General features: G+C 47.7%; 3 protein-coding genes across 7 annotated transcripts; all 3 read right to left on the bottom strand.

Annotated features, from left to right (window-relative positions):
- Positions 1-4,024: 4,024 nt before the first annotated feature.
- On the bottom strand, positions 4,025-16,640 carry LOC133354123 (procathepsin L-like). Of its 3 annotated transcripts, XR_009756541.1 has the most exons (9): positions 16,535-16,640; positions 15,503-15,670; positions 13,679-13,801; positions 12,785-12,946; positions 11,459-11,683; positions 8,706-8,871; positions 7,951-8,056; positions 5,698-5,952; positions 4,493-4,545 (listed from the first exon to the last, which is right to left on the bottom strand). XR_009756541.1 is itself a non-coding variant. In XM_061570714.1 (8 exons), exons 2-8 carry the CDS (start codon positions 15,635-15,637, stop codon positions 4,446-4,448), a joined length of 1,017 nt encoding a protein of 338 aa, XP_061426698.1. In that variant the 5' UTR covers positions 15,638-15,670; positions 16,535-16,640; the 3' UTR covers positions 4,025-4,445. The 3 variants fall into 3 exon arrangements, 2 of the variants coding, with proteins under 2 accessions (XP_061426698.1, XP_061426699.1); XM_061570714.1 differs by lacking the exon at positions 5,698-5,952 and having other exon boundaries at positions 4,025-4,545; XM_061570715.1 differs by lacking the exon at positions 4,493-4,545 and having other exon boundaries at positions 5,612-5,952.
- A 4,128-nt stretch (positions 16,641-20,768) lies between these two features.
- Positions 20,769-40,847, bottom strand: LOC133354030 (procathepsin L-like). Of its 2 annotated transcripts, none has more exons than XM_061570573.1 (8): positions 40,718-40,847; positions 39,992-40,146; positions 33,104-33,223; positions 32,657-32,815; positions 26,914-27,138; positions 26,354-26,519; positions 24,916-25,021; positions 20,769-23,050 (listed from the first exon to the last, which is right to left on the bottom strand). In XM_061570573.1, the coding sequence occupies exons 2-8, from the start codon at positions 40,124-40,126 to the stop codon at positions 22,951-22,953; spliced, it is 1,011 nt and encodes a 336-aa protein (XP_061426557.1). In that variant the 5' UTR covers positions 40,127-40,146; positions 40,718-40,847; the 3' UTR covers positions 20,769-22,950. The 2 variants fall into 2 exon arrangements, with proteins under 2 accessions (XP_061426557.1, XP_061426556.1); XM_061570572.1 differs by having other exon boundaries at positions 40,713-40,762.
- Positions 40,848-43,701: 2,854 nt separating this feature from the next.
- On the bottom strand, positions 43,702-64,113 carry LOC133354254 (procathepsin L-like). Of its 2 annotated transcripts, none has more exons than XM_061570952.1 (8): positions 63,963-64,113; positions 57,941-58,109; positions 54,639-54,761; positions 52,270-52,428; positions 51,788-52,012; positions 49,732-49,897; positions 48,552-48,657; positions 43,702-46,708 (listed from the first exon to the last, which is right to left on the bottom strand). In XM_061570952.1, the coding sequence occupies exons 2-8, from the start codon at positions 58,073-58,075 to the stop codon at positions 46,609-46,611; spliced, it is 1,014 nt and encodes a 337-aa protein (XP_061426936.1). In that variant the 5' UTR covers positions 58,076-58,109; positions 63,963-64,113; the 3' UTR covers positions 43,702-46,608. The 2 variants fall into 2 exon arrangements, with proteins under 2 accessions (XP_061426936.1, XP_061426937.1); XM_061570953.1 differs by lacking the exon at positions 63,963-64,113 and adding an exon at positions 63,229-63,252.
- Between the last annotated feature and the right edge of the window lie 7,331 nt (positions 64,114-71,444).

Below are 71,444 nucleotides of genomic sequence, written 5' to 3'. Positions count from 1 at the left end.
TGTTGCCTCCGAAACGTCGTGATTTTTATTTTATTTTACTTTTTAATGTTTTTACCTACGTGACTTTACCGAAAAAAACTAAGAATAAGAATCAGAGGAACCCACATTTGGGCTGTGCTCGTGTACGCGCACGTGTGTGTCTGCTTTGTCGTGGGAAGCTATGGGTGTTGAGCGGCTGTTAGCGCACTGTTGCTATCCAACCTTGCGACGTGAGTTTGAGTCCCGACCAGGGCGAGCCCCAGTGGGCGAGTGATGCTTGGACGAGTCTCGGCCCGAAACGAGTAGCTGCTGTAGTTTGTAAAAACCATGACAGATGCTGACTAACAGCATTTTTTTCCAGTAGTATAATGCTATATATGAGGGTATTTATCTTTGTTTTGTGTGCGCGTGTGTATTCCAGGTTCTGGACCAGATGTCCAAGTCATTTATTTGTTCCAGTAAGTTCTAGATTTTAAGCTTTCGTGACTGCAAGGAATCATGCTCTTAGTTTTTTCGGTAAAGTCACGTAGGTAAAAAATGCAATTAAAAATTAATAAAAATAAAAGAACACAAGACGGAAGCTTGTGTTGCCTCCGAAACGTAGTGATTTTTATTCTTTTATTTTTATTAATTTTTATTTCATTTTTTACCTACGTGACTTTACCGAAAAAACTAAGAGTATGTTCCAGTAAGTGCTTTGTTCCTTTACATTTTCGTTGGAAACCCCACAGGGCAACACAGATTTACTGTATATGCCTTCAAGGCTGTTTCAATAAATCAATAAAAACATTTAGAACGCAGTGAATGGGAGAGAGATAAGCTGCACGCGACTTACACCATCTAATAATTGACATCAACAATCAGAGAGCTACCCTTTAAACAATGTTTACATCACGAACACAACTCAATACGTTCGTCAATAACCCTGCTGCTTCCTTAAAAGGAAAACAAATATATAAAATAGGCAACGTTTCGGACAATCGCCCTTATGCATAGCACACGTGGTCATCGAAGGGCCATCACCCGAAACGTCACCTATTATGATGAATATGTTGAGTTTGTTGTTGTTGTTCTTTGTGCTTGTGTGCCATCTATATATATAAAATCGCAAATCTGTCTGTCTGTCGGTCTGTCTGTGTGTCGCCGGACCATACGCAGTTTCATTGGACGGCGGTTGCCCCTGGCAACGGGTAGCGACGCATTTGCTGCGGGATGGACGCCATTTTTAATTCCCGTTAAAAATATGCGCACGCATTAACACGCGACTCTGAGGTAAATTCATCAAAGTTTCACGTCCTCTTCACCCCCCCCCCCCCCCACCCCAATGTGTGCAATTACTATTATAGGGTCGGTAGATAATACAATTATAGCGATTAAACAGTATTTTTGTAGCGCGGGGGGGGGGGGGGGGTAACGGCCCCGGTACCCAGCCTCAGCCGGGTGGGCAATTTAGGCGAGGCCGGAGGCTCTGCACGGTACTAGGCCTCGACACCCCACCACACTATAGGCCGTACATATTACTGCACAGCGGCCGAGGAGATCGTGGCTCGATTAGACAGTATTATTGTAGCGGGGGGGGGGGGGGGGGTAACGCCCCCAGTACCCAGCCTCAGTCGGGTGGGCAATCTAGGCGAGGCCGGAGGCTCTGCACGGTACTAGGCCTCGACACCCCACCACACTATAGGCCGTACATACTACTGCACAGCGGCCGAGGAGATCGTGGCTGGGTGGGGGGGGGGCAGGGGTAGCAACCCATCTGTGTATATATGTATGGTTATTAAGAAATATATTTTTCACCCGGGCAACGCCGGGTACTTATGCTAGTTGTAATGTAAACGCAGCAGCAACAGCAGCAGCAATTTGTGTAAATCACAGCGGTACATTAATGCCTGCAGGCGGTCATACATTCCATCTTGGAATATGTGAGTTTTACTCAACTTACACAAAACACAAGCAAGACAATTTTCACGAGGACTAGTTGAGTTATTGTTTTCAACTCACGATGTCAGTCGCATACCCCTCAACCCATACGGGTTACCCGTATTCTTGTACAGGGACATTGAGTAACAAAAGCATTTTCATTTTTTTTGTGTTTCTTCCATGTGATGGGACTTTGTAGGATGAACGTTGAGATCTATAAGGAGCACGGGGTGACCAATAAGGTTTGAATTGGTCTGCAATAAGGCAGGCACTGTAAATCTCAACGTTCATCAAGTCCCATCACAAGGCAGAAACACAAAAAAATATAAACAAATTTTCGTTACTCAATTTTCCTGTACAAGAATACGGATAACCAGTATGGGTTGACAGGTATGCAACTGACATCGTGAGTTAAAACAATAACTCAACTAGTCCTCTTGAAAATTGTCTTGCTTGTGTTTTGTGTAAGTTGAGTAAAACTCACATTTTCCAAGATGGCCGCCCGCCTGCAGGCATCAATGTACCGCTGTGATTTACACAAATTGCTTCTGCTGTTGCTGCTGCGTTGACAGTGGCGCACAAGCACAAATAACAACAACAACAAACTCAACATATTCATCAACAACACTGCCTTCAAAGGAACAATATATAATAGGCGACTTTTCGGGTGATGGCCCTTCGATTACCACATGTGCTATGCAGAAGGGCGATTGTCCGAAACATTCATCCTATAAAGAGAGAAACGCAAACAAATATACAAGAAATGTTTTACTCAACGTCCCTGTACAAGAATACGGGTAAACCGTACAGGTTGACAGCTATGCGATGGCCATTGCATGTAGGCAGTGCTGATCACATGCCAGTTGTGTCAACCAGTGCCGGATTATCCGAGTAGCAAAAGTAGCTACAAATGCTACGGGCCCCACACTTTAAAGGGGCCCCGCGCTAAATGCTTTCAAGCTATCAATTCCGGTTCAGCGATTCTGCACTTGCTCTATTACTATAGTACTATACTGCCTCAAACTTTTATGAACGACTGGGTGTTTAAGGTTTCGATTTGTCGTATTATCTGGCTGTATAGCAAATGAAAAAATACAATTACTTTACTATGCCAGTAAAAAATTAGTGTTGTAATATTTACTTATTTTTTTATTTTTTTTTATTTAGGGCCCCTTTATAGCATCATGCTACATGCCCCGCACTAGCTTTATCCGGCACTGGTGTCACTATATCAACGTGTCTGTAGACTTTTGCGAAACCGAGGCGCGTTGAATCGGTAACGCGTGAAGGAATTTATGACTTGTGTCTGAAAGGGGAATTTCACGTCGGCGTTTGTGTAGCGTGAACACGACCCTGGACCCTGTCACAAATATTCTCTTTATTGTCACGCTTTGTGGTCTGAATCGAACGATTCAATGTTCACACTTTCTCAACACGTGGAGAAGGTAAAAAGTTACTTTAAATAAACAGAGGCGACGTAAATAATTCACATTTACTTGTTAAAAGACATCATTATGCAACTTAAAGTGGCATTGTTTTTATAACTTATTCTAAGCCAAAATTCAAATTATTACAATGAGTTCCCCCCCCCCTTCCATTATCTTGTCTTATATCTCCTCAGCGTGAGCCGAGTGTCTATTCATAATAGAGGTTTTTTGGGTTAGATCGCGTAAATATATAAATGTGTCGTTAAACCCGCCACCACCCGACACAGCCAACTAGTGAGGGTTGTCACGTAAACAGAACCGTGGCCAATTCGTCACTAGTACAGCACACCGGTGTGTTCTGGCTGTCGCCTGATGAAGCTAGTTGTAATTACTGGCGAAACGTCGTACTCAGATTGTAAATGTTGTGGCTTGGCTCTCCAACACATCGGTGTAGTGCTGCATTGGTGACGAATTGCCACGTTCTGTTTATGTGACAACCCTTACTAGTTGGCTGTGTCGGGTGGTGGCGGGTTTAACGACACATTTATTTACGCGATCTAACCACAAAAAACTCTATTATGGATCATGTTGGTCGCGAAAGCCTCCTGCATGTTAAACGAATGGTTTTTTTGTAGTCGTCTGTGCGGACCCCCCCCACCCACTACCCCTGGACTCACTTTAGTCTCAAAGCCCCTTTCCTATCCCTATCCCTCTGAGTGGCCCCAACAAATCGCCTTTCCGGCTTTTATCCACCCAACTCCGACGTGCAATTCAGTTCTATCTCTCATTTCGAAGCTTGTAATTAAGAACATACAAACTCCACGCAGAAAAGTGCCCGAGTCAGGAATCGAACCCGGGCCCTTCTTGCGGTGAGGCGCCGGTGTTATCACTGCATTACCACCCTGGCGCCCTAAGTTTGGGGGTCACGAAATGAATCACGAATCTAAATGTGTCCGTTCAGCACTCTGGTGCAATGGAGTCTCAGCAACAGCAGCAGGGTTTTCCACGTACTGTGAATAGACCCTGGCTCTCTCTCTGTCACACACGGCTCCATGCGTGCATCATGAGAGTTATAATCGTTTTCTGGCTGAGTTGTCGTCACATCGCCGCCGGTTGTTGTTACACCAGGGGGTAGCTGGCCGCAGAGGCAATTCCACAGAGGTTGTTGAAATCTCGAGCCATGAGCACGTAGCCACCCTCTCCCCAGCCACTCCCCCAGCTGTGAGACACACACACAGACACACACAAGGCACACACACAGACACACACAGGCACACACACAGACACATACACAAGGCACACACCCAGACACACACAAGGCACACACACAGACACACAAAAGACACACACACAAGGCACACACACACACAAACACACACAAGGCACACACAAGGCACACACACAGACACAAGGCACACACACAGACACACACAGGCACACACACAAACACACACAAGGCACACACAAGGCACAGACACACACAAGGCACACACACAGACACACACAAGGCACACACACAGACACACAAAAGACACACACACAAGGCACACGCACACACAAACACACACAAGGCACACACAAGGCACACACACAGACACAAGGCACACACACAGACACACACAGGCACACACACAGACACACACAATGCACACACCCAGACACACACACAGGCACACACAAGGCACACACACAGACACACACAAGGCACACACACAGACACACACACAAGGCACACACACAGACACACAAAAGGCACACACACAGACACACACACAAGGCACACACACAGACACACAAAAGGCACACACACAGACACAAGGCACACACACAGACACACACACTGACACACACAAGGCACACACACAGACACAAGGCACACACACAGACACACACACAGACACACACAAGGCACACACACAGACACAAGGCACACACACAGACACACACACAGACACACACAAGGCACACACACAAGGCACACACACAGACACACACACAGACACACACAAGGCACACACACAGACACACACAAGGCACACACAAGGCACACACACACAGACACACACAAGGCACACACACAGACACACACAGACACACACAAGGCACACACAGACACACACAAGGCACACACACAGACACACACAAGGCACACACACAGACACACACACAAGGCACACACACAGACACACACACAGACACACACACAGACACACACCCAAGGCACACACACAGACACACACACAAGACACACACACATACACACATACAGACACACACACAGACACACACAAGGCACAACAACAACAACAACCGCCATTCGCCACTAAGTGGCGGTGACGTCACCACGATGCTTGTGCCAGGCCAAGTGCACCTTGAGGCCACGTGAAGTGTCGAAAGCCCGCTGGCAGGAGGTCACGGGGCAGACCCAGGTGCCACGGGTCGACTGACCGAGATGACCGAGATGACTGGCTGATGCACCACCTGTGCCCCCTACTGTGCCAACTTGCTGTGCTTTAGCCACCCGGCGCTCCGCTCGTTGTTGTGAGCGTCGCTCCTCCGCCCTCCGTTGTTGTTGGAGGGCGACTGCCTCCAACTGCCCAGTAGCGTCCTTCACGAGCCTCCTCCACTGAGGCCGACACAGACACACACACACAGAAACACACACACACACAGACACACACAAGGCACACACACAGACACACACAAGGCACACACACAGACACACACAAGGCACACACACAGACAGCATGAGGATCGAGTTACCCACCTTAGCTTACAGACCAATGTGACAAGTGCCATTGTATGTCTACTTGTATATATATACAGTATTCTACAGTTATGTTGTCAATCCACTGCTGAACAGGTGTCTCCCTCATGCCGTACAGGTACTGAGGGTTTCATCTTCTTGGTTCTTTCGGTAAAGTCACGTAGAAGGGAAGTAATAAAATAATAAAAATAAAACATAACAAAATAATTCTCACGACGTTTCGGCCACAACGCAAGCAGCCGTCCTCAGGTGAAAACCAGGTCTGTCGAGGCGACAGCGTCTGAATGAAACAGCACACGTGCTTGGAGCATATATTTAAGCTGGGTTGGAAGGGGGGGAAAGGGCGCTTTGACGAAAGAATTTGCATATCAAGAGGAATTTAGCATATGGGAAATGCAGGTATGTGATTAGTATGCCCGTGCATTATGCAGGATTAGCAGCATCAAAGGGAGGGGATATGGGAAATGTACTGAGGGTTGTGTGACCATACTTCACCATGCTGGTCAGCGTGAGTTGCTGAAGGCGGAGGGTAGTCACAGGTGTGGGAGCAAAGTACGATAAAATAATGGATTCTTTTGCTGAACTGCCATCTGTTTTCCACAAGGTATGCCCGCAGCAGCCTAGATAACGCACGTTTTATGAGCGCTCTCGGATTAAAACCTGCTTAGCTTTCAAAATCTGAGATTGAGGAGATGGAGTGCCTTCTGGGTGATCTGGTTATAGGCTCGAGGGTTAGTCAAGAGAAACTCTTAATGCCACCACTCACCCAACCACCTCTGCTCATGTTGACAAGCACAACATCAGTATTCATACAAACATACCCAGTGAAATGATATTGTAATAATATACAGGTAGTCCTCTACTTACGACGGAGATGCGTTACGACGACCCCATCGTAAGTCAAAAATATCGTAAGTTGAAGATGGCCTAGCCTACCCAGGAGTCTTAAAGAATGGTGATAATTTAGCAAAACAGAGCAATTTACAGTACCGTACTGTATAAACTATATACTGTATGTATTTATTAATTACAATACTGTATTGCACAGTAAAATGTAAAAAAAAGGTTAATGTTTTGCCTACCTATATGAACTGCAATTTAATATAAAGTTTTTTCAGGAAACAATCCTCTCTGCTATAAAAACGTTTAACATGCATTGATCGTATCGCTATCGCGATCGTAAGATCGAAATATCGTAAGTCGGACCATCGTAACTCGGGGACTATCTGTATTGCATTCACAAAGCACCTTTCCATTGGGGTCTCAAGGCACTGTACATAACAAAACATATCAATAGAATAGGCCAAGGGGAGGAGCAAACTAAGACAGATAGAAGCTAATTCAGATAGCTGAGAGGAAGCAATATGAAAATATAGCCGTGAAGAAAATTAACCGATTCACGAAAGTCAGATCCAAATTCGTGAGGCAATTCATGGACAGCTGTTTGCCGGTAAATGACCTGCAACGGTGGTTTTGCGACTCGTAACTTCTGCGATAGAGCCGTGACAAATTGCACAATCGGGCAGCTTTTCTTTCCACAACAACCACCACCACCGTATAGCCGACGAAACACCGCTTAGAAAGAGGAACAACTTTAAAAATGTATTTTTAGAAAATCTCGAATGTGTTTGACAGCGGCTCATCAAGACTGACATGGCACTGGCCGTGGGGAATGTCCCTCCCCGCCACAACCCCCACGCCGACTTTGTGGCCCAACACCTGGGTCCGTACGCCAACCCCGTGCGCGCCTGGAAAGGTTTCACCATCGGCACCCTCGGAAGCTGCGCCGCTCGCATTTCAAGTCTACAAGCGCTGCTCACGGCTGCCCGGGGGCCATCCCCTGCGTAGTGACGCTACCTGTTCTTCACGATCCAGAATTTCTCTCCCTGCTCATCCGCGCCGTAGCCCACGACCAGCACGGCGTGGTTCAGTTCGTTCGTGCACAGCGTGTCCTTGTAGATGCCTGCAGGTCACGCGGACAAATGTAGGGCTCATCCATAATGGCAACAGCGCTGCCGACCAATTTCCGCAGTATATTATTTCCCAATTGTGCTTCCATGTTATAATATCGGTTGGCCTTTTTCTCTTCTGAAACTAAACTAAACAATTTTTATTTTACACCATTGGTACCTCATTTGCAGTAACAAATATGATAATTATTTTTTGCCCTTTTATCTGGCAACAAAACTGACAGCTTTTTTACGAGGAGTCATGTTTGCATAGACCACGACTGCAGGTATTGTGGTCTATGCAAACATGACTCCTCGTAAAAAAAGGTGTCAGTTTTATTGCCAGATAAAAGGGTAAAAAGAACAATTGTCAATTTTTATTTTACCAGGCAAGGCCCACTGAGCTATGTAGCTATTTTTCAGAAGCGACCTGGCCACAATTGATAGCTCAGTGAAGTGGCTTATTGTGTGGAAATGTATAGCAGCCAAATACTCTAAAACGCGTGATGTTCATTCTAAATGCGGAGGGAGAAACCGGAGAGAGACACACACACAGCAGGCGTCAGGGTAGGGCTCGAACTCGCAACCTCCTGTACACCAGGCGAGGTAGCTAACATCTTTTGCCGCCGTGGCGCCCCATCGCGCCACTTTACAATTCCTCACCGGAATGGTAGAGCTGGAAGGAGTTGAGGCTGGCGTCGATGGCGACCGACACCGGACCCACGGAGGCCACGGCGTTCTTGAGGGCCTCCTCGTCGTCCTCGGTGACGTCCACGAAGCCGGTGGCCTCGGCGGCATTGCTCTCAGGGTCGTAGCTGCACAGCTCGTCCTGTGGCGAGCACAGAGATTTACAATCAGGAGGTGGGGGGGGGGGGGCGGGGAGGTTACCGAGGAGCATGGAGAGCCTCGGAGGTGTTGGAGTCGCGCGGAAAATAGAGTGGCGGGGAGGGGGGAAGAAAAAAAATTAACCCGTAAAAACAAAGTTTTTCACTATAAATCCTTTATATGCGTGGCATCGGTTTTATTTTATTATTCATTTCTGTTTTTCTTGAGTAAGAGTTTCATTTTTATCACATTGGTATTTTAAATTTCCACGAAAATAAATTGTCACGCACAACCAGTCTGTGTGCAAAATGTCAGCTCGATTGGATCACGGGAAGTGGGTTAAAAAACGACCGAAAGATTTGCACGGTCGTAAGCGCGCAATCAAGCAAGCAAGTGAACTTAATATAAAGGATTTAAAAATTACCGACGATTGTGAATATTTATCGATGCCGATGAGAGATAAAAATTATAAAAAACGCGTCGCGACGTTAGAAGTGATTTGTTCAAGAACTAAACATATTCCAGGTTGAAATTGCGTGCAAATGGTTCGGTGGTCTGATGGGATGCATCCGGAACTCTTAACTTGCGGTAGCTGCATTAGTTTTGACCCCCAAAACCAATGAAACGTCACCTAAATTGTAGCAACGATCTATATGTAGCGATGTCAATCCACGTGCACGTCGCATCAGTTCCTGCCAAGTGTTCCCTGGGGAATTGCAACACAACCGTGAATACGACGGCGTCGATGCTTCAATTAATCGGCCCATATTTCTGAGCTTGGCTCTGACCCGGCTCTGTCTCACGTGAGCCGTGGCTCAAAGCGCCGAACTCGAGCCAGCTCTGAGAAAAAACCCTCACGACGGCAAGTCCTCGTTTAACGCGGTGGAAGTAGATGCGTTCCTGAAAAGCGCCGCGTTAAGCTGCAAACGCCTAAACCGAAAACAATTTCCCCTTGAATAGTGTAGCGATGACAAAGTTTGGCGAGGTACAATGTGCGCAGACACAGCGAGATGGCGGGGTAAATAACTGTGTGGGTATGCCGCCGCGTTACTGTATCATTCCGTATACAGTATCGTATTGCTGAGCCACGCAGTTCAAGAAAGTAGTTCAGCGTCGACCGCTGAGAAACCGCGTTATAACGGTGCACGTTTCACGTTGTAACAGGTGGCGAATTCCGCGTTATATTGGTGCACACGTGGCAGAACCGCGTTATAGCGAAAACGCGTTGCAGTGTGAACACCGCCACATGTTAAGCGAGGACTTACCATACTTTAGATAAAAAACACAACATTTTATATGTTAATACATACTGCATGTTTCAGCTACTAACACAGGTGGTTTACATAATTACATTTCATATTCTGTGTTCAGCTAAGGCAGGGGTGGGGAACCTTTTTTCTGCCAAGGGCCATTTGGATATTTATAACATAATTTCTCGGGTCAAACAAAATAAATCAACTTTCAAATTTGCCAGTTATATTTGGTCAAACATTTGATTAACTCACCCCGAATGCGATGGCTGGAACTGCTTCTCTTTGGTGAGGCGTGTGATGTTAGCTGGTATTGATGTTGCTGCTACTCGCAACTGCTTTTTCAGGTTTGCTCCTAGATATTTTGAATTTCGAGTCCCGCCTGCGGTTGCCTTGGCAGGGCCACACCAAATGATTTTGTGGGCCTTATACAGCCAGCGGGTCGGACGTTCCCCACCCCTGAGCTAAGGGTATGTTTTTTTATGGCAACCAATGCTATTTGTAAAAAAAATTTTATTGCATTCACAACACCTACCACAAGGTCAGCGCTCTGAAAGCGTTGTATACAAGTAGTCACCGGTTCGATGTGAAACACCACGATGAATCAAATCAGATTGATCTTAAGTGTTATGATTGGATCCACAGATATGAGGGTTGTGGATAAGAGGCGCTTGACTGTGGAATACAGATAGGTTTATCAGCAGCTGTCCGAACAGTCGAGGGAATGTAACTCCGAACAACACCGCGTGAAATCTGATAGGAAATCATGCTTACCTCTAGTTGGGACAATAGATCACATCATTTTTTGACAATAAACCCAAACACTGACTTATTATGTGGTTAGTCAATTTAACATGCAGGCCTTCGCATACAATATTATATTAATAATAAATAGGTTTTTTTAGTTAGGTCGCGTAATTATTCATGTGTAGTAACTAATTGGCACGTTTCGTTTACGTGAACACCTCACTGTCGGGTTATGGTGGATTAACGACACATTTCCATGAACACGCTCTAACCCAACAAAAAAAACCTTCATTATGAATTACAATGGGGTAGACAACGACACGTTCACAGTGAGGGTTCATCTTTGACAAGAGTCGCCCTCCTTTGACACCATCTCTCGCAGCACTTCTCATCTCAACACAATTTCTGAAGGGCGCCGCCAGTGGCAGCTGCCCCTGCGCGCCACGAGGTGACTAGGAGTGGCTGGCCTGTGAGCGGGCATTCGTCTGCCAGTCGGGGCGGTGGCAATGATTCCCGCCACCGCTGCTGCTGCACAATCCCCAAATTGAGCGATCGCGATTCAAGTTTTGCGGCCGCAACCCTCGACTGCCTCACCTGCGCCACGTATGGGTACGAGTCCTCCGAGTCGATGCCCCCATTGCTCACGATGTACTGGAACGCATTGTCCATGAATCCTCCCCCGCAGCCTTGGTTGCCCTGGGGCCACGAGCAGTCCACCAGGTTCTGCTCGCTCAGCGACACGAGCACTCCAGTCTTGCGCTTTTGCTGCCCCTCGAGGGAGCCCGTGGCGCTGAACGCCCAGCAAGAGCCGCAGTCGCCCTGCGGAGCGGAGCAGAGACCACGAGACGACGCTCAACGGGACATTGGCGGAGCCGCATCACGCCAAGGAAAGCTCATTTGTCAGCGGAAGGGTAGGAGAGACGGAACGGACGGCCAAACGCGCTGACATGCCGTGGCAAGCGATGCGTGTGAATGAGTCTCCCCTTGGCCTTCGACTGCGCTGGGTTCGTAGTGCAGCGTGCTAGCCGCTACGCTAGCCGCTACGCTAACCGCTCCCCGCACCACTGCCCTGCGGAACAGAGAGAGAGAGAGACGCGCGCAGAGACGTCGCTCAATTTAAGATTGGAGCCACATCCCAGAAAATAAATGTTCAGTCGTAACTTTTGTCAGCAGAAGGGTAAGAGAGCCAGAAAGGACGAATAAACACGCTGACACCACGGCATGGACACGTTTGAATTAGTCCCCCGTGGCCTCCGAATGCGTGTGTTTGCAGAGGATGCAAGGAATGTCATGGCAGGATCGGGTGAAAGATTTGAAAATTCAAAATGGAACGTGGCAAGACAGTGTTGTTGACCAAATCAGGGAGAGGAGGATGTGGTAGATGGAACAGGTGCGCAGGAAGGAGAGGGCCAGGTGACTGAGACAGGTAATGGAGTGGTACCCAGATGTCAGTGATAAAGAGGAAGACCTACAGTCCAAAGGTGAGACATTTGCAAGAGCAATTCATTGCGGGTCAGGTGTCAACTTTGCAACAGCTCACAACTCCCGGTAGAAAGGAAGCGATACTAAGATATGGTGACATTAATCTCACTGTATGTATGTATTATCCATAATAGCAGTGTTTTGGGATAGATCGCGTAAATATAAATGTGCCGTTAAACCCGCCACCACTTGACACTTAGTAAGTTTTGTCATGTAAACAAAACATGGTCAGTTCATTACTATTTCAGCACACCGGTGTGTTGGAGAGTAAACCCACAACATTTATAATTCGAGAACGACATTTCGTGGTCGAATTATGGATAGTATTGACCGCGAAAGCCTACGTGTTAAACTGCATGTATGTATGTATGTTGAACTTCTTTCGCATCGTACGTAGCCAACCGTGCTGAGGGCCAATGATGACCTGCCGATCTTCACCTGGTTTTTGACATCAGTGACGTAGCCCTGTTCCCTCCAGTCCACGCTCTCAGGGGCTTCAAAGAAGGCGGCGGGTGCCATGAACACGGAGCCGTGGGAGTCCTTGCCGGTGCCGTTCCAGCCTCTGAAGCCCAGCATCAGCTGTCGGAACTCCTCAGTTGTCTGCGTGGGACGAGCATTCGCAAGGAACGCAAACCCTCCATCGCTTCAACCTCCGTGTCAGATCAAGGCACATTTCAAGCCACCGCGTCTTTGTGCGCGCAAATGAGCGGAACTTTAATTTCAAAAATAACAATGGGCATTCCGACATTGCTTTGCCCCCTTGTTTTGTTTGGTCTGAGAGGGTCCTTCTCTCGCTTCCTCCTCCTCCTCCTCCAAGTATTCACAAAAATTATCAGCAAGTCTGCATCCCTGGTCACGTGGGGTCAGAGATCGGACCATCGTTCCTCTCGCTGCAAGTGAGGTTTCTCAGGTATTAATTGACGAGTGTTTTGTGATCACTTTACAAGGGTCTGAGGAGGCCATTAGAATTATAATGGTGAGGCAAGATGGCAGCACTGACATTGGCCTAAATGACCACTGAACTTAAATTTTGATTCTTTGCTAACCGGACCGAGATAATTACATCTCTACACCCATGAATCTCTTTTAAGTGGGTGGATGCCCGCCTGAATTTGAACCCATCATATCTGCGCGTGTTGGTCTTAGTGGTTTAACACAATCTGTACGAGCTTATACGAGCCAAATCCATTCTCATGGAAATGAGGAAGGCATAGGGAAGGAGGAAACGTCTGGCTCACCATCTCCCCACAGAGCCACATCCGATGTCCTATGTGGTAGTTTTTAATCTCGTGAGAGCCAAGCGTAGAGGAGATATGTGATGTCCTGGCTCACCATGTCACTGAATTGGTTCATGCCCATGCGCCAGGTGTGCTTGCCCATGGAGTGCTCCAGGTTGTGCATGGAGATCCTCTTGAGGTTCTTCTCCCAAATCATCCTCCTCCAGCCCTCCTCCTCCTGCAGCACAGCAGGCAGAGAGACGCATTAAGGGATGCAATGCAATAGCAACCAGCACCGTGTTCAGGTGTTCGGCAACTCTCAACCGGGAACGAATCGACCATATTGAGTGGCTATGAAGTAGGAACACCTGGCAACAAGGTTGCCTGCCGACTTGCTGTCAGTAGCTTTAATAAACTTCAATTTTGGTTTGGGAGATTAACTAAGGTTAACATCTGTGTGCATACCTGTGAACCCCTTATCAGTGCCCTACCTTATTACAGACCAATTCAGACCTTATTGGTCACCCCGTGCCCCTTATACATCTCAACGTTCATCCTACAAAGTCCCATCACAAGGGGGAAACACAAACAAATGGACAACATTTTTAATGTTTTGCCTTTATTGAAATGGCTGTACGCCGTATGGACCTGAAAACTCAATTTCTCTGTACAAGAACATGGGGTAAAACCGTATGGGTTGACAGCTATGTGTGTGGGTCCATGAAATTAACACCACTTTTGCGAGCGTTTCCAAATTCGGCTGTCTCATGCATGTTGAACTTCTTTCGCATCGTACGTAGCCAACCACGCTGATTGGAGGAGCGGGGGAAGCACTCATGGAGAGACTGGCCATGAGTGCCCACTGACCATGAGTGCCCAATGGCCATGAGTGCCCACGGCTGCCACCATCCCTGGGGCACCACTTCACTCTTTTGCCAGTGTTGAGGAAGCAGCAGTGGCGATTTGTACACGACCCACTAACCGACCGACCTCTGCGTAGCAACCCTGCCACATCTGCTCGCTCAAACGATGCGCTGAGGTACCGTGCTCATCTCCGTGGGCATCTCTGAACAAGGAGTCGCTCTACAACGCTCCACAACATGGACATCTCTGAACAAGGAGCCCCTCTACAATGTTCTACAACGTGGACGTCTCTGAACAAGAAGCTGCTCTACAACGCTCTACAACGTGGGCATCTCTGAACAAGGAGCTGCTCTACAACGCTCCACAACGTGGACATCTCTGAACAAGGAGCCCCTCTACAATGTTCTACAACGTGGACGTCTCTGAACAAGAAGCTGCTCTACAACGCTCTACAACGTGAACATCTCTGAACAAGGAGCTGCTCTACAACGCTCTACAACGTGGGCATCTCTGAACAAGGAGCTGCTCTACAACGCTCCACAACGTGGACATCTCTGAACAAGGAGCCCCTCTACAACGCTCCACAACGTGGACATCTCTGAACAAGGAGCCGCTCTACAACGCTCTACAACGTGAACATCTCTGAACAAGAATCTACACTACAACGCTCTACAACGTGGGCATCTCTGAACAAGGAGCTGCTCTACAACGCTCTACAATGTGAACATCTCTGAACAAGGAGCCCCTCTACAACGCTCCACAACGTGGACATCTCTGAACAAGGAGCCGCTCTACAACGCTCTACAACGTGAACATCTCTGAACAAGAATCTACACTACAACGCTCTACAACGTGGGCATTTCTGAACAAGGAGCCCCTCTACAACGCTCTACAAAGTGAACATCTCTGAACAAGGAGCTGCTCTACAACGCTCTACAACGTGGGCATTTCTGAACAAGGAGCTGCTCTACAACGCTCTACAACGTGGACATCTCTGAACAAGGAACCGCTCTACAACGCTCTACGACGCTCGTGCGGTGCGAGCACATGGCGATGCGTTGTGGTCGCGACCGACCTCGCCGTAGGTCTTGCCGTGGAACTCCTTCCAGGACTCCCACTCGGGCGACAGCTCCGGGTCGAGGAAAGGCGAGGCCACGGCCACGGAGACCACCACCATGACCCCCAGCAGAGTGACGAGCAGCAGCTTCATCTTCGTCTTCTTTTCTCTCCGACTCAGGACCGGCTGGGAGTGGCAGCAGCAGCGGCCATATGGCGGGAACATGTAAAACCACGTACCCAAAGTAAAATATGAGACACCCATATTGTTCATAACATCTGCTAAGCTTTTTCCCTTTTTTTGTTGCCAATAAAACGGGAAAACCCTATTATCATATTTTGGTACTAACAAAGGAGGTCCCATGATTTAGCTGCTCACCCCGAGCTCTCATTACTCTGATAGTGGCATTGTCTTTGGGCTGTACGCCTTTTGGCGTCCTCTGGTCTAACACCGTTTGAGACGAGGCTCAAAAGAAAGCTGTCTGTGGTGTGGACCAATCAGTTTCAAGAACAATGCATGATATACTATCAGAGTATTTTTTTTTTTGCATTCTGACCACAAGCATTGTGGTTAATGCAGACATGATTCCTTATAAAAGGTTTCAGTAAATGCAGACATGATTCCTTGTAAAAGGTTTCAGTTTGGTGTTTTAACATCTTAACACAGCTGTTTTGTTGCAAAAAAAGCGGAAACACCTATTATCATCGCTAATTTGACAGCACTCTGATTAACAAGCCAGAGTCTGTCGATGAGATCCAGAACATAAAACAAACGGTCCATTGTTTTTTTCTTGCTTTAGTAAAAAATTCGGCTTGATAATATAGGTCTGGAAAGCGAAGAGGCTGATGGAATAAAAAAACATATTTAGACTTTGGGAACACACAGCATGGTGGAGTTATGCTTTTATATTTTGCTTTGACCCGTAATGTTCCAACCCAACGGAAATCGTGAGTTTGTGTAGCCAGAACTACCGTAGTTTGAACAAACAACAACAACAACAACAAAATACACGACAAACTTTCCGGCCTGTTGCGAAAGCGAGGAGGTCACCTTGCGGCCGAAGAGCCGACGAAGACTGTTGATTGACGGCCGCGATGTCTCAAGATCCTTCGCGATGATGAGATGATGGTGGCTGTCGTCACGCGCCGCTCGTCGCCTGCGCGTGACTGGGGTCTGCCTCCTCCTCCTCTCCCTCGTGACTGGGGAAATCTTAACACAACACAAAGGCTAAGACATCTCCCCAACCACCCATCCACCGTATAGCCTCCGCATGCTTTTTTGGGGAAATTGCTGCTGTTAGCTAGCGCCCCTATGAAGCCCGCCACGGCACACGAGGGGGTGGGTGGACAGCACCACGCCCGGTCGCCTTTGTCTCCCAAGTGGCGATGTTTATACACCGCACCAGGTACTCGATTCAGGGTTGAGTCACACTCACTCTCACACACACACGTGTGTGCGTAAATAACATACCTGTCAACCCCTTATCAGTGCCCTGCCTTCTTCTTGGTTATTTCCATTCTACGTGACTTTACCGAAAGAACCCAGAAGATGAATCCCTGCAGTCACGAAAGCTTTACATCGAAAGTGCCCTGCCTTATTACAGACCAAGTCAGACCTTATTGGTCACCCCGTGTCCCTTATAAATCTCAACGTTCATCCTACAAAGTCCCATCACAAGGGAGAAACACAAACAAGGACCTGAAAATGTAATTGCCTGTACATGAATACGGGGTAAACCGTATGGAATGACAGATATGAAGTAGTATAAGAAGAGTAAACATTGCAAGTGAATTTAGTACTCACACACACACGTAATGACGCCGTGCTGATGCCCGGTAGAGTTCAAGGGGTTAGTCTCCCGGGGGGTCATCCTTACCGGGTGTCCGAACCACTTCGACCGGCTCCTCTCGATCAGGATGAGCAGCAGCGGTTCCACTCTGAGGCTCGCCCGAATTACCGGACTCCTCACCCGATATGAGTATTGTTTTTTTAAAATAAAATCTCGACACGGATAGCAAGAGTCGCATATAACAGGCGTGCGAATAAGAGGAATTCTCCCGTAATTAACTAATTTCAGTGGAGTGCTTGGTTCCAAAATGAATTTCTACCATAAAACTAAAAAATAACTATTATAATTCTATACTCTTTGGTTCTTTCGGTAAAGTCACGTAGGTATAAAATAAAAGTCATGACGTTTCGGGCGCAACACCAGCGCCCAGCATCAGGTGGGAAAGCTTGGTCTTTATGACCCTTGGGCGACACCCATTTCAAACCTTTTAAAACAGTCTGCATCAGCAGCAGACCATGGCTTTCCCACCTGATGACGGACGCTTGTGTTGCGCCCGAAACGTCGTGATTTATTTTGTTTTCTACCTACGTGATTTTGCCGAAAGAACCAAAGAGTATGGATTCCTGCAGTCACGAAAGCTTCAAATCAATTATAATTCTAATACATAAATCGTTTATTGACGCACACTTGCAGTGAGTCTGAGCAGACGTCACGCCGCGGCTGTGTGTACATCATTTCAGAAACGCACGTTACAAAAATATATCAGGGAAAGGTGCTAAGGGCTACAAACACGTCAGTTTACCAAGACGTGGATCCATTTATGAAGTATTTTTTTCTGAAGGCTGCTGCTAATTCACGCTTTGAAGTCATTGAATGGAAGCACGCAAACATCTAAACTCATGTATAAGCACGACAATGATAATATTGATGTGTGTGGCGGGAATTGAGACTACTGCTGTACTCATTTTGGAGAACATTCCATGAGTGAGCGGTTTTCTTAGTAGATATCAGAATTATTCAACAAGCTGCTGCTATACGTGTGCCAAACAGAATGTGGCCACGCTCTTACAAAAGCACTCGTTGTGTGCCGATCTATCGTTCTAAAACGAATACAGTGGAACTCCATTTATGTGGGTGCAGCTAATGTGCCGTGTGAAATGAACCATTGCCTTGCAGCAGTCGCAATACGCGGTTCGACTGTGCCCTGGTGCAAGTGTAGTGAGTTCAAGGAGACGTAGACGACGTAGTCGGAGGCACACTTATTTATTACAACTTTACACTCGACACAGGGCAATGTATACAACACTTGAAGGGGTAACGGCCCTTTCACCCGTCTAACAGGGAGACCCCGCTATCTCTATCCCGGCTAGCCTACTCCCAGGTCCTCCACTACAGAGCTAGGGGAGGCTAGCTGATCCAGCTCTGGCCAAGCTGAGATCACGGCACCCTTAGCCAACCAGACCGGCTCTTACAAGAACATCGGCTCTGGACTCTCGGGGCCACGCCACTGGCTTGCCCTGGTCGGTCCTTAGAGGGACAGCCAGCCAGGGGAGTCGCAGGGTCTATCCTGCCGGTCTTCACTCTTCACTGGATAAGCTGTAATACAAGAATCCCGAGCCCACCGGCTCCCCGCCTTATATAGCAACTCCCCCCCGAGGGGTGGGGCCGTGGGGGATCACAGCGCCGTTACAGCCCCCCAGGGCTAACCGTTGCGGACGTGGATGTAGGTACCCTTACGCGTGCGGGCACAACCACCCCTTGTGTGTTTGTTTGCCCTCCCGTAACACCTCTACACAAGTAATGACCTTGGACCCCCACCTCGCTGTCCAAATGTCCTCCCTGTGCCCCTCCAGACCATGAGGACCCCCCCTCCTCCCCCGCCGGCGCAGTTGCACCGCCTGCGCACTCAATAGCTGGGCCACTGCGTACACGGTTAGACGCGGGTGATCGACAAGCAAGCAAGCAAAGAACGCCGCTGATACAACACCGAGAGCGCGACACACAACACTGGGCGAGGAGCGGCACTCTCTGGGTGCCCAGTGCCCAGGATTTGATGCGAGCCTCAAGCCTCAAGCGGTTGCGTGGGGCGAATCTCAGCACTTGGAACGTGGCTGGGAAAACCCGAGCCAGCAGCCCGTGGCCGCTTTCGTGAACGAGGGCATTTGATTTGTTTTTTTTTTACCTAAAGACGCCGAGCGGTGTTGTCAGGGAAAGGCATTCAATGCCGAGATGGGTAATTTCTCGGTCACTCGCTTCAATGTTCCAATGGTTGACCGTGAGTTGCAGAGGCGGCTCAAGATGTCAGAGCGATGAGCCGTCACCAATGAGATCCTATGTTCAAATCCAGGCATCCGCCGGTGACTAAACCGGGCTCGCAAGTGTGCCGAGTTGATGATCTCACAATGACTCGCACACAGCAACACCGTCAGGTTCAATTTGAGTTCTGAACTTAATTTGACTAAAACCAACATTGGAACGCTACTCCAAGTTGGCCAAGCGAGTGGGGAAATTGCTGCTGTGTGGAACCCAGGGATACTTTACGACATCTCAGATAGAGGCCGACCGAAAATCGGCTTCGGCCGAAAGTAAATTTTTTACTTTCGGTTTTGGCCGAAATTTAATTTGTAACTTTCGGTTTCGGCCGAAACCAGAAATTCGGTTTCGGCCGAAACCAGAAATTCAGTTTCGATCGGCCTCTAATCTCAGAGGTAGCTCTGTGGTATCGGCTTCCAGGGGCAGTTTTCTAACACGAAGGGTTGATATTCTTAGGTTTTTTCGGTAAAGTCACGTAGGTAAAAAATTAAAATTAATAAAAGTAAAATAAAATAAAAATCACGACGTTTCGGAGGCAACACAAGCTTCCGTCTTCAGGTGGAACCGTCACAGCCACGACAGCTGTATTAATTAAAATTTTTTACCTACGTGACTTTACCAAAAAAACCTAATAATATGAATCCTTGCAGTCACAAAACCTTCAAATCTAGAATTAATGCCCTCTACGAAGGGTTGCCATGCTCAGTGAGCAGTCCAAATGGATTCCTCCGTCTCACGGCACGGTGCCAGTAGCAACAATCAAGATTAAGTTGGTGGGGGGGGGGGGTACAATAATATAAAGTCGGGGTGAACACAAGGTGTGAACGGGACTCTGACTGGGCTCACATTGAAGTCTTCAAGAAACAGAATGACACGTACTCTTTGGTGCTTTCGGTAAAGTCACGTAGTTAGAAATAAAATACATTTAAACAAATCACGGTCGCCTAATGACGACCGCTTGTGTTGCGATCGAAACGTCGTGATTTGTTTTACAGTATTTTATTTCTACCTACGTGACTTTACCGCAAGAATCAAAGAGTATGGATTCCTGCAGTCACGAAAGCTTCAAATAAAGAATGACACGCTTGGGCAGTGGATGGATGATGGTGCGGTCGGGAAACTTCGATGCCGTTTTGTTGCAGCCTCGATCGGGGTCAGAAAATGTCACGCAAAATACAGGCATGGGGTTGAAAATCTTTATGAAGAAAGAGAGAAGTCGTCAAAAGTTCACATTTCTCAAGTGCCGATCAACACAGCACCGACTCATCACGTGACGAAGCATTTACAATTGCGCACGTAACAATTTTCGAGAGGAGAAAATGACCGCAAAACATCGGCCGTACGTCACAACACGCGGTCTTTGAATCCGAACACGATTGGATCCAGCGTCCTCTAAGCAACGTTCATGGATATGCAACGTCCCAAATATCACCGGCTTTTACTTGGCAGGGAGGTCCTCGTGTTTTTTTTTTTTAACCGAAGCTCAGAAATTTCACAAAGAGCAGAGCCAATCAGAATCGGAATGTTTTATTCATACTGGATGGGGGAATTCGATGCGCCAGAAAGCTCTATTCGCACCACAGATGTCCATTGCCGAGTGGTCGTGAGCCGCGTTTGCACGCCGACGCAGCGCCGGGAGGACGGCATCCACCGTCGAACTCTTTGCTTCTTTCGGTAAAGTCACGTCTATGTCGTGTGAGCCCACAGCGTTAAAACAATGATCGGCAACGGCAGAGGTATTGATTTTTCCAAGACGGAGGTACTTCTGCAAACCTACCGGCTACCTTCAGATATTTGTTCATGAAGCCATCCAGATATATAATAAACACAGACACAACTTCAACCGAGAAGATGGGTACAAATTGAGCAATCATTGGAAGGACGTTATTAACCAGCTGTTCCACTGCTGGATTACATTTTTTCCGCCTGACGACCGACGGCTTGTGTTGCGATCGAAACGTCGTGATTTATTTTATTTTCTACCTACGTGACTTTACCGAAAGAACCAAAGAGTATGGATTCCTGCTGTCACGAAAGCTTCGAATCAATCCAACGTCGTGTCTGGCGTTCGAGATCGCGACTTCAAAAATTTGGCACTCATCAGTTTACGGGAAGGTTTTCAGCCATGATTTTGTACCTTTCCTATTGTTTTTTGTTATTTTAATGATGTAAAAGTAACAATATTGATTTAAAAAATGGAACGTTGATATTTGTAAATGTGGTAAACTTTGGGTCGTCGTTGAATTCCATGGAATTTTGTTCATGTTGCTCCTGAATTATCGAGGTATTTCGAGCACACACCGTAAAATGTTTTTTTTAAAAGCAGTGATTTAAAAAATTATACGAATGAATACAGCGCTAATAAGGTCACTGCAGCAGCAGCAGCAGCAACTGCAGCAGCATCAGCAACTGCAGCAGCAGCAACTGCAGAAGCAGCAGCAGCAACTGCAGCAGCAGCAGCAGCAACTGCAGCAGCAGCAACTGCAGCAGCAGCAACTGCAGCAGCAGCAACTGCAGCAGCAGCAACTGCAGCAGCAGCAGCAGCAACTGCAGCTCCCTTTGATGCTGTTAATCCTGCATAATGCACATGCATATGTAGTACTAATCACATTCTTGCATTTCCCATAAATATGCTATATTCCTCTTGATATGCAAATTCCTTTGTCAAGGCACCCAGCTTATATATATGCTCCAAGCTCGTGTGCTGTTTCATTCAGACTCTGTCGCCTCGACGGACCTGGTTTTCACCTGAGGACGGCTACTTGCGTTGTGGCCGAAACGTCGTGAGAATAATTTTATTATGTTTTATTTTTATTATTTTATTACTTCCCTTCTACGTGACTTTACCGAAAGAACCAAGAAGATGAAAGGTCACCACAATTATTTGTATTGAGGTAGGGAAATCAGGTGCTTATCGCAAAGCTTGCAACGATTCATAATCATTCAAAATTCATATTGAAATTATATTCGGGCGTGTGACTTCGCCTGCAGCTTTCTCCTAAATCGCCCTCCTTGCCATATTGTTTTCCGTCGACCGCAAAAGGGGCAAACAGCGAGTTAGTAGCGGGAATGTAACGCACGATTTGCTAAACGTTGCCAGCGGAGTGCAGCCGTAACGCTCACCGATCGCGACTCTGCACAGTTTTAAAAAAACGTCACACACCCTTAAAAAATGAATGAATCGTGATTCAATTATTTACTCACGTTGATAGTTAACGATTCGTGATCCCAGTTAAATGAAATATTTGTGAAGCACTTCTGGCCCATGGAGTCAGCGGCGGCAGGAGGAAGGTTGTAAATAGACCCTGGCTCGCTCGCGCGCTCTCTGTCACACACGGCGCAGTTGTCACATCGCCGGTTGTTGTTACACCAGCGGGAAGCTGGCCAAAGAGGCAATTCCACAGAGGTTGTTGAAATCTCGAGCCATGCGCACGTAGCCACCCTCTCCCCAGCCACTCCCCCAGCTGTGAGACACACACACAGACACAAGGCACACACACACACACAGACACACACAAGGCACACACACAGACACAGACACACACAAGGCACACACACAGACACACACAGACACACATACAGACACACACAAGGCACACACACAGACACACACAAGGCACACACACAGATACACACAAGGCACACACACAGACACACACAAGGCACACACACAGACACACACAAGGCACACACAAGGCACACACACAGACACACACACAGACACACACAAGGCACACACAGACACACACAGACACACACAAGGCACACACACAGACACACACAAGGCACACACACAGACACACACAAGGCACACACACAGACACACACAAGGCACACACAAGGCACACACACAGACACACACACAGACACACACAAGGCACACACAGACACACACAGACACACACAAGGCACACACACAGACACACACAAGGCACACACACAGACACACACAAGGCACACACACAGACACACACAAGGCACACACACAGACACACACACAGACACACACACACACAGACACACACAAGGCACACACAGACACACACAGACACACACAAGGCACACACACAGACACACACAAGGCACACACAAGGCACACACACAGACACACACACACACAGACACACACAAGGCACACACAGACACACACAGACACACACAAGGCACACACACAGACACACACAAGGCACACACTTTTAACTTTTTCTTCTGCACGTTTCGTCAACGGCCGTGTGTCACAACGATAGCGGCACAGCGCGGCAGTGCACACGCGTGAAAATGTTCTTCTTTGGGCATATTGGAATGTTACTTGCCAATATATATTGACCATTTGGTTATTGATCATTGCCAATATATGATATTTATTGATCACGTGTTTATTGATCACATACTTATGGATCATTGTCAATGTGTTTATTGGCCCCTTAAACCACTTGAGTCTGCATTTTTTATTATTTATCGGAATAGAGACTCATGCCGTTTGATGATTTGCGTTAAACTTAACCTGGCTCAAACTTGTGATGAAGCCCATATCCATATCTTTAATTAAGCCCATATCCTTGCGTTTTTTTAAGTGTTGCCTGCAATTAACCATTGCCCCAAGGAAAACCGTGGTGAGAGAGCTTGGCTTACAATCCGAAGATGTGTTGACCCTTGTCATAGAAATGTGGAATTTCTCCTACTTGGGCTCAGGGCCACCGCTAGTTTTTTAAAAATCCTTTATATTAAGTTGACTTGCTTGCGCGCTTACGACCGTGCAAATCTTTCGGTCGTTTTTTAACCCACTTCCCGTGATCCAATCGAGCTGACATTTTGCACACAGACTCGTTGTGCGTGACAATTTATTTTCGTGAATTTTTTTTTCCAAAATTTTCAACATTTTAGGAAATTTTCTTTTATATTTAATTACCAATTGCTTAATGGTGGCAGGCAATCATCTGACCCATAGGTGGCAGCCATCTCAAGCCAGAGGACGAGAGGACTCTAGCCGCCATGCATATAAAGGATTTATAGTGAAAAACTTTGTTTTTAAGGGTTACTTTTTTTTCTTCTTGGTTCTTTCGGTAAAGTCACGTAGAAGGGAAGTAATAAAATGATAAAAATAAAACATAATAAAATAATTCTCACGACGTTTCGGCCACAACGCAAGCAGCCGTCTTCAGGTGGAGAACAGGTCCGTCAAGTAGACTTTACCGAAAGAACCAAGAAGATGAATCCCTGCAGTCATGAAAGCTTTAAATCGAAATTTACTTTTTTTTGTGTTGAGTTTCTAATTTGAGACAAATTGCTCTCGCTTATTGAGCGTAGCCGAGTCCTTGCAGGCACGCACCTGTTCTTGACGAGCCAGAATTTAGTTCCAAACTGATCCACGCCGAAGCCCACCACCAGCACGGCGTGGTTAAGACTCTGGGTGCAGGAAGTGTCCTTGTAGATGCCTGCGAGTCACGGGGTAAACGCACAATACGCCAACCGCAGAAGCATCGATGCCAGGGCACTGCCACCTACAATATTACCCACGGAACCATGGGCGGAGTTCGCGGCAGGGGGGACACGGGGGGGGGGGGGCAATGCCCCTCCCCAAACTGGACACCTTAATTAATTTATTTCGGTAGTTTACATAAAAGATTGAAACATAATTAATTATATGCATCCGCGATTTCTAATGTGAGAGACAAAGCAAACCCCTGCCCCCCCCCCCAAATATATAAGTGAAATTCTGCCTATGCGCGTGATTTTTCACATTTTAATGTTCGTGGGCCTTGTCTCATTAGACTAATTTCAATTGCACTGTAGGGTTACTGGAGTGTTACCGAGAGAAGACACATCCTTCTGGAACGGTAAAATGTTTGACGATGTTTAAAAAAAAAATCACCCGCAGATTGTTCAATTCGGGGAAAAAAACCCACATTGCATCATCGCTCACCGCTGCAAAACTGAGCAGGACCCTCGTGAAAAAAGAGAATTGAGACTCAGTGAGGCTTTCCTGGGTATAAAAAAATAAATAAATCCTGGTGTTGACCTCTCGTATAGGGTCAATAAAATGAGAAGCACTGTGAAACGTCAACAACATAGAAAGAGAGATTGTTCCTCACCATAGGAATGTGACATTTCCATTTCTGGCTCAGGGTGTCCAATTTCTAACATTTCGCCACCGTCGCCATAGTGGCGAGATGTTAACTGCCTCTCCTGGTAAACAGGAGATCATGGGTTTGAACCCGACCCTGATGCCTGTATAATTTAAGTTTGCATGTTCTTCTTCTTGGTTCTTTCGGTAAAGTCACGTAGAAGGGAAGTAATAAAATAATAAAAATAAAACATAATAAAATAATTCTCACGACGTTTCGGCCACAACGGCTGCTTGCGTTGTGGCCGAAACGTCGTGAGAATTATTTTATTATGTTTTATTTTTATTATTTTATTACTTCCCTACTACGTGACTTTACCGAAAGAACCAAGAAGATGAATCCCTGCAGTCACGAAAGCTTTAAATCGAAATTTGCATGTTCTCCTTGTGGTGGCATGGATTTTTCTCTGGGGCCTACGGGTTTTCCCTTCACATTTAGAATCAACACGCGCTTCAAGTATTTGGTTCTATACATTTCCACGTGATAAGCCACTTCGTTGAGCTATCATTTGTGGCCAGGTGGCTTATGAAAAAGAGCTATATAGCTCAGTGAGGCCTTACCAGGTAAAATAAAAAAAATAGTGTAGTTTTGAGTTGAGCAGTGTCATATAGTGGGCTGATCTCAATTTTAACGATGGCTCACCGAATCTGTAGAACTGAAAAGATGGCAGTGTGGCGTCGATGGCGACGGACACCGGGCCGACAGAAGCCACGGCGTTCTTGAGGGCCAACTCGTTCCCGCTGGGAATGTTCACGAAGCCGGTGACCACCGCGGCCTTGTACTGGGGCTTGTACCTGCACGGCTGGTCCTGTACGACACGTAAAACACGTGACCCACACCACGAACACATCACCATCAATAATGCCATTCATTTATGTAATATAACCAGAAATAATTACTAAGAAAATAATCATAAACAATGTAGAAAGCACACACTGTATTTTCCGAATTGGACGCAACCAATACAAAACATTTAAATTGCACCACAAGTACATGTGGCTAATGCAGACATGATTCCTTGTAAAATGTTTCTGTTTGGTGTTTTAACATGTTAACACAACTGTTTTATTGCCAGAAAGGGTAAAACCTATTCTTATATTGTGATACTGGCAAGGGAGGTCAAAGTTACAAATCACATTTGCAAGAGTGGCTGTATCCAGCACTACCTGCGGTCACAGCCTCCAATTCCCTAACTCCCTCACCTGTGCCACGTAGGGATACGACGCGTCCGAGTCGATGCCTCCGTTCTGCTTGATGTAGATGAACGCGTTGTTCATGAATCCTCCATTACAGCCGAAATTGCCCTGGGGCCTGGAACAGTCCACCAAGTTCTGCTCGCTCAGCGACACGAGCACTCCAGTCTTGCGCTTGTGCTGCCCCTCGAGAGAGCCTGTGGTGCTGAACGCCCAGCAAGAGCCGCAGCCGCCCTGTTTAGACAAAGACAAAGATCCCCCGACTAGCCTGTAACAGACTGTTGGGGCAAGCAGCACCTATAATGGCCGGCACGGCGCAGCACCTATGATGGCCGGCACGGCATAGCACACGAGGGGGTGGGTGGCCAGGATCACGCCCGGCCGTCTTTGTCTACCGAGTGGCGATGTTTACACATCGCACTGGGTAGCGTACTCATTTGAGGCTGAGTAAACCTTGGGAGAAGCCCACAACTCTTTCAGATAATCATCACTGGTGTTGGCCGTGAACGAGAATCAGAAAGGGTTTTATTCGCCATGAAAGTTCGCACAGACAAGGAATTTACTTTGGCAGGAAGGTGCATACATTCAACATAAAGGAATCTTAAATCTTAAATAAGTGGTGTACAAGTCTAACTATACTAAAAGTACACAGTCTAACTAATACTAAGGAGCTAAAGTATGTAAAAAATTAATAAAATAAAATCTAAAATATACAATAGCTATAATATACAATGTAAAATTACAAAATGCAAATAGGGTAAAATAGTGTAAATATGGCAGGGTGTCATTGTGCAGATATTGTGTTAAAGTCAGTTTGAGCGTTCAAGTCAGTTTGAGCGTTAAAGTCAGTTTGAGCGTTAAAGTCAGTTTGAGTGTTAAAGTCAGTTTGAGTGTTCAAGTCAGTTTGAGTGTTCAAGTCAGTTTGAGCGTTCAAGTCAGTTTGAGCGTTAAAGTCAGTTTGAGCGTTAAAGTCAGTTTGAGTGTTCAAGTCAGTTTGAGCGTTAAAGTCAGTTTGAGCGTTCAAGTCAGTTTGAGCGTTAAAGTCAGTTTGAGCATTCAAGTCAGTTTGAGTGTTAAAGTCAGTTTGAGTGTTAAAGTCAGTTTGAGCGTTAAAGTCAGTTTGAGCGTTAAAGTCAGTTTGAGTGTTCAAGTCAGTTTGAGCGTTAAAGTCAGTTTGAGCGTTCAAGTCAGTTTGAGCGTTAAAGTCAGTTTGAGCATTGAAGTCAGTTTGAGCGTTAAAGTCAGTTTGAGTGTTAAAGTCAGTTTGAGTGTTAAAGTCAGTTTGAGTGTTAAAGTCAGTTTGAGCGTTAAAGTCAGTTTGAGCATTCAAGTCAGTTTGAGCGTTAAAGTCAGTTTGAGTGTTAAAGTCAGTTTGAGTGTTAAAGTCAGTTTGAGTGTTAAAGTCAGTTTGAGCATTCAAGTCAGTTTGAGCGTTAAAGTCAGTTTGAGTGTTAAAGTCAGTTTGAGTGTTAAAGTCAGTTTGAGTGTTAAAGTCAGTTTGAGCGTTAAAGTCAGTGTGAGTGTTAAAGTCAGTTTGAGTGTTAAAGTCAGTTTGAGTGTTAAAGTCAGTTTGAGTGTTAAAGTCAGTTTGAGTGTTAATGTCAGTTTGAGTGTTAAAGTCAGTTTGAGTGTTAAAGTCAGTTTGAGTGTTAAAGTCAGTTTGAGCGTTAAAGTCAGTTTGAGTGTTAAAGTCAGTTTGAGTGTTAAAGTCAGTTTGAGCGTGAAAGTCAGTTTGAGCGTTAAAGTCAGTTTGAGTGTTAAAGTCAGTTTGAGTGTTAAAGTCAGTTTGAGTGTTAAAGTCAGTTTGAGCGTGAAAGTCAGTTTGAGCCCTTGGCCTTGTTGAAGAGGCCAGCAGCGGATGGGAAGAAACTGTTTTTGTGGCGTGAAGTTTTGGTCCTGATGGACCGCAGCCTTTTGCTGGAGGGGAGTAGCTGGAACAGAGAGTGTCCAGGGTGGAAGGAGTCGGCCACAATCTTCCTCGCTCGCCTCAGGGTCCTCGAGGTGTATAGGTCCTCGAGGGTAGGCAGATTGCAGCCAATCACCTTCTCAGCAGTGCGGATGATATGCTGCAGTCTGTTCTTGTCCTTGGCAGTGCTAGCAGCGTACCAGATGGTGATAGAGGAGGTGAGGATGGACTCAATGATGGCTGTGTAGAAGTGCACCATCATTGTCTTTGGCAGGTCGAATTTCTTCAGCTGCTGTAGGAAGTACATCCTCTGTTGTGCTCTCTTTATGAGGGAGCTGATGTTCAGTTCCCACTTGAGGTCCTGGGAGAGGATAGTGCCCAGGAATTGGAAGGACTCCACAGTGTTGATTGGGGAGTCGCACAGGGTGATGGGAGTGAGTTGGGCTGTATTCTTCCTGAAGTCCACAACCATCTCCACTGTCTTAAGAGCATTACGCTCTAAGTTGTTCTGGCTACACCAGGTCACCAGGTTGTCAGCTTCCCACCTATAGTCAGACTCATCCCCACCAGAGATGAGCCCAATGAGGGTGGTGTCGTCCGCAAACTTCAAGAGTTTGACGGACGGATGACTGGAGGTGCAGCTGTTGGTGTACAGGGAGAATAGCAGAGGGGAAAAGACGCAGCCCTGAGGAGATCCGGTGCTGATGGACCGGGAGCCAGAGACTCGTGTTCCCAACCTAACGCACTGCTTCCTGTCAGACAGGAAGTCTGTGATCCACCTGCAGGTGGAGTCGGGCACGTTCAGCTGGGAGAGCTTGTCCTGAAGCAGGGCAGGGATGATGGTATTGAAAGCAGAGCTGAAGTCCACAAACAGGATCCTGGCGTAGGATGCTGTGGAGTCCAGGTACTGTAGGGTTAAGTGGAGGGCCATGTTAACTGCGTCGTCCACAGACCTGTTGACTCTGTAGGCAAACTGCAGGGGGTCCAGGAGAGGGTCTGTGATGGCTTTGAGATGTGCCAGCACCAGGCGCTCAAAAGACTTCATTACCACAGAGGTTAGGGCGACGGGTCTGTTGGCCTTGGCTTTTTGGGCACAGAGATGATAATGGAGGACTTGAGACAGGCTGGTACATGGCATGTCTCCAGTGAGGTGTTGAAGATGTTGGTGAACACCGGAGACAGCTGGTCAGCGCAGTGCTTGAGGGTCGCTGGAGAGACATAGTCTGGCCCAGCTGCTTTGCGGGGGTTCTGCCTCTTGAAAAGTCTTTTAACCTCTCCCTCCTCAATTGAGAGAGTCATCTCCGTAGTGGGGGGAAGGGGGAGACCTCTTGGGTGGGAAGGGGTAGTTCAGGACAGTCCATTTGTCTTTCAAATCTGCAGTAGAACTCGTTCAGGTCGTTGGCCAGGCGGGAGTTGTTAGTGGTGTGGGGGGCTCTGGGCTTGTAGTTGGTGATCTGCCTGAGCCCTCTCCAGACAGATGCAGAGTCGTTAGCAGATAGCTGATGTTTAAGTCTCTCTGAGTACAGTCATTTAGCCTCTTTCACCGCCTTGTTAAACCTGTTCTTCGACTCCTTGAATCTGTCTCTACCCCCACTCTTAAACGCTTCCTCCTTCTCCAACCTCAACCTTCTGAGCTTTGCTGAAAACCAGGGCTTGTTGTTGTTGAAGTTCACCCTGGTGCGTGTTGGAATACAGCAGTCCTTACAGAAGCTGATGTACAACGTCACAGCCTCTGTGAGTTCATCCAGACTATTGGTAGCAGTCGTGAACATATCCCAGTCAGTACAGTCCAAGCACGCCCGCAGATTCTCCATAGCCTCACTGGTCCACTGTTTAGATGTCCTCACAGCAGGTTTACAGATGCTGCTAATCCTGCATAATGCACGGACATAAGAAGTACTAATCACATACCTGCATTTCCCATAAATATGCTAAATTCCTCTTGATATGCAAATTATTTTGTCAAGACGCCCTCCCCCCCCCTTCCAACCCAGCTTGTATATATGCTCCAAGCACGTGTGCTGTTTCATGCAGACGCTGTCGCCTCGACAGACCTGGTTTCACCTGAGGACGGCTGCTTGCGTTGTGGCCGAAACGTCGTGAGAATTATTTTATTGTTTTATTTTTATTATTTTATTACTTCCCTTCTACGTGACTTTACCGAAAGAACCAAGAAGAGGTTTACAGAGCTTTAGTTTCTACCTTTATGCAGGAATCATGTGGACCATGGCATGGTCACAATGTCCCAGTGCTGCTCTGGGGACGGCGTGGTAGGCTCTACTGACTGTAGTGTAGCAGTGATCCAGAGTGTTCCCTTCTCTGGTAGGGCATTTAATGAATTGTCTGTATTTGGGGAGTTCGTGGCTGAGATTACCTTTGTTAAAATCGCCGAGTACGATAACCAGGGAATCCGGATTTTCTCGCTCCACCCTCAGAATTTGGTCGGTGAGCATGCGTTGGGCCTCTTTAACCTGAGGACTCCGACCAAAATGAGCGACGCGAACTCGCAAGGCGAGTAAAAAGGTTTACAGTTTATAAAAAATGAGAACAATGTTGCAGAATCACTGTTACATCTACACACCAGCCACTGTTCGTGTAAAACAAATACCACCGCCCTCGTCTTGCCGGAGAGTCCTATGTCACAATCCGATCTTACGAGTTGGAAGCCTGCCAGTTGTAACGCAGTATCCGGGATAAAATCACACAGCCATGTCTCCGTGAAGCACAAGACAAAAGATGAAAAAAAGTCGTTGTTTTTCACCATCAGTAGCTGAATTTCGTCCATTTTTTTGCACAGTGAACGTACGTTGGAAAGGAAAAAGCTTGGAAGCACTGTTCGGATCCCGCGTCTGCGTAGCCGCACAGAGCCCCCGCCCGTTTACCCCTTCGGCGGCGTTTCGCTGCTTGAGCAAAGCCGAGCGCGGCTTTGACTAGAATGCCCACTAATTCTGCCGCTGGAAGCAGAAAAGTGGGAAATAAATCCACATGAGTTGTTTTCCTAATGTTTCAAAATTCGTCTCTTGTTAGAGAACTCCGAAAAACTTGGCAGAACACTGAATTAACAGACAAAACAAGACAAAACAGGGTGCACCAACCGGCCGAGGCTGCCATCATTGGCGCCATCAGGTGAATGGAACTCGTGTCGCCGGGATCGTAGTGCAGTGCAGTGCTCACCGCTACTTTACCGCTACGCTAACCTCTACGCTAGCCGCCACGCTAACCTCTACGCTAGCCGCTCCCCGCACGACCGCCCTGCGGAACAGAGAGAGACACGCGCAGAGACGGCGCTCAATTTAAGATTGGAGCCGCATCCCGGAAAAGAAATGTTCAGTCGTAACTTTTGTCAGCAGAAGGGTAAGAGAGCCAGAAATGATGAATAAACGCGCTGACACCACGGCATGGATGCGTTTGAATGAGTCCCCCGTGGCCTCCGAATGCGTGTGCTTGCAGAGGATGCAAGGAATTTCATGGCAGGATCTGGTGAGAGATTAAAAAATTCAAGATGGAACCTGGCAAAAACGTTTTGTCGACCTAATCAGGGAGAGGAGGATGTGGTCGATGGAACAGGTGAGCAGGAAGGAGATGGCCAGGTGACTGAGACAGGTAATGGAGTAGTACCCAGAGGTCAGTGATAGGGAGGAAGATCTACAGTCCAATAATGAGACATTTGCAAGAGCAATTCATTGCGGGTCAAATGTCAACTTTGCAACGGCTCACGGATCTGGTAGAAAGGAAGCAACACCAAAATGTGGTGTCAATAATCGCACTATGTTTCTATTTTGAACTTCTTTCGCACCGTACGTAGCCAACCCTGCTGAGGCCAATGATGACCTCTCGATCTTTTACCTGGTTTTTGACACCAGTGACGTAGCCCTGCTTCCTCCAGTCCACGTTCGCAGGGGCTTCAAAGTCGGCGGGCGCCATGAACGCGGACCCGTTGGAGTCCTCGCCGGTGCTGTTCCAGCCTTTGAAACACAGCATCTGCTGCTGGAACTCCTCTGTTGTCTGCGGGGGACGCGCATTTACGATGAACGTAAACTCTCGGATGCTTCCAATTTGCGTGACGTCAAGTCAGAATTTCAAGCCAACGCATCTGCATGCACAAACGAGCATTGAGGTTGCACATTGCCGCCTGCAGCCCTGAGCCAAAGGTGGAAATTCCCAACAATAGAAATTGCTAAATAATTTGGTGAGGCTCAGGCCGGGACTGGCCATAGGGCAGTCCGGGAAGTGCCCGGTGGGAATGCGAATCGGAGGTGAAGCGTAGAGGAGGTATGCGATGTTCTGGCTCACCATGTCGCTGAATTGGTTCATGCCCATGCTCCAGGTGTGCTTGCCCATGGAGTATTCCAGGTTGTGCACGGAGATCATCTTGAGGTTCTTCTCCCAAATCATCCTCCTCCAGCCCTCCTCCTACAGCACAGCAGGCAGAGCAAATGCATCACAGAATGCAACGTACGTTGAGCCAAGTGGTCATGTAGGTCTGTGGCTAGAACAATCGAAATGCAAAGTATAATCGGCGCTATCATCGCTTTTATCGTTTACAAAAAGAGCACCAGTTTTTCGAGCTGTCAGTTGTGACGACAACATTGAGAATGTCCGCCTGTCATGGGAATGCGGAATTTAAACCACCGCCTCAAGACTGTGAATTGACATTACTGTTGGGCCACATTTGCCGTTTGCAGCTGGAAAACACTTTGTGACTATTTTGTTTTTATTCTAATTTTGTTCTTGCCTTCAATAGCTATCCAAGGTACACATAACTCTGCTGCGTTTTCCACTTGTGTGTCCGCAGTTGTTCGGCTAACTTGCTGTACATGACCTTAATTTTTCTAAAATTTTCTAAGCCTAACTTTTCAGGCTTCTTTATTAATATGGCTTTGTAGTCTAATTTCTTCTCCACTTATATTTATGCCTTTACTGTCATTTGCTGAACCAATTTTCAGAATACTGTACACGTTTTAATGTCGCTGTGAATAAATATGTACGTATGTTGAACTTCTTTCATACCATAGGTAGCCAACCGTGCGAGAAACTTTGGAGAAAGCGTGTCACCTAGTCTGACTCCCCTTTTACAGCAACACGTTTTGTGGTTCTACTTTCTCCGTGTAATCTTCTTAGTATGGCTGTTGTCTTATTTGTAACTGACTTTATTTCAGAAGTACACTCTTTTTATTTCAGCATTAGTTCACGAGAGATAGGATGATGACTGCGCCAACATTTCTACTGAGTCAAATTCTCTTTCAAGAGGCCAATGAATGTAATTCAAAACAGTACAAATCATAACATAGATAGGGGGACTCATTCAACTTCATGGTCATTTTGTCGGAATGGTTTTGGTACGCCTTAAATTAGCAGTGTATTTGCAAAGGGCTGTACGTTATGATTAAAGTAAGTATAATTTTACATCTGATAAGAACTGGTAAAGTATGTGACATGCTGTAGTTTTATTCATTTGTAAATCAGTGTGGTTGAGGAATTCTGTACCCTCTGCACACTGGGTAGTCACACCACTGTGATGCTGATATCATCATGTCCACCCTTTGCCTCATTGTTTAGGGAGTGAAAGAATACTGAAAATAAAAACGTATCCTTAAAAAATGGTAAAACTGCAGCAAAGCAAGCGTTTAAATTCTATATTAAAACGTTAAACTGAGACTGTCCCAAGGATAACATCTCTTATCGGCAAACTCCCTTCCAATGACATCATTGAAAAAACATTGTGACGCAGGGTCGTCTCTAAACAAGGAGCTGCTCAACAACGCTCTACAACAGGGTCGTCTCTGAACAAGGAGCCGCTCTACAACGCTCCACAACGTGGACGTATCTGAACAAGGAGCTGGTCTACAACGCTCTACAACGTGGACATCTCTGAACAAGGAGCTGCTCTACAACGCTCTACAACGTGAACATCTCTGAACAAGGAGCTGCTCTACAACGCTCTACAACGTGAACATCTCTGAACAAGGAGCTGCTCTACAACGCGCTACACCGTGAACATCTCTGAACAAGGAGCTGCTCTACAACGCTCTACAACGTGGACATCTCTGAACAAGGAGCTGCTCTACAACGCTCTACAACGTGAACATCTCTGAACAAGGAGCTACTCTACAACGCTCTACAACATGAACATCTCTGAACAAGGAGTCGCTCTACAACGCTCTACAACGTGGACGTCTCTGAACAAAGAGTCCCTCTACAACGCTCCACAACGTGGACATCTCTGAACAAGGAGCCGCTATACAACGCTCTACAACGTGGACGTCTCTGAACAAGGAGCTGCTCTACAACGCTCTACAACGTGGACGTCTCTGAACAATGAGCTGCTCTACAACGCTCTACAACGTGAACATATCTAAACAAGGAGCTGGTCTACAGCGCTCTACAACGTGAACATCTCTGAACAAGGAGCTGCTCTACAACGCTCTACACCGTGAACATCTCTGAACAAGGAGCTGCTCTACAACGCTCTACAACGTGAACATCTCTGAACAAGGAGCTGCTCTACAACGCTCTACAACGTGAACATCTCTGAACAAGGAGCTGCTCTACAATGCTCTACACCTTGAACATCTCTGAACAAGGAGCTGCTCTACAACGCTCTACAACGTGGACATCTCTGAACAAGGAGCTGCTCTACAACGCTCTACAACGTGAACATCTCTGAACAAGGAGCTGGTCTACAACGCTCTACAACGTGGACATCTCTGAACAAGGAGCTGGTCTACAACGCTCTACAACGTGAACATCTCTGAACAAGGAGCTGCTCTACAGCGCTCTACAACGTGAACATCTCTGAACAAGGAGCTGCTCTACAACGCTCTACAACGTGAACATCTCTGAACAAGGAGCTGCTCTACAACGCTCTACAACGTGGACGTCTCTGAACAAGGAGCTGCTCTACAACGCTATACAACGTGGACATCTCTGAACAAGGAGCTGGTCTACAACGCTCTACAACGTGAACATCTCTGAACAAGGAGCTGCTCTACAGCGCTCTACAACGTGAACATCTCTGAACAAGGAGCTGCTCTACAACGCTCTACACCGTGAACATCTCTGAACAAGGAGCTGCTCTACAACGCTCTACAACGTGGACATCTCTGAACAAGGAGCTGCTCTACAACGCTCTACAACGTGAACATCTCTGAACAAGGAGCTATTCTACAACGCTCTACAACATGAACATCTCTGAACAAGGAGTCGCTCTACAACGCTCTACAACGTGGACGTCTCTGAACAAAGAGTCCCTCTAGAACGCTCCACAACGTGGACATCTCTGAACAAGGAGCCGCTCTACAACGCTCTACAACGTGGACGTCTCTGAACAAGGAGCTGCTCTACAACGCTCTACAACGTGGACGTCTCTGAACAATGAGCTGCTCTACAACGCTCTACAACGTGAACATCTCTGAACAAGGAGCTGGTCTACAACGCTCTACAACGTGAACATCTCTGAACAAGGAGCTGCTCTACAGCGCTCTACAACGTGAACATCTCTGAACAAGGAGCTGCTCTACAACGCTCTACACCGTGAACATCTCTGAACAAGGAGCTGCTCTACAACGCTCTACAACGTGAACATCTCTGAACAAGGAGCTGCTCTACAACGCTCTACAACGTGAACATCTCTGAACAAGGAGCTGCTCTACAGCGCTCTACAACGTGAACATCTCTGAACAAGGAGCTGCTCTACAACGCTCTACACCGTGAACATCTCTGAACAAGGAGCTGCTCTACAACGCTCTACAACGTGAACATCTCTGAACAAGGAGCTGCTCTACAACGCTCTACAACGTGAACATCTCTGAACAAGGGGCTGCTCTACAATGCTCTACACCGTGAACATCTCTGAACAAGGAGCTGCTCTACAACGCTCTACAACGTGGACATCTCTGAACAAGGAGCTGCTCTACAACGCTCTACAACGTGGACGTCTTTGAACAAGGAGCTGGTCTACAACGCTCTACACCGTAAACATCTCTGAACAAGGAGCTGCTCTACAACGCTCTACAACGTGAACATCTCTGAACAAGGAGCTGCTCTACAACGCTCTACAACGTGAACATCTCTGAACAAGGAGCTGCTCTACAATGCTCTACACCGTGAACATATCTGAACAAGGAGCTGCTCTACAACGCTCTACAACGTGGACATCTCTGAACAAGGAGCTGCTCTACAACGCTCTACAACGTGGACGTCTCTGAACAAGGAGCTGGTCTACAACGCTCTACAACGTGGACATCTCTGAACAAGGAGCTGGTCTACAACGCTCTACAACGTGAACATCTCTGAACAAGGAGCTGCTCTACAGCGCTCTACAACGTGAACATCTCTGAACAAGGAGCTGCTCTACAACGCTCTACAACGTGAACATCTCTGAACAAGGAGCTGCTCTACAACGCTCTACAACGTGGACGTCTCTGAACAAGGAGCTGCTCTACAACGCTATACAACGTGGACATCTCTGAACAAGGAGCTGGTCTACAACGCTCTACAACGTGAACATCTCTGAACAAGGAGCTGGTCTACAACGCTCTACAACGTGAACATCTCTGAACAAGGAGCTGCTCTACAGCGCTCTACAACGTGAACATCTCTGAACAAGGAGTTGCTCTACAACGCTCTACACCGTGAACATCTCTGAACAAGGAGCTGCTCTACAACGCTCTACACCGTGAACATCTCTGAACAAGGAGCTGCTCTACAACGCTCTACAACGTGAACATCTCTGAACAAGGAGCTGCTCTACAACGCTCTACAACGTGAACATCTCTGAACAAGGAGCTGCTCTACAACGCTCTACAACGTGAACATCTCTGAACAAGGAGCTGCTCTACAACGCTCTACAACGTGAACATCTCTGAACAAGGAGCTGCTCTACAATGCTCTACACCGTGAACATCTCTGAACAAGGAGCTGCTCTACAACGCTCTACAACGTGGACATCTCTGAACAAGGAGCTGCTCTACAACGCTCTACAACCTGGACGTCTCTGAACAAGGAGCTGGTCTACAACGCTCTACAACGTGGACATCTCTGAACAAGGAGCTGGTCTACAACGCTCTACAACGTGAACATCTCTGAACAAGGAGCTGCTCTACAGCGCTCTACAACGTGAACATCTCTGAACAAGGAGCTGCTCTACAACGCTCTACAACGTGAACATCTCTGAACAAGGAGCTGCTCTACAACGCTCTACAACGTGGACGTCTCTGAACAAGGAGCTGCTCTACAACGCTATACAACGTGGACATCTCTGAACAAGGAGCTGGTCTACAACGCTATACAACGTGAACATCTCTGAACAAGGAGCTGGTCTACAACGCTCTACAACGTGAACATCTCTGAACAAGGAGCTGCTCTACAGCGCTCTACAACGTGAACATCTCTGAACAAGGAGCTGCTCTACAACGCTCTACAACGTTAACATCTCTGAACAAGGAGCTGCTCTACAACGCTCTACAACGTGAACATCTCTGAACAAGGAGCTGCTCTACAACGCTCTACAACGTGAACATCTCTGAACAAGGAGCTGCTCTACAACGCTCTACAACGTGGACGTCTCTGAACAAGGAGCTGCTCTACAACGCTCTACAACGTGAACATCTCTGAACAAGGAGCTGCTCTACAACGCTCTACAACGTGAACATCTCTGAACAAGGAGCTGCTCTACAACGCTCTACAACGTGAACATCTCTGAACAAGGAGCTGCTCTACAACGCTCTACAACGTGGACGTCTCTGAACAAGGAGCTGCTCTACAACGCTCTACAACGTGAACATCTCTGAACAAGGAGCTGCTCTACAACGCTCTACAACGTGGACGTCTCTGAACAAGGAGCTGCTCTACAACGCTCTACAACGTGAACATCTCTGAACAAGGAGCTGCTCTACAATGCTCTACAACGTGAACATCTCTGAACAAGGAGCTGCTCTACAACGCTCTACAACGTGAACATCTCTGAACAAGGAGCTGCTCTACAACGCTCTACAACGTGGACGTCTCTGAACAAGGAGCTGCTCTACAACGCTCTACAACGTGAACATCTCTGAACAAGGAGCTGCTCTACAACGCTCTACAACGTGAACATCTCTGAACAAGGAGCTGCTCTACAACGCTCTACAACGTGGACGTCTCTGAACAAGGAGCTGCTCTACAACGCTCTACAACGTGAACATCTCTGAACAAGGAGCTGCTCTACAACGCTCTACAACGTGAACATCTCTGAACAAGGAGCTGCTCTACAACGCTCTACAACGTGGACGTCTCTGAACAAGGAGCTGCTCTACAACGCTCTACAACGTGAACATCTCTGAACAAGGAGCTGCTCTACAACGCTCTACAACGTGAACATCTCTGAACAAGGAGCTGCTCTACAACGCTCTACAACGTGAACATCTCTGAACAAGGAGCTGCTCTACAACGCTCTACAACGTGAACATCTCTGAACAAGGAGCTGCTCTACAACGCTCTACAACGTGGACGTCTCTGAACAAGGAGCTGCTCTACAACGCTCTACAACGTGAACATCTCTGAACAAGGAGCTGCTCTACAACGCTCTACAACGTGAACATCTCTGAACAAGGAGCTGCTCTACAACGCTCTACAACGTGGACGTCTCTGAACAAGGAGCTGCTCTACAACGCTCTACAACGTGAACATCTCTGAACAAGGAGCTGCTCTACAACGCTCTACAACGTGAACATCTCTGAACAAGGAGCTGCTCTACAACGCTCTACAACGTGAACATCTCTGAACAAGGAGCTGCCCTACAACGCTCTACAACGTGGACGTCTCTGAACAAGGAGCTGCTCTACAACGCTCTACAACGTGAACATCTCTGAACAAGGAGCTGCTCTACAACGCTCTACAACGTGGACGTCTCTGAACAAGGAGCTGCTCTACAACGCTCTACAACGTGAACATCTCTGAACAAGGAGCTGCTCTACAACGCTCTACAACGTGAACATCTCTGAACAAGGAGCTGCTCTACAACGCTCTACAACGTGGACGTCTCTGAACAAGGAGCTGCTCTACAACGCTATACAACGTGGACATCTCTGAACAAGGAGCTGCTCTACAACGCTCTACAACGTGGACGTCTCTGAACAAGGAGCTGCTCTACAAGCGCACGGCCGCGCCACGCCGGCGGCGCCGTGCGTGGTGGTCGCGACCGACCTCGCCGTAGGTCTTGCCGTGGAACTCCTTCCAGGACTCCCACTCGGGCGACAGCTCCGGGTCGAGGAGGGGCGAGGCCACGGCCGCAGAGACCAAGGCCACGAGCCCCAGCAGAGCGACGAGCAGCAGCTTCATCTTCTTCCCGTCAAGACCGTCTGCAAGGCAGCAGACAATGAGAGGAGGATAAGGAGTTAAAAGTGGGAACTATGCCCCCCCTATTCTTTGAGTTTTTTGGTAAAGTCACGTAGATAGGTTCAAAGACAATCACAGAAAAAACTACGACGTTTCGATGACGACCGCTTGTGTTGCAGTTGAAATCCTGCAGTCACGAAAGCTTTAAGTCAAGAATACTCCCCCCCCCCCTCTTTCTCTCCTCGTACAGCCCCTTTACAGAGGCTGATGAGTCCGCAAACTTTCAGCGACAGTCCTTGCCCTGTTGGTCATCATATACCGTCTGACGTTTTCATGTCAAGTGGGAAACTACGGTGGACATACGGAAAAGATCCCACCACCTATAAGTATACCCTGTTGGCACCAGTGCTGTTAGCCAACTCCTATGAAGGCTGGCACGAGGTGAGTGGTGTTGCAAGAACCACGCCTGGCCACCTCTTGTCTTCCCATTGCTGATTTCACACCGCGTTAGGTGTTTCAAGTGGAGTTTCACCTCGTTGGACAATGCAATTAAGAACACGGTCAAGAGCGAGTGTCTGTAGAGGCTCACCTTACCTGTGAGTAGTGAGAACGTCAGACACACAGAGGTGTGTGTGTGGGGGGGGGGGGGGGGCTACCTTATATTATTTAAGCCTAACCCGAGAGGGTCTTATGATTGGCCACCACTCTCGTGACGGTACGTCTCATGAATCGGAGTCAGGTTTCTAGCCAGTATGGTTCAGACACACGTATGTGCAGCTGTGAGAATGAAACAATCCGTGCTGTAACTCGAAGGAAATGAATGCACATTACAGGAACAGTGAAATATATGAACGTTTTTTTAAAAATCTTTTTTTAAACACTGAACTACATTAAGGTCGCACCGTCCAAAGTGATCGTTATTCAATAAAGATTGTGGAAATTAAAAAGATAAGTGAAGTTAAAGTTTGTTGACGTCAATTGTGTAAAAATAAGGTAGATGAAAGTGCTTATGCAAAGCAGCATGATGACCTTCAGTACAAAGTCATCAAGTTCAAGTCGAGGGCTGACGCGGCATTCCGGATGCCCCACAAAAATGAAAAACTACAGAGAAAAAAAAGCAATATTGTTTCAAAGCCTCTACACGTTTCAAGTTTCAAGTTTCATTTATTAGGTATAGCCCTGTGAGCCATTCGGCTCTTGAATCGGGTGCAACCGCAACAAACAAAAAAACAAAAACATGAACAAGAAAGCATCTTAAAGTGACTATGTGCAAACAGAAAATCCAAGAAAAGACAGCAAAATATTGCAGAAAAAGCACCGTACACCAATACACGTCTTACACCAATCTCCATACCGTTTAAGATTCGAATCCATCGCTTTTTTATTCTTCAATCCCCTGACGAGATGAAAGTAAGAGAGTCATGAGAAATCAGTGTGGTATCTATTAAAAAATAAAACTTGTAATTTTACCAGGTAAGGCCCACTGAGCTACATAGCTCTTTTTCGGAAGCGACCTCAATGAAGTGGCTTATCGTGTGGAAATGTATCGCAGCCAAATTCTCCAAACACATGCTTTCTAAATGTGGAGGAATATACCGGAAGACCCGGAGAAAAGTCCATGCGACCACGGAGAGAACATGCAAACTCCGGGTCGGTATAGAACCCACCACGACCATCTTGCATACCAGGCGAGGGAGTTAACATCTCGCCAGCGCGGTGGGTCACCCTGTATTTCTGCGAGTGACGTCAAGTCACCACTCATGGCATTTGAACTATTACCTGGTCAGCAGATTTCACATTGAGAGGGCCCAACATTGCGATCTTAATTTTGGAGCTTTCGTGACTGCAGGAATTATTCTTTGGTTCTTTCGGTAAAGTCACGTATAAAGATAAAATAATAAATTAAATAATAGCATACGACGTTTCGATTGCAACACAAGCAATCTTCATCAGGTATAATGAAATAGCGACCCAAAATCTAACCAGAAAACCACAGACAGACATGTAAGCAGACAGATATCACCAAGATACACAGAGAGAGCAACACAGGTACAGAGAGGGGTGATCGTCTCTGTGGGGTGGCCTTAAATAGACAGAGGGGGGGGGCGGAGGCAGAGAGAGGGAGGGGTTAGAGACAAAATTTACATGTCAATGAGTACTTTACTACGCGTCTCTTCGTACTCGATTGCTGTATGAAGTAAGATTGCTGATACAGCAGATTGCTTATACAGCAATCGTGCTGTGACGGTTCCACCTGAAGACGGAAGCTTGTGTTGCCTCCGAAACGTCGTAATTTTTATTTTATTTTTATTTTACTTTTATTAATTTTAATTTAAAATGTTTACCTACGTGACTTTACCGAAAAAAACCTAAGAATATGAATCCTTGCAGTCACGAAAGCTTCAATTCTAGAATGGTGAAATATGGTTAAATAACCCCTGTGGCGAGATCCGGTGCATACAAAGGCACTCGTGGGAGACCATTTCCAGGTCACTTCTGTCCGACGATAAATGTTCGGTAACAGAATAAATTGAGCGCATGACTCCTCTTAGGGGCCGGCCATAAATGACGTCACGCACTTAGGGGTGGGGGGGGGGGTCAGACATTTGTGACGATGTGTGACGAGCGGGGGGGGGGGGATTTGAGAAATGTGACGTCACATCAAAATGAGCAACTTTAAATAAATATAGACAACACGTTCTACTTAATTAAATAGACTTTTTAATGTTTTCTCCTGCATCAGAGTGCAACGCCACATTAAAAACGCACTACAATGACAATAGTTTAAAGCGATTTGAAGCATCTTTTATTTTTTAGGGAGGTGGGGGGGCAGAGCTTTGTGACGTCATATTTGAGGGGGGGGGGGTCTGACTTTTTATGACGCCGTGTAACGAGGGGGGGGGGGGGTCAAAAATCGTCAAAAATCTCGTGACGTTATTTATGGACGGCCCCTTATCTGCAAAAAAAAGTGCATTTAATAGGACGTGGCAAGTGTCGTGCGAGAGCATGGTGTTAGCGAGACCCTATGAACAAGGCAAGGCTGGCATAGCGCTACGAATGGGTGGTGTGGCCAGCACCACTGTTTTGCAGTGCTGTAGCTTATAGTTTATACGCAACTCAGGCGGAGCCCATCTCGGGCAAGTGTTTCTTAGAACTTTACCGCATACTCTTAGGTTTTGTCGGTAAAGTCACGTAGGTAAAAAATTAATAATTATAGAGATAATAATTATATTTCTATTATGTCTATTATTTTTATTTTTTACCTACGTGACTTTACCGAAAAAACCTAAGAGTATGAATCATTTCAGTCACGAAAGCTTCAAATCTAACTTTACTGCAGCCTTGCATCCCGTTGGTTCTCAAGCGTGAACACATTTGCATGCACCCCAGGTTCGACCAGTGTTTCTTAATCTGGGGAAGCCGTCCTGGGGAAGCCCAGGACAGCTTCAAATGCAATATGCCGCTTAGATTTGCCCTCGACCAACTGGGAATGCAACTCGGGTGTCGGGGGGGGGGTCATAGGGCATCTTCCACACACCACAGCGCCACACTCCATCCATATAAAACGCACGGACTCATTCAATTTTACAATTGTTTATTAAGAATAAACGATAGTGTAGAGTTTACAAAGATCCCTCTATTAAAAAACACATGCGTAGAAAGCATTGTTCAAAATATATCTTTAAAAAAAAATTGCACCTGTAATTCAAGCATGTTTAACATATTCATTTTTCAGTTTAAAACATCGCTAACCTATAAAACGGATGCAACGTGTTTTATTTTGTTTATAAAAGCAGCCAATAATTTTGAGACTCATGAAAATTTACTGAAATCAGAAGCGAAGCTTGATCAATTCCGACGGTGGTTCACCCTAAAACGCTGGATTCGCGTACAAATCGTAAGGGAAGAAATAAGCAGCCCAAACAAACGGACCCGTGACCGCCTGGAATGATGATGAGCGAGAGAAACCAGTGGGGACTGGGGAGAAAGCGTGAGTCTTGGCAGGGAGAAAAGGAGGGAACAGAGTTAGTGGTGGTGGAGGAGGAGAACATGTGAGTCGATGAGCTGGTAAGAGTGCCTTGAATAAAAAAAAAACATGATAGGAGGTAGATCAACTGAAACTATAGAAACTAAACAGTTTTTTTTTTATTTCAGCAGGAAATGCCCACTGAGAGCTGTGTAGTTCTAATTTCAGAAGCAACTTCGCCACAAATGATAGCTCTCAACGAAGTTGCTTATCACGTTGAAATGTATAGCAGCTGAATACCCTGAACGCATGTCGATTCTAAATGTGGAGGGAAAAAATCGGACCCGGATAAAAATCCACATAACCACGGGGAGAACATGCAAACTGCAAATATACAGCAGGCGGCATGGTCGGAATCGAACGCACGGCCTTTTGCAGATCAGGCGAGGGAGTAAACATCTCACCACCGCGGAACTCCTGGTGTTGAGGACACCAGATTAAGTAAAATAACTTGCGTAGCATCAGGAGTACTCTGCAAGCTGGTGTAAAAACGCGGTTATGGAGCAGTGACTAGGTTAGCTTGGAGCAGCTACTGGAGGCCATTTGAGCAGCCACCCATGTGGCTGCTTTGAGTACTGCCAAGTGCCGAGGTATTTCTTGAGGCTGTTAAGAGGACGGCTGGAGAGGCTTGCTAGTACAGTGACCACAACTTTACTTGAGTTGCTGCTGCACCACAGGCAGACGCAGCCACTGTGGCTGGCAGGAAGCTGCCAACAGCAAGACCGAGGCTTTCCCGCTCATCCCCGAAGTGATAGCTAAAAGGACCGGCCTGTGGCAGGCTGCCTGCACCGCCTGCATTGGGATTTGGTCACCCCCTAGGGTAGCTGTCTGTATAGGGGTGAAGATCTGAGGTTTATGCGATGCGAGGCCCTGCGCAGTGCCGGGCAGTGGGCCAACCCCCCCTGTGGGCAGCGCTGACCGGCTGTGCGAGCCCTACACACGACCCCACTGAGCCGTGAGACTTGCCGTGCACCGGCCACCAATTGATAACATTGACGGGGGGGGGGGGGGGGGGGGAAACAGGGCTCAGATAGAAGCATTCCCTTTTGAGTCACGGACTGAATTTGTGGCCTGTTAAAGTGTATCGTGAATGTAAATGTTCAACCAAGGACTGAAACAGGAACACTTCTTCACAATTATGGCTATCACTTGATGAAGCTGGTTGTAATCACCGGCGAAACGTCGTACTCGAATCATTAATGTTGTGGATTTACTCTCCAATACACCGGTGTGCTGAACTCGTAACCAATTGCCACGTTTTGTTTACGTAACAGACCTTACTAGTTAGCCGTGTCGGGTGGTGGCGGCTTTAACGACGCATTTAGATTTACGGCGATCGAACCCAAAAAAAAAAAACTTTGCTGTGGCTCAATTGTCGTTTATGTAAAGGTTGTTAGTTTGCTTTTTGTCACATTCCAATCTCAAGTCTTAACGTCGGCAATCGGTCCAAGTGCGTGCGTGCACGTGACGAGTCTTCTGCGAGCTCTGGCAGTGAAGAGACTGGGCAGCACTCGGGGTGACACTCTTCTCTGGCCCCCAACGGTAGCCCCCCCGCCCCCCGACCCAAAACATGCAGACGGAGCACGACTGAGAAGACGGGTTTCATCGGCTCTCGCTGGCGAGAATTATCACAAGGCGTTGGCACCACCAATACCAACGGCCGCAATTCGCCACCAAGTGACGGTGACGTCACCACGGCGCCTGTGCCAGGCCACGTGCGCTTTGGAGGCTGCCACGTGAAGTGTCGAAGGCTCGCTGCCGACAGGAGGTCACGGGACAGACCCAGCAGGTGCCATGGGTTGGCTGACTGAGATGACCGTCAGATGCACCACCACCTGTGCCCCCTACTGCGCCAACCGGGCACCGCACCCTACTTGGTACATACTCGCTTGTGTCTCGCCATTGTCTGGGCGAGGGAGTGAAGGGATAGGGGGATGGTGGTGGGGGGGGGTTAGTCTGACACAAAGTGGAAAGTGGTTAGGAGAGGATCTTGTGCAGGTTCACACCCACACATGATATTTAAAAAAAACCTCACGCGATCTCTAATAGTGATGAGCACCAACGATTGCTAATTTGAGGACCGAAGTGCCTGAATGTGACTTTGACTTAAATGGACAATTCTGTTATATCCTTGCGCATGGAAAATATATGTTCAGGAGCCAGATGCCAGTGTTGAGGTCTCCTGGCCACGAGAGGGCTTCAAGGAGAAAGTTCGTGTAGTTTTGTTGTTCCTCCTCCGTCAAAGGAGCGCAGATTACACTGGTTCACTGTGTGGTCCATAGTTTGGGTGGCATGGCCACAATTGCACTGCTGAGGCTTGTGTTTTTAATTTTTACATTGATGGAGATGTGCACAACGGCCTGCTGGTGATGTTCAGATGCAGTTGATGGTGCACCAATGGGAAATTGTGTGCCATTATATCTGTCTTTGGTTAGGAGGCAGGCAGACCAGATGATTATTACACCAGTGGGTAGCTACTCATAGAGGCGATGCCACACAGGTTGTTGTCATCACGAGCCATGCGCACGTATCCCTGCTCTCCCCAGGTGACTCCCCAGCTGTACACAGAGAGAGACACACACACACAGGACACAGATATTCCCATTGAGTCATACAGATGGTGCAGATAGTGCTGTTGGCGAGCAACTATTTGGGTAGGTATGACACACACTGTGATGGTATGGGCATAACAAGGCCCAGCCACCTTTTTCTCCCCAGTGCTAATGTTTGCACACCTGACCAGGTACTCACTTAAGGATAAATCGGCCTAGGGAAAGCCCAAGAACTAGTTCAGATATTCACCAATGATGTTAGCCACGGGTTGCCACGTCCTTAGTGCAGTGCGCTAACTACTGCGCTGCCGTTCTACACACACACACACATCTATAGGTCAACATATATAATCACAGAGCCTATAGACGGCTCAAAATTCACAATTCAGCGAGCATCTATTAAGGCCACTTCCGTGCATGTGTTTAGTGTAGGCGTGGCTAGCACCACACATGCCCAGCCACCTAAGCAGGATTGTGCCTGGTTAGTATTTGGGTAGGTGACCCCCCTGAGCTTGCCAGATTTTGGAGACTTCAGTCCCCACGGTGGCGAGGAGATGTCGGTGTTTAGTGCTATCTCCTTCCACGTGTGGGTTTTCTCCGGGTTCTCTGGTTCTCCCACATGAAGCCAAACGCTCATGAATGGTAATGGCCGAACATTACGTTGTAGGATCCTGCTAAAATAGTTTTGAGACTCGGTAAGGCTATCCCTGGGTAAATAATCGGCATTGTTACGACGACGAACGCCAAATTACCACACCTCCGGTTAGCACGGTTGGCCGCGTACGGCGCGAAAGAAATTGAACATGCATACAAATTTGTTACAAATCAATTGTGAATGCCATATATACTTGAACCTGCCATAGGAATGTGGAATGTACACCACTGGCTCTAGAGCCATCAACCGAGATGAGCAGCGTCACAAGCCCGTTTGTGTTTTTTTCATCTCTAATATATTCGGTGGCACAGTGGTTAGCACTGCGGACTATAAACCAAGCGACTCGCGTTGAAGGGGGGAGGAGATTGGGCTCACTGCCCCCACCCATGTGGGGGGGGGCCTCTAGAAGGACAAGTGAAAATGTACACAGGGACTCCTCCTACTTATGAACATTCGAATTTTCTGAAATACGAACAAACCTCCGTACTTTCGATTTAAAGCTTTCGTGACTGCAGGGATTCATCTTCTTCGTTCTTTCGGTAAAGTCACGTAGAAGGGAAATAATAAAATAATAAAAATAAAACATAATAAAATAATTCTCACGACGTTTTGGCCACAACGCAAGCAGCCGTCCTCAGGTGAAGAACAGGTCTGTCGGAAAGACAGCGTCTGAATTCTTCACCTGAGGACGGCTGCTTGCATTGTGGCCGAAACGTCGTGAGACTTATTTTATTATGTTTTATTTTTATTATTTTATTATTTCCCTTCTACGTGACTTTACCGAAAGAACCAAGAAGAAAAAAAACCTCCGTACGTCCAGTTGCCTGTTCGGATCAAGAGTCGCAAGTTCAACCGCCACGCAATAGATGGTGGCGGTGGCATCTACATCTGCAGAACGTGAAGAACCAGTGGCATCTACATCTACAGAACGTGAAGAACCAGTGGCATCTACATCTACAGGAGATTATACAACGTTTAAAGCCATTTCCCGTGTTTAGTGTACACGCCGTACAACGTGTTTGGAATCGACAGGAGTAAAGTTGGACTTATGAACAAATCAACTTACGAACAGACCTCTGTAACCTAACTGGTTCATATGTAGAGGAGTCCCTGTATGCGGGAGTTAATAAAATGTTTATACATGAGATAGTGTGGTTGTTGTCTGGTTGGAATAATAATCTCATAACAACGCACCTGTTCTTGACGAGCCAGAATTTCTGCCCGGTCTCGTCCACACCGTAGCCCACGACCAGCACGGCGTGGTCAATGTGTTGGCTGCACATTGCGTCCTTGTAGATGCCTGCAGGTCACAGAGGGAAAAACACCACACCTCATTCATAATGGCGGCACTAATGCGATGTATTGGCAAATCACCACCTCTCAGACAAGGCAATGGAATTGCTGAACCACTTGTACGTAAGCTGAACTTCCTTCGCACCGTACGTAGATAACCATGCTAATCGTAGGTGCGGGGAAGGATAATAAACAAAACACACGAAAACTTACAAATGGATCTCTCACGTTTGCTCCATACGAGCCGTAAGTAGAAGGCAATAGCAGATAACCGTCAGTACATTTCCACATATCACATTTCCACTAGGACTTTTCGCGGTTCAACATGGGATGTTTTTCCAACATGTTTTCGTCGAATTATCCCCCATTGTATGTACAGCCCTTTTCCAATCCCCTGATGGACGAAGCCCTCCCCCCCCCCCCCCCCGACTCTACGTGCTGGTCAAGGGGGTAGTTTGACCAAACTTTGTCAACACTGGTCAGCACAGGTTGGTGAAGGGGATCTCAAAACTGGTTGAGATTTTCACTGCACACTAAATGGGTTTTCTCAGGGTGTGATGGGGAGGAGGAGGTGGCTGGTTTCCCTGAGGAGATATACATTCAGTAAAGGCATTTGAAAAAAAAAACATCATAAAAGTAGAACCCTTGAGACTGAGTTAGACTTTGCTGCTCGGGCATAAAACCAAACTAATAAATAAATAAAGGATCCCCTTGACCAACATCACAGGTTTCACAATCTCTGAGCTGCCTGACCTCTTTAAACCTCCAAGCCTATTAACCATTCATACCAAGGCCTCTCTACCTGACTTACCAACCTCTTCCACTGAAACATCCCAAACTCATAACCTACCTTTCAGGAATTCCTTTCGGATTTACAGGCCTCCTCCCTAGGCCGTCACGTTCACAGCAGTGCCGTTTACTTACCCAGGAAAAATCTGACTTACCTCCCAACGTGGGGGCAACAACTAGGCCTGGCTCGGCACACGTTTTGAGGCACGGCTCAGGTTCTCACGTAAAACTTTGGCCCACCGAAAGCCCGACCTGGGAAATGTGATAAGCGACGCCTCAACGAAGCGCCCACCTGAGCCGTAGGACTGGAACGACGCGAGGCTGGCGTCGATGGCGACCGACACCGGGCCAACGGAGGCCACGGCATTCTTGAGGGCCTCCTCGTCCCCTTCGGGAATTTCCACGTAGCCGGTGACCTCCGCAGCCTTGTTCTTGGGGTCGTACTTGCACGTTTCGACCTGTGCGACGCATACACCGCGTATTACAAACACCGTCAGCGTTTTCTTATTCTTAGGTTTTTTCGGTAAAGTCACGTAGGTAAAAAATTTAAATTAATGAAAGTAAAAATAAATAAAAATAAAAATCACGACGTTTCGGAGGCAACACAAGCTTCCGTCTTCAGGTGGAACCGTCACAGCACGCTTGCTTTTTTTTTACTTGATACAGCTATCGTGCTGTGACGGTTCCACCTGAAGACGGAAGCTTGTGTTGCCTCCGAAACGTCGTGATTTTTCTTTTATTTTACTTTCAATAATTTAAATTTTAATTTTTTACCTACGTGACTTTACCGAAAAAACCTAAGAATATGAATCCTTGCAGTCACGAAAGCTTAAAATCTAGAACCGTCAGCATTGCCATTGTAAGCCTTGAGGTGTATCGTACAGAGTCTTTAGACGGCAAACTGACAAGACCGGTCTCTGATGGGGTCTTGAGACAATAGAATAAAAGACGCCCCATCTGTATGGGGGGGATTGCACTCCAACAAAGAAAATCCTCGTCATAAAATGTTTCATTATAAATAAAAACAAGTAAAAAAAACTGTTGAAAAGTTTTGCAAACTTAAAAAATTATGTTGTTGTTTTTTCCTTTTAAATGGCTTCTGTTTTATAAAATAAATTTTATAGAATCAATTATATATAATCGCTCCCCCAGGGGAGTAATGAGATATCAACCCACTGAGGGGCAGGGTCTCGCCGAGGCGCGGCCTCTCATTGGTCGATCCAAACCCCACTCCCAGAATGCAGCCATGGGGAGGGGGGATTGACTCACGCCCCATAGCCAATCACGAGCCGCCATTCCAAGGCCTGTGCAGAAACTGCCTTTATGCTTTATTGTTGATTAAATTAGTCAGTTTATTACTAAGGTATGAATGCATGAATTGGCAATTAATGGTTTAATTGTTAATTAATTTAATTGCTAACTTTAAAGTTAATTGTTGATTTTTGTAGTGAATTATGAGTCATTACTGTGGATTGCCATATTAATTGTTTAATTGTGACTTAAAACTTTCGTGACAGCAGGAATTCGTATTCTTTGGTTCTTTCGGTCAATTCACGTAGATAGAAAATAAAAAGGAAATAAAGTGAATACAAATAATACAAATAAAATAAAAAACAACAAAAAAACACTAATGTAGACTGTAGCCTGGTTCTTAACCTCAGTGAGTGTACTGGTAGGCTCACCGAGGTTAAGAACCAGGCTACAGTCTACTTTATAGACTTGCAGTACACTCACTCCGATTAAGAACCAGGCTACAGTCTTTATTAGTGTTTTTGTTGTTTAAATTTTTATTATTTTTATTCACTTTATTTATATTATTATTTTTCTATCTACGTGACATTACTGAAAGAACCAAATAACATGAATTGTTGAATTGGTTTGCCAGTCAAGAAGTATGTGCAACATAAAGATGTAAGAATTAAATTAGCTACTGCACAGGTGTTAGGTGGATTGTTGATCTGATGGCTGATGATGTTGAAGTGCTGACGAGCATGTGACGGTGCTTGCGAGGGTAACGGTTACTGGGGACATCTTTGAAAAAAAGAGATTCATAGTTCATGGGATTCCTCCAGTCGAAATAAAGATCCTCATAAATATTCCGACTGAATGATCAGCCTCCGATGAGGTTCCCTAAACAATCCACCTTCGATTGGCACAATTGGCTAAGTACGGTGCGAAAATAGTTCAACATACATAGAGACCAGATGAGTGATGTTGAAGTGATGTTGAGTGATGTAGAAGTGCGAAAATAGTTCAACATACATAGAGACCAGATGAGTGATTGGGTTCCTAGACAATAGAGCGACAGATTTGTCCCTGACAACGGTCAAAGGCCCAAACTCCCTCACCTGTCCCTTGTACGGGTACGACTCCTCCGAGTCGATGCCTCCGTTCTTCTTGATGTAGTTGAACGCGTTGATCATGAGTCCTCCATTGCAGCCCTGATTGCCCTCGGCCAAGGAGCAGTCCACCAGGTTCTGCTCGCTCAGCGAAACGAGCACTCCAGTCTTGCGCTTGTGCTGCCCCTCGAGAGAGCCCGTGGTGCTGAACGACCAGCAAGAGCCACATTCGCCCTGCGGAGAGGAAGCGGATAAAGGCAAAGATTTCTCACATCGACAAGTGTTGTCTGCAAAACTGGGGAGGCAAAACCCCCACTTAGCTTGGTTCGCAGAGTGGAGCTCGGTTAAACTCCAGGGGTCGTAGGAATATGACCCTGACGCAATTGTGGGGGTAGGATGTTAACTGTGTAATGTTTCGCTGGAAGAAATAATGATCGTAAGACACTGGTCCTGACGATGAACGCCTGATCGTGACCTCGACTGGGCGGTACCTGGTTCTTGACGTCGGTGACGTAGCCCTGCTTCCTCCAGTCGACGGACTCGGGGGCCTCAAAGAAGGCGGGCGCCAAGAACGTGGCGCCGCTGGAGGCCTTGCTGGTGCCGTTCCAGCCCCTGAAGCCCAGCATCACCTGCTGGAACTCCTCCCCGGTCTGAACGAGACGCGCGTTCACAGCGAGCGGACATAGATTACCACGACGGTAGTTAAAACCGAGTTATCGAGTGTCGTCAGCTTCATGGTTTCAACGTTACTACAGCCCTTTGTCAGTCCACGAATGGGGGAAGGCCTCTCCATGCAATGTGGGTCCTGACGGTTGTTTGACCATACTTCACCACGCTGGTCAGTAAAAGATTAAGGTGATGGGATGGCGGGGGCGCTGGGGGGTGGAATAGATGCAGGACTGGTCCGGATATTATTCACCACTGATGTTAGCTGTGGACAGTGTGCTAACAACATCACCACCACTTTCCACACAGTCTCGACTTAGTCACCTATAAAGCTCATCAACCTAGTCCCATAACTCTCTACTCCAGAGAGCATTCAGAGGTGGTCTTCTTTGTTGTTGGTGTTAGCGGTGGCGTAGCGGTTAACGTGCCGAGCTATAAGCCCGGCGACCCGGGTTCGATTCCTACTCAATGGCCAACACCAGTGGCGATTATCTGAACTGGTCCTGGGCCTCCCCTAGGTCGAATGAGTACCTGGTGCAGAATGTAAACATCGCCGCTGGGAAGACAAAGGCGGTCGGGCGTGGTGTTGGCCACCCACCCCCTCGTGTACCGTTCCGGCCTTCATTAGGTGCTCGCTAACAGCACTTGCCCCTACAGTCTGTTCAGGCTATACGGGGGATATTTGTATTTGTCTTTCTCTATAGGGCAATCAATGTCAACTTCAGACAAAGTGGCCATCATTTGAACCCACGACTTTCCGATTGCGAGTCAAGCGCTACAACCGCAGCACCACCTCGCTCAGATCAGGGTCAGGGTCAGAGTCTCAGTATGGGCCAGTGCTCATATCTCCAATTGTTGCCCCGAGCCAGCTGTGGAAGTTCCACATTCCCAAGGCGAGGCCAGGTATGTTAGTCGATTCCTCAACTAAACAGCCGAGATATGTCACAACACAGAGTGTCACACTGTGAAAAGTCAAAAGTGAATGTCAAAAGGATGGACTTATCTCGTTTTGCCAGGAATGTGGAGTGTCCACCACTGGCTCAGCAGGTATGTGACAGGAGAAGAACACAGCTCCATTGCTATGACATCATCAACAACCACTTTGACTATTTGTGTCTCGGCAATGTGATCGATAGGTAGTTGTTTGCTCATCTATTTTTTAAATAATGTTTAACATAAATATTAGCGGTGTAACAAATCGTTTATTTCCTGATTAATTTGGTTTTTCCACTCAATGAATTTATCATAGTGTGTGAGCGAGTCAACAATTGTCGTAAGATTTAATTATTTAGCAGGACTGCAAATTAGATGCAAATCGTATGCTATTATAGCTTTAGGCTATTGAAACAAGACTAAACAAATGTGACAGATGGTACAAGCAAGATAAAATACGCATGAACAAAATATAAAAAAATTATATTTTATATTTTGATAAAAATCTACTTTCTTGCTTAATTATTTTGGTCTTTTTCCCCACAATTTGTTTCCACACAATCGGCATCGTGTCACGAAACAGAATCTATTTGGACCATCTTACAGAGAAGGGTGCCGCAAATTGCACAGCGATCATCGACCCCTTACTGGCAGCCGAATTGCCCCAAAGTCGCTCGCGCCAATGTGACTCATCCAGGTCTCTTGAGTACACACCTTGGTCTACAAGTTCAACTTGCCGCCTGTATTTCATCCGACGTGTTTATAAACTGTAGCTCTCAGGAACGGAGCTGGGCTTCGTAAGATTCAGTGAAAAAACTAAAATTCTCACGTTTTTTTGGTGGCTGGGCTGAGACACAATGACTCACTGCACTTGGGAATCTGATTTGAACAAATATGACTGCCGGGAATTGAACACAGAATATCTGTGGTGGCAGCTGAGTGGTCTGCCATGGCCATAATGTGTTTCCCTTGCCCATGATTTTCAACAGAGTGTAGAAAATCAGACGTCTGACTCACCATCTGCTCAAGGTGATGAAATCTGCACGAGCTTGTATGAGCTAAATCCGTTGTCCCGTACATTTAAACTGCTCATGGAAATGAAGAAGGCATAGGGAAGGAGGAAACGTCTGGTTCACCATCTCCCCACAGGACTTTGACACAATCTGTACGACCTTGTAAGAGCCACATCCGATGTCCTATGCGGTAGTTTTTAATCTCGTGGGAGGGAAGCGTAGAGGAGATATGCGATGTCCTGGCTTACCATATCACTGAATTGGTTCATGCCCATGCGCCAGGTGTGCTTGCCCATGGAGTGCTCCAGGTTGTGCACGGAGATCCTCTTGAGGTTCTTCTCCCAAATCATCCTCCTCCAGCCCTCCTCCTTCTGCAGCACAACAGGCATAGCGACGCGTCAAGGGATGCAATGCAATAGCAACCAGCACCGTGTTCAGGTATTAAGTGGCCTCGGAGTTCGGGATTGGAGATCGAATGAATATTCGAGACATCACACCGACCATGCAGGAAAGTAAGCGGGTTTGCGCACCTCCGATAAGCGCGGTTGACCACGTACGGTGCAAAAGAAGTTCAACATATATGACACATCGCTAGTTGGGACGATGACTGATGGACAAGACTGATGACGAAATGGCAGGGAAAGAAAAGAAAGCGTCTGAGAGGGTGAACAACGTGGAGATGAAGCGATGACATCGGTTTATGTGCAGGAGCCAGAGGGCTTGTGGCATCGCAGGGCCACGAAAAATGTCGACGAGGCCCTCGTTCAGCAATGGGTCGATCATGGCTGATAATGCTACTCACGATTGTTGATATGATGAAAAATCGGACGGCACTGTGGTTATACCACTGGACTCGCATTACAAAATGTCAAGAGCTCAAACCTGGGTTTGGGTGGTTGGCTCAGCCCATCATCTCTCAAGAATCAATGAAATTGACACCGCTCCGTGACAATTTAACGGTGGACAGACTGTGGCGAGACTGAACACTTGTGGCATCGCAGGGCCACGAAAAATGTCGACGAGGCTCTCGTTCAGCAATGGGTCGATCATGGCTGATAATGCTACTCACAATTGTTGATATGATGAAAAATCGGACGGCACTGTGGTTATACCACTGGACTCACATTACAAAATGTCAAGAGTTCAAACCTGGGTTGGGGTGGTTGGCTCAGCCCATCATCTCTCAAGAGTCAATGAAATTGACACCGCTCCGTGACAATTTAACGGTGGACAGACTGTGGCGAGACTGAACACTTGTGGCATCGCAGGGCCACGAAAAATGTCGACGAGGCCCTCGTTCAGCAATGGGTCGATCATGGCTGATAATGCTACTCACAATTGTTGATATGATGAAAAATCGGACGGCACTGTGGTTATACCACTGGACTCACATTACAAAATGTCAAGAGGTCAAACCTGGGTTGGGGTGGTTGGCTAAGCCCATCATCTCTCAAGAGTCAATTAAATTGACACCGCTCCGTGACAATTTAACGGTGGACAGACTGTGGCGAGACTGAACACCAACAACAGAATGCGCAATTTCTCTCCGCTGCCTCAGGGCCAGGAGTGGATGAGGCACCACCCCAAGCAGCAAGGGGGGCTTACTGTGGCTTCGGAGTTAACAGGGCCCCACGCACAGCTGCAGTGCCTGCGAGAGTTGCCACCTCTTGAGGCGCAAACAACCCAGACAACAAATTTCGATTTAAAGCTTTCGTGACTGCAGGGATTCATCTTCTTGGTTCTTTCGGTAAAGTCACGTATTATTAAAACATAATATGTTTTATTTTTATTATTTTATTACTTCCCTTCTACGTGACTTTACCGAAAGAACCAAGAAGATGAACCCAGACAACACACGAGTAGAAGTGGAGGATTCTTATTATTGTTAAGCGACTGACAAAAGCCATATCCCGGGAAGGCGCATGGATTTTTCAGGACGGCTATCTCAACAAGATTATCCTAGAAAACAAAGACACAAGTGGCAACTCCCAGCACATGCTAAAACCCATCATCTACACCAACCTGTTTAAGGGCACAACGCTAAGAACAAATAGTACCTTCACGAACACTGTACTCACTTGGCCTGTGTGTTCATTTGTCTACTTGAACTGTTATGTAAAGTTCACTATAAATCAATAATTGTACAAGCTGCCACTGCAACGAAACTGGTTTGGCTGGAATGTGTTCCACCAAGGAAGATTTCCTTACGTTTGACATAATCTCGACATCATCGTGCTCTGTATGTTTATGTTGAAGTACAGCAAGCGATACGCTTCATCACCACACCCGATAAGGTCCTTGGAGTTCCATTAAACAAGGGACAAACGAGTTAGGTAATCTGTGTGCCTACATTGCAAAATCCGGTATATATTTTTTTGTAACATATATTGATTTTGTTATTTCAGAGATGAAGCCTGCCAACCCGTCTGGAAACCAGAAATTGGCTTCCTGTGTCGGGATCAAATGCGAATGAGCGTGGTCTCTGTAGACACTCGGTCACTGCTTGTTATACACATGATGTAATATAGTGCGGACTCGTGTCTGTGAATCACTAAAGAGCATAGCAGTCAACCCATACGGTTTACCCCGTATTCTTGTGCAGGGAATTTGAGTTCAGGTCCATACGGCGTGCAGTCATTTCAATGCAGGCAAAAAAATGTTTTGTTCATTTGTTTGTGTTTCTCCCTTGTGATGGGACTTTGTAGGATAAACGTTGAGAATTTATAAGGGCACGGGGTGATCAATAAGGTCTGAATTTGGTCTGTAATATGATAGGCAATGATAAGGGGTTGACAGGTATGCAAGAGAGACCCCGCTTATCCACAAGTTTCCATCGTGAGCTGCACATCACCCTGAGTAGGAAGGGTGCTGATGAATTTGGGATTAAGTGTAAACCGTATCTTAGGTTTGCCGCAGATGTATGTACGTATGTTTCGCACCGTGCGTAGCCAACCATGTTGATCGGAGGTGCGGATCAAACCCGGACATATTTATCAGTATATCGAATATGCGCGGTATCCTGTGCAGTATGGGGAAGTGACATTGCCTCGCAGTAGCCCAGTTTCTGCTTCACAGTTTGGCATAGGTGCACAGTTTGAATCTAGCAGCTTCATTTGCAAGAGTAGGCCAATGTGTACCGGCGTCAGGGTCCAAGTTTGCCAAGTTATAAAGTTGCACTGCAAATGACTCAATAAAGATTATACAAAGCAATAATCGCCCCCTCCTAGCAGGCTAATGCCCCTAAGTCACTCTTGAAAATGCGACTGTCTTGGTCTCTTGAGAACACGAAGTTTGATACTGTAATACCGTTCAAAGCAACATCACCAGATCTCGGTAAAAATCTATTCAAATGCCAATTCCCAGACTACGGCTCAGGGTAAAACTCGTAGCAACGCTGCTGTATCTCCTCACTCAAACGATGCGCTGGGGCCGTGCTCATCTCCGTGGGCATCTCTGAACAAGGAGCCACTCTACAACAATCTACAATGTGGACGTCTCTAAACAATGAGCCGCTCTACGGGCGGCGCCGTGCGTTGTGGTCGCGACCGACCTCGCCGTAGGTCTTGCCGTGGAACTCCTTCCAGGACTCCCACTCGGGCGACAGCTCCGGGTCGAGGAAAGGAGAGGCCACGGCCGCGGAGACCACCGCCACGAGCCCCAGCAGAGCGACGAGCAGCAGCTTCATCTTCGTCGTCTTCCCGTCTCAGAGTCAGAACTGGCTGCAAGGCAGGAGACGGCAACAGAGAGCGGTGAAGGACGTCAATCGCAGCGTTCTCGTGGGTCGTGATGTGGCTGCGTGGCTCTGTATTTAGACCACTCTACTCGCAGTTGGGATCGTGATGTCTCTCTGTCGACGAGGCTAAGACTGGATAGGGTGCAAAAGTCGCTAAACAACACTTCCTGCTTACATTTATAACACCTTCCGGCAATGTTCTATTCAAATCTTCCAAATTGCTTATACTATCCTATTGCGAAACTATTCTGAAAGGCCAAATGTTTTTTTGCTGTTGCGGTGTTCACGTTCATCTCTCCGACCACACTTTTCTCGCTTTAATTTTCTTCCGAGCAAAAAAATAATGCCTCAGGACAACAATAGTCATGTACAATGGAAACCAAGTTTGTTGATTTGTGTACGGCACTTTTTATATGATACCAGCTTCCTTATGGGCCTCAAAGTGCCTCACACAAATGGTGTACGAACAGCCTTTGTCACCACACGCACTTCAACAAAAGATCTTGAATGAAGACAAAGATAAACAATCAAAGCGACGTCTCTAACTCTCCTTTTGCTCCCGACCCATGTGTTTTCTCTTTGCGCAATTGGTGTTTCTCAAATCAACCAATATTAATTTTACTTGCCAATATCGCCCCTCAATAAAGCAGGCATCGGTTCACATTAAGGCGGAACGGGGACGTTACAGAATGCACAGAACAACCAGAATGACAAAATAAACTTTCCACGACCTCAGCGACTAAAAATGTCCATCCTATGGAATGACCTGTCCCAACCATGGGAATGTGGAATTTCCTTCACCAGGTCAGGGTAGTCAGTCTCATCCATGACGCGTACCCTCGCCTCTCCCCCCATGCTTCCTTGTGCACATTTAAAGTTGTTCCTCTCTGTTGGCGTCCATGTTTCTGGTCTGCATGGCATCGTGGGTAATAATGTGCAACTATTGAAAATGTTAACTTTTCAGACACATTGTTAAGTTGGTCATGGTCACATTCAGCTTTTTTCTCCCAAAATTACCCCGGTTATTTCATTAATTCAATCCCAGTCCACCTTCAACAAGTGCCCTGGGTTTAGTCTGACTGCATCACACAAGCCATTGTTGTGCTGTCCACCAGCATCTGTGTGAAATCACAACACTTTCGTCAATCCACTGCTGGATGGAGACCTCTTCACGCTCACCGCGTCTGCCGGGCGGGTTGTTTGACCATACTTCACCACACGTGGTCAGTGCAGGATGAAGGGGGGAGTCAGCATGGCCTAGGGCTGCTGCTTTCCCCACAAACCAAACCCACACGCTTTCTGCCAGTCAGCATTCGGTCTACCAACACACCACTGGAAATAAAGTTTAACATGTTACCTGTACAGTACGAGATCTCGATGCAATCTAATAAAGTTCAACACAACAATACCTGTACGACACCTCGGTACAAATTGAATTCAGGCCCACCCGAACACAGATGCCGATTCCCTGCCAGGACCTGTTCAGTTTTCACACGCCGGTGATTCCTGATCTTAGCCGAGGCTGGGAAACCAACTGATGCTGCCAGGTTCAAAGTGCAGGGCGCTATCGATCGACTGTGCCACCAGCATTATACCACCCACTTATCAGCGAGATTGCAGCGCCGTTCTGTAATCGTGAATGAGTAAGGCGTGGCGGAACAGATAGAGGCTACCGTTGCTGTGTTTGTCCCTGTGTAGCAGTGTACATGTCTCTACCCAGTAGTAGGTGTGTAGTGACATAGAATCGGTCACGTAGCAGCATAGCGCTGGTTGCTGGCAGGGAAAGGGATCTGCAGCTTACAGCAGCCCTGACTGACAGCAGGTCACGTGATAGACCAGAGAGGATCTGGGGGAAAGGTTACGGAAGGGTCACATCGAGAACCCGCTAGTAGATTCCAGAAGGGGGCATGGCCGGGGGCAGAGCCAGGCCACGCTGACAGTAAAATAGGGGCCCCGAGAGGGGAGCTCGGGGCTGTCGTGTGGAGTGGGGGGATCCCCGTCATGCTGCTGGAGTCTACACCATCGTCTCTGTCTTCACCATCTCGGCATCGTCAGTCAGGTGGTCTGCCAGCGGTCCTGACTGGGAACCATAGTCACTAAGTGTTAAATGTTAGGCCGTGTTAATAAACAGAGTGCCTCCTACTCTTAGTGTCTTTGAGTCAGTCACTACACGTGTGTGTTATGTGTCTGTCGTATTATGTTATGAATGTTTGTTGTGAATGTTTGTATTATGAATGTGTCTGATGTATTCTGTATTTGATGTTCAATCTTGATTTGAAGCTTTCCTGACTGCAGGAATCCATACTCTTTGGTTCTTTGGGTAAAGTCACGTAGGTAGAAAAATAATAGATCACGACGTTTCCATCGCACACAAGCAATCGTCATCAGGTGGGACAACCACAGCAAGAAAATATTTTCAGCCGTCACCAGCTGATCAGAATATTTTTGGACATTTGTAACTAAAAAAATAAAACCGTGAGGCGCTCCTTCAATATTGTTATGCATAATGAGTTGCTTAAAAAAATGTGTTTGATGAAAGTTTATTTGTGTGATATAATGTCTGTAAAAATTATTTTAAATCATTAGTAGTAGAAGGGAAAATGTTGATAATTATGTCATTTAAGTTTGCCATGAAGTGTAGAATATTTACAAGTGTTTTGAGTATAATTACTAATTATACTATTACTAGCTCTTTCTACTCGTATCCGTGTTGAACTGCTTTTTTAAGAACAGTTGACTGCAAAGTGGTCAAAAGTATACCTAAACCCATTGTTCTTTTCTCACCTTCCTATGGCAACTTCTATTCTTGGTGAGAGTATATTAGTCGAAGGTAAGACAAGTAAATACATGACATGTACATGTAATTACTATATATATATAGATTATACAATCTAATCTTTGGTTATCCAAAAATATATTAAAGCGTCGTAGATTTGTTTCAAATTATTTTGAAGGTATTTTTCAAGTCTTTGTAATTGTAATTATTTTAGCTATTCTCTATGCATTGTTAAATGTTCCTATCATAATCAAGTCGACATGTGTGTTTCAATTGCTTCAAATACTTATGACTTATGTTAAGTTCACTTTTGACAAGTAAAAATTGCTCGTCAAGATTTGCAGATCAATGGTGAACTTTATATTATAATGTAATACTAGGCTTTTTATTATTGATATGTGATATTCCATATCACGTATATTCTACATTGCCTAGGACCTTACCTTTTTTATTGTGAAATCAGATACCACTCCCTTCCTATTGTGAGACTTTAGTTTACAAAAGTAACGCCACAAGCCATTTCATATTACACTTTGTTCCAACTCTTCACAACCTAAATACTAGAATTTTAGCACGAAATAGTTTTGATGATTGCAAACGTGCTAAAAACACATCAAGCCATCTCAACCAACTAAGTACAGTCATACCTCGGTATACAACCGCTTTGGAATACGTCGAATTTGGTATACGTCGTGTTTTGACAAGAAAAAAATGTCTTGGGATACGACGCGCTTGCTTGAACTTGTATGGGTCGGGATGAGTCACCGCGTACAGTACCCGCGTATACCCCACCCCCAATAAAGCTATAACAAGCCATAACAGTAATGTGTGGAATGACCAGACAATGTCACATTTCAGGAACATTCTTAGAAGAAGGCAAAAACAAACTTCAATGGACAGGTTTATAGTAAAACTCAAACCTGGTGAGCCTTAACCAGGTCCAAGTCAAGAAAAAAAGACAGAAAAGAGAGAGAGAAAACCCCCCAGAATTTCAGCTTCGTGAAGTTTTAATGGAAGGGGACTCTCCTTCCAAAAAATAGCATCTCCTCCTCCTCCCCTTCCTCACCACCATCCTCGTAGGCTATCAACTTCTCTCAGCAAAGTAAAGTGACATTAAATTTTATTTTTATTTCAATTTATTTTCATTTATTTATGCATTTATTTTAATTTATGTATGCATTTTAATAATAAGTAGTGTCTAAATTATTTGATACAGCCCCATTAATGTATAATATGCCATGTAAAATATAATTTCTTATACTCTGGAACGGATTATTTTCTTTCCCTTTATTTCTTATGGGAAAAATTCGTTTGGTGTCTACGTCATTTTCGGGAAAAGTCCTACCTTCTGGAACGAATTAACGACGTACACCGAGGTACCACTGCACCATCATGAGATTAGTAATAACAAATAGAGATATCCCCGCTATATTATTAGAAATGTTATAGTATTTTGTTATGCTATTGAGTACCATTTGTTGTTAACTTTATTTAGCCATTCTTGGTCATCGATCAAGATAATAGTGATATTAAAGGAGCGCCCCACGGTTTTTATTTTTAGTTACAAATGTCCAAAAATAATCTTATCAGCTGGTGACGGCTGAAAATAAGTTATTTTTTTTACTTTTGAGTGCACTTTAAAATAAAACCGTTGGTTTAAAAAAATATTTCTTAAGGAGTTTATTTTTAAATTTTTACTCTTTAATTTCACAATGATTTTTTTACAAGGAATATTCTTTGATACTTTTTCAAAATACTTGCAAAAAATTGACTCAGTCTAAGACGAAGTGTACTTATTTTGTGGACCTTACATTTTATAGTGGATCCGAGAGCACTGTTGTTTGCAATGTACTCTATGTACTCAACCATATTTGTGTGTGGTCACACCCATACACAGGTTGGTCACACTTTACCCCACCTCACGTGCCAATCAACCGCGGTGTATTATGCTGAGCTTCTTTTGCACCGTACGTAGCCAACCGCGCTACCATGTTTAACACATTCCTCCTGCGGAGGGAGCTGGTAGGAACGTTGGGTTGCTCGGTCAATGGCCAGGGTCAACGGCGGCGTGGTATATTCCGCAAATATGGCCGACTGTGAGGGCGGGCACAAGCCGGCGTGAGTAGGTTAAACGTTGAGTTTTATAAGGGCACCACGAGGTGACCAGCCCCTCCCCACCCAGCCCAACCCCTCCCCTCCCCACCCAGCCGCTCCCTCCCCACCAGCCCCTCCCTGCACGACGGACGGACGGACACAATAATCCCCTGTGGGCTGATGGAACCAGGTGGTTCCTACCAGTATTATACACGGCTGGGTGGACAGACTTCACCTGCCCATTGTTTCCACTACCGCGCCGGCAGATCGAACCTTTTGACCTCTGCTGGATCGTCCAGGTCCAGCAAACTGTTGCAACCACGGCAGCATCGAGCGCAGAGAGAAACGAGCGAGAGAGTGAGCGAGAGGTGGGGGTTTACATAAAGCAAACTTTAAAAATGTAAATTTAATTTTTTTTAAATTACGAAATGATGAACGAAACAAAGTGCCGAATACACCGAGCATCTTCTTGTTTCCACTGATCGTAAAAAAAGAGAGAGACAGCGAGCGAACAGGGTTGTTCATTGCAAGACCCCACGGGTCACGGGTGGGCCCTCGTGGCACTTTAGTGCGGCCCCACACAATCCACGCAGATTGAATTCGCCCCCCATCACCATCATCATTATCGTGCTGCTGTCAAACCCAGCAATGGTTTCAAACGCGTGGGCGGCCCCCAACACTGACGATGTCTTATCGGCGAACGTGACCCCCCGACCCCCCTCCACCTCCTCCACCTCTGACAATTTCGTGAAGACCGCCGGAGCAAGAGGATCGCCCGTGCCGGAGAGAGGCTGACACCAGCCTGGAGGACGTCAACTTCACGACCTCGGCACCACGCAGCTCCGCCGTAGCCGGGAGTCGAACTCGCCGGGCAGGTTCGGTCACCCGAGGCCCTCTATTAACGACCTGGTGCCGTCTCTCTCTCTGTTTCTCTCTCACCTCACCCCCCCACCCCACTGCAACTTTTACCTGCGGTGGTGGTGGTGGTGGCCGGCAGGGAGAGAGGCGGCGCTGCTGATGCGAGGCGAGCGAGCCGCTTCCTCCTTTATAGAGGCGGGGGATGCCGGCGAAGCTCCCCGCCCCGAACCGGCATTGGTCGTCTCACCACCGCCACCGTCAGCCACCCCCACACCGAGTGACTTACCGGTGACAAAACATCGCAAGATCTTGACGAGGACAAGGAGACAAAGATCGCCCGTGTAGACCTCAACAGACTGTTGGGGCAAGTGCTGTTAGAGTACTTGGGTGGGTGGTCTGCACCATGCCCGGCCGCATTTGTGCATCCACAGGGCCCACACACACACACAGATGCAGCATTGAAAGTGACACTTTCACCCGCACGCATTCCTTCTGCTACACACGCGTGTGCTGTCACGATACACACGTTGTACTGATATGGTCAATTTGGAACATGTGATTATTCGGAATACTTTTATGTGTTAGTGTAAATTTTGATTTAAAGCTTTCGTGACTGCAGGGATTCATATTCTTGGTTCTTTCGGTAAAGTCACGTAGAAGGGAAATAATAAAATAATATAAATATAAAACAATAAAAATTCTCACGACGTTTCGACTGCAACACAAGCAATCATCAGGTGTGAAATCCACAGCAAATTTTCTTGCTGTGGAATTTTCTTGCTGTGGATTTCACACCTGATAATGATTGCTTGTGTTGCAGTCGAAGCGTCGTGAGAATTTGTATTTTTTATATTTATATAATTTTATTATTTCCCTTCTACGTGACTTTACCGAAAGAACCAAAAATATGTTATAGTGTAGTTTTTCTATACAGGAGATACAGTACTGTCCTTTCAACGACAATGCAAAGATCCAGAATCTATCTTGTATGTATCCTGGAGAAATCCGATGAGCTATGAAGTTCCTCTTTTCACAGCTACAACAAAGAACCGTGGTTACACGTCCTTGATTGACCGATGCTCACGCAAATTCTAATCTGAGTGATCTCCAGCGGTGATTTAGAGAACAGAGAAAACAATCAGGATTAACTATCGTAGTCCATGGGCCAGAGTAGAATTAGTTAGCACAAGAGGTGGCAACATCTGGATTATAAAAGTTTATTATGTGATTTCTATTAAACATAAAAAAGTGTTTTTTCTCATTAAATATCTTTGTAGTTTTATAGCTCTTGGTCGAATTCAAGTTTTTGGCCATGTCAGGATATAGCAACAATTCATATATTTGGTCTACGACCCATGGACTGAAATGAGTCAGATAAAGACGAAGAAGTAGTCTGGTGATGGCCATTATTTGCACTAAAAGCACAGCAAATAAAAACGTGGACGTTTTCAGGTGTTCGTTGTTTTGTCGTTACTTCCGTTGTAAACCCTTTCTGTGCGGTGCAACACAAAGTTTCCGTGATGTTATAATGGTCAGCACCAGTGGATTTTCTGGCTTCTGTCTCGCCACGCGGCAGTTAAATATCCCCAACTTCCGTCCACACAGTTAGTCGACCGGCGGATGTTGTGTGGTGGGCGGTAAAGTCTGGCCAGCGTGAAAGAGTAGGCCAAAATACCCTCTCTAGAACTCCCTCCAGTGGAGGCCCTTCCGCCAACAGTGGCATGAGCAAGAGCTATTGAAGGGCTGCACCATTACCTTGTACAACAAATGAGGCAGTGGCGAGGCTATCAGTGACCTCATCCCAGCAGTCGACCATGTACTTGTACTGTAAGATGAAGTGGTGGTGGCTATTGGTCAAAGTCAAACTGTAGCCCCGCTTAAACTACAAATGAGAGTGGCACTCATCTGTTTGTCGCTGAGCCTACACTAAAGGTATTATTGCGTAGGTCTTTTTTCATGGATGTGTGCATTGTTTAGCCTCTTGTCAATCCACTGCTGGATGAACACGCCATGTGGACAGACTGTTCCCACCATTGTAATGTGGGATTTACAACACAAGTTCAGGGCTGCCCGGGGGGGGGGGGGGGGGGGGGGATGAGCGCCATCCTGTTGGTTACGTGACTTTGACATGAGTGTGCAGTCGCCACGCAATAAAACAAACGACGTATTGTAAACTATTGTTGATATTAGCAGATAGGGCCCACTGAACCGTACAGTTGTTTTTCAGAAGCGAACTGGCCATAAATGACAGCTCAACGAAGCGGCTTATCACGTGGAAATGTATAGCGGCCAAATATTCTAAACGCGTGTTTCTATATGTTGGAGGGACGTACCGGAGAATTCGGAGAAAAATTCAACGCGACACACGGGGAGAGAGACATGCAAACTCCAAATATACAGCAGACTTCAGGGTTGTGATTAAACCCACGACCTCCTGTATACCAGGCGAGGTAGTTAACATTTCGCCACTGCGGCGCAATGATGAACGTGGTCCCTGTTAAAGCAATGTGGAATATACCATCTCTGGCCCAGGGCTGCCGCCTCACACTATATTGTGCTGCTGTCATCATCATCGCCACACGAGCCATAATTTATCCACTGCTGGATGAAGGCCTCCCCACGCAGTCACCATTCCTCACGGTCCTAAGATGCCACGATTCAACTCACTCCTACACATGAGCTCATTTCGTCACTCCATACCTCGTCACTCCATCTCCACGGTGGTTATCCTCTCAGCCACAATCCCTCCTTTGGCTGCCATTCAGTCACCAGCCTCGTCCAGTGGTCATTGTCCATTTTTTTTAGCAACGTTAGCAGTCAATATGTTGTCTGTGATTCGTGTTTGTTACCTGATCCGTGTGTTCCTCCTTCTGTCTCTCGTTGGAATTCCCCGCATGGATCTCTCCACGTGTCTTTGCTCACGTTGTTATTAAGATGTTAACCCATTTGATTTCCTATCGTTCATATTTCCGATCCATGTCAAAGCCCTATGAGTGGTGAATTACATCCCACCTCAGACAAGACTTTGGAATATAAAAATTGTTTATAATAATTTATTGCATTTTGCAAAACCAAAAAAAATCATATCTCCATTGACTTATGAACGCCTAAAATAAATGTTGAATGTCTGCAACAAGTATTTTTTGTGGTTGAAAGAGAGCTTTGCTTGCTGACTTCTTTTCGACTTAGCTGCCTTGTAATGAGGAATTTTCCCCTGGGTTTTAACCACGAGGTTGCTGCGTGTGCGAGTTTCAGTTCAATGTGCTGCGAGTGATAATAATCCACACATCACGCCACTGCACGTGACCTGCCGATAGGCAGCGGTGTTTCCATTCATGCAGCTGGGTGGACAAAGATTGGGAAATAACAGTGGGGGGGGGGGGGGTGGATTAAAATGGGGGGGGTCTAACAGTGAGGGTGGGGGGATCTAACAGTGGGGGGGGTCTAACAGTGGGGGGGGGGTCTAACAGTAGGGGGGGGGATCTAACAGTGGGGGGTGGGGGTCTAACAGTGGGGGGTGGGATCTAACAGTGGGGGGTGGGGGGGGATGTAACAGTGGGGGGGGGGTCTAACAGTGGGGGGGGGGGTCTAACAGTGGGGGGGGGGGTCTAACAGTGGGGGGGGTCTAACAGTGGGGGGGGGGTCTAACAATGGGGGGGGGATCTAACAGTGGGGGGGGGTCTAACAGTGGGGGGGGGTTCTAACAGTGGGGGGGGGGGTCTAACAGTGGGGGGGGGGGGGGGGGTGGGGGTCTAACAGTGGGGGGGGGGGGATCTAACAGTGGGGGGGGGTCTAACAGTGGGGGGGGGGTCTAACAGTGGGGGTGGGGATCTAACAGTGGGGGGGGGGGGGTTCTAACAGTGGGGGGGGTCTAACAGTGGGGGGGGGGGGGTCTAACAGTGGGGGGGGGGGGGTGGGGGTCTAACAGTGGGGGGGGGGATCTAACAGTGGGGGGGGGGGTCTAACAGTGGGAGGGGGGGATCTAACAGTGGGGGGGGGGATCTAACAGTGGGGGGGGGGGGGATCTAACAGTGGGGGTGGGGGTCTAACAGTGGGGGGGGGGGATCTAACAGTGGGGGGGGGGTCTAACAGTGGGGGGGGGGGTCTAACAGTGGGGGGGGGGGATCTAACAGTGGGGGTGGGGGTCTAACAGTGGGGGGGGGGGGATCTAACAGTGGGGGGGGGGTCTAACAGTGGGGGGGGGGGTCTAACAGTGGGGGGGGGGGGATCTAACAGTGGGGGGGGGTCTAACAGTGGGGGGGGTCTAACAGTGGGGGGGGTCTAACAGTGGGGGGGGGGGGATCTAACAGTGGGGGGGGTCTAACAGTCGGGGGGGGGTCTAACAGTGGGAGGGGGTCTAACAGTGTGGGGGGGGTCTAACAGTGGGGGGGGGATCTAACAGTGGGGGGGGGTCTAACAGTGGGGGGGGTCTAACAGTGTGGGGGGGGGGTCTAACAGTGGGGGGGGGGATCTAACAGTGGGGGGGGGGTCTAACAGTGGGGGGGGTCTAACAGTGTGGGGGGGGGGGTCTAACAGTGGGGGGGGAGATCTAACAGTGGGGGGGGGTCTAACAGTGGGGGGGGTCTAACAGTGTGGGGGGGGTCTAACAGTGGGGGGGGGGATCTAACAGTGGGGGGGGGTCTAACAGTGGGGGGGGTCTAACAGTGGGGGGGGTCTAACAGTGGGGGGGGGGGATCTAACAGTGGGGGGGGTTCTAACAGTGGGGGGGTCTAACAGTGGGGGGGGGTCTAACAGTGGGGGGGGGTCTAACAGTGGGGGGGGGGATCTAACAGTGGGGGGGGGTCTAACAGTGGGGGGGGTCTAACAGTGGGGGGGGGGTCTAACAGTGGGGGGGGTCTAACAGTGGGGGGGGGGGTCTAACAGTGGGGGGGGGTCTAACAGTGGGGGGGGGGTCTAACAGTGGGGGGGGGGATCTAACAGTGGGGGGGGGGTTCTAACAGTGGGGGGGGGTCTAACAGTGGGGGGGGGGGTCTAACAGTGGGGGGGGGGATCTAACAGTGGGGGGGGGGTCTAACAGTGGGGGGGGTCTAACAGTGTGGGGGGGGGTCTAACAGTGGGGGGGGATCTAACAGTGGGGGGGGGTCTAACAGTGGGGGGGGGGTTCTAACAGTGGGGGGGTCTAACAGTGGGGGGGGGTCTAACAGTGGGGGGGGGTCTAACAGTGGGGGGGGTCTAACAGTGGGGGGGGTCTAACAGTGGGGGGGGGGTCTAACAGTGGGGGGGGGGATCTAACAGTGGGGGGTGGTCTAACAGTGGGGGGGTCTAACAGTGGGGGGGGGTCTAACAGTGGGGGGGGGTCTAACAGTGGGGGGGGGGATCTAACAGTGGGGGGGGGGTCTAACAGTGGGGGGGGTCTAACAGTGGGGGGGTCTAACAGTGGGGGGGGTCTAACAGTGGGGGGGGGGTCTAACAGTGGGGGGGGGTCTAACAGTGGGGGGGGGGGTCTAACAGTGGGGGGGGGATCTAACAGTGGGGGGGGGGTTTCTAACAGTGGGGGGGGGGTTCTAACAGTGGGGGGGGGGGTCTAACAGTGGGGGGGGGGATCTAACAGTGGGGGGGGGTCTAACAGTGGGGGGGGTCTAACAGTGTGGGGGGGGTCTAACAGTGGGGGGGGATCTAACAGTGGGGGGGGGTCTAACAGTGGGGGGGGGGTCTAACAGTGGGGGGGTCTAACAGTGGGGGGGGGTCTAACAGTGGGGGGGGGTCTAACAGTGGGGGGGGTCTAACAGTGGGGGGGGGTCTAACAGTGGGGGGGGGGTCTAACAGTGGGGTGGGGGATCTAACAGTGGGGGGGGGTCTAACAGTGGGGGGGGGTCTAACAGTGGGGGGGGGGTCTAACAGTGGGGGGGGGGATCTAACAGTGGGGGGGGTCTAACAGTGGGGGGGGGTCTAACAGTGTGGGGGGGGGGGTTCTAACAGTGGGGGGGGATCTAACAGTGGGGGGGGGTCTAACAGTGGGGGGGGTCTAACAGTGGGGGGGGGGTCTAACAGTGGGGGGGGTCTAACAGTGTGGGGGGGGGTCTAACAGTGGGGGGGGGATCTAACAGTGGGGGTGGATCTAACAGTGGGGGGGGGGATCTAACAGTGGGGGGGGGGTCTAACAGTGGGGGGGGATCTAACAGTGGGGGGGGTTCTAACAGTGGGGGGGGGATCTAACAGTGGGGGGGGATCTAACAGTGGGGGGGGATCTAACAGTGGGGGGGGGTCTAACAGTGGGGGGGGGGTCTAACAGTGGGGGGGGGGTGGGTCTAACAGTGGGGGGGGGTCTAACAGTGGGGGGGGGGTCTAACAGTGGGGGGGGGTCTAACAGTGGGGGGGGTCTAACAGTGGGGGGGGTCTAACAGTGGGGGGGTCTAACAGTGGAGGGGGGGGGGATCTAACAGTGGGGGGGGGGTCTAACAGTGGGGGGGGTCTAACAGTGGGGGGGGGGGTCTAACAGTGGGGGGGGGTCTAACAGTGGGGGGGTCTAACAGTGTGGGGGGGGGTTCTAACAGTGGGGGGGGGTCTAACAGTGGGGGGGGGTCTAACAGTGGGGGGGGTCTAACAGTGGGGGGGGGTCTAACAGTGGGGGGGGTCTAACAGTGGGGGGGGTCTAACAGTGGGGGGGGGTCTAACAGTGGGGGGGGGGGGGTCTAACAGTGGGGGGGGTCTAACAGTGGGGGGGGGTCTAACAGTGGGGGGGGTCTAACAGTGGGGGGGGGGTCTAACAGTGGGTGGGGGTCTAACAGTGGGGTGGGGATCTAACAGTGGGGTGGGGATCTAACAGTGGGGGGGGGGTCTAACAGTGGGGGGGAGGGTCTAACAGTGGGGGGTGGGGATCTAACAGTGGGGGGGGGGGGTCTAACAGTGGGGGGGTGGGGATCTAACAGTGGGGGGATCTAACAGTGGGGGGGGGGGTCTAACAGTGGGGGGGGGGTTCTAACAGTGGGGGGGGGGTCTAACAGTGGGGGGGGTCTAACAGTGGGGGGGGGGGTCTAACAGTGGGGGGGGGTCTAACAGTGGGGGGGGGTCTAACAGTGGGGGGGGGTCTAACAGTGGGGGGGGGGTCTAACAGTGGGGGGGGGGTCTAACAGTGGGGGGGGTCTAACAGTGGGGGGGGGGGTCTAACAGTGGGGTGGGGATCTAACAGTGGGGGGGGGGTCTAACAGTGGGGGGTGGGATCTAACAGTGGGGGGGGGGTCTAACAGTGGGGGTGGGGATCTAACAGTGGGGGGGGGTCTAACAGTGGGGGGTGGGATCTAACAGTGGGGGGGTGGGGATCTAACAGTGGGGGGGGGGTCTAACAGTGGGGGGGGGGGCTAACAGTGGGGGGGGGGGGATCTAACAGTGGGGGGGTGGGATCTAACAGTGGGGGGGGGGGATCTAACAGTGGGGGGGAGGGTTCTAACATTGGGGGGTGGGGATCTAACAGTGGGGGGGGGATCTAACAGTGGGGGGGAGGGTCTAACAGTGGGGGTGGGGGGGATCTAACAGTGGGGGGGTCTAACAGTGGGGGGTGGGGATCTAACAGTGGGGGGTGGGGGGGATCTAACAGTGGGGGGGGGTCTAACAGTGGGGGGTGGGGGGGATCTA

Source organism: Lethenteron reissneri, chromosome 46, assembly GCF_015708825.2.
Source record: "Lethenteron reissneri isolate LAM-NWPU_2019-01 chromosome 46, ASM1570882v1, whole genome shotgun sequence".
Lineage (NCBI taxonomy): Eukaryota > Metazoa > Chordata > Hyperoartia > Petromyzontiformes > Petromyzontidae > Lethenteron > Lethenteron reissneri.
The sequence above is the reverse complement of the archived record's forward strand: the minus strand, read 5'-3'. Positions and strand labels throughout refer to the sequence as shown.

Bases quoted from the DNA above. Each gene is read 5' to 3' on its own strand.
- LOC133354123 (XM_061570714.1), bottom strand. From the start codon at position 15,637: ATGAAGCTGCTGCTCGTCACTCTGCTGGGGGTCATGGTGGTGGTCTCC. The intron at 12,947-13,678 runs GTGAGCCAGGAC...CGTCCCACGCAG, and splicing joins TGAACCAATTCAGTGACATG to ACAACTGAGGAGTTCCGACA. The intron at 8,057-8,705 runs GTGAGGAATTGT...CGTGACCTGCAG, and splicing joins CTTCCAGCTCTACCATTCCG to GCATCTACAAGGACACGCTG.
- LOC133354030 (XM_061570573.1), bottom strand. From the start codon at position 40,126: ATGAAGCTGCTGCTCGTCGCTCTGCTGGGGCTCGTGGCCTTGGTCTCT. The intron at 33,224-39,991 runs GTCGGTCGCGAC...GCTGTGCTGTAG, and splicing joins ACGGCAAGACCTACGGCGAG to GAGGAGGGCTGGAGGAGGAT. The intron at 27,139-32,656 runs GTAAAAGATCGA...TTGTCTAAACAG, and splicing joins TCACTGGTGTCAAAAACCAG to GGCGGCTGCGGCTCTTGCTG.
- LOC133354254 (XM_061570952.1), bottom strand. From the start codon at position 58,075: ATGAAGCTGCTGCTCGTCGCTCTGCTGGGGCTCGTGGCGGTGGTCTCC. The intron at 52,429-54,638 runs GTAAGCCAGGAC...CGTCTCGTTCAG, and splicing joins TGAACCAATTCAGTGATATG to ACCGGGGAGGAGTTCCAGCA. The intron at 46,709-48,551 runs GTGCGTTGTTAT...CTCTGTGTACAG, and splicing joins TTCTGGCTCGTCAAGAACAG to CTGGGGAGTCACCTGGGGAG.